This window comes from Lonchura striata, chromosome Z (genome assembly GCF_050655825.1).
Source record: "Lonchura striata isolate lonStrDom1 chromosome Z, ASM5065582v1, whole genome shotgun sequence".
Taxonomy (NCBI): Eukaryota; Metazoa; Chordata; class Aves; order Passeriformes; family Estrildidae; genus Lonchura; species Lonchura striata.
Window position 1 is genome coordinate 39,074,173 of NC_140740.1, and position 72,089 is coordinate 39,146,261.

The following is a 72,089-nucleotide window of genomic DNA, read 5'->3' on the forward strand; positions in this document are numbered from 1 at the left end:
TATGAGAAGAAAATAGATCTTTACAGCATAGTCCATTCTTATAAACTGAATTATAATATAACTCAGAAAATCCAGTTTTAGTATTCTCTGGTTTTTAATAGCTGGCTGCCTAATTTTCTGTTTTGACATCTGGAGAAAATGATGACACACTATATATAGTGAATTTAAAATAATAGAAAATCTTTGCTGGAAAACACAACTGCACTGACAACTTTCTGCTGAGAGTGTCATTTGAACAGCAGAAAAAAATCAGAATGCTCAGAAACCATGCAAAAGTGTACTGCAAGATAAAACTCCCTCTTTTTTATCCTCTGGAATGACTTCTGGTCCTACTATTGTAAAACACCCAAACAGATTGTGTCCAATGTTTATTGCAAAGTGGTGAAATGCCTACAACTAAAAGCCCAGGACCTTGCAATTGTTTTGACCCACAAAGCCAAGGAAGCATTACTTGCGATTTATCACCTAAGATACACCATGCTAGGCACAAAGAACTATCCTGTGTGTATAATACCACTACCTGTTTAAAAAGGAGTCAGTCTTCAAATAAGGTGAAAAATAAACAATTTTAAGATACATGCATTATTTCTTCTCTCTGGTGCCTATTACTTTATTTTGCACTACTTTTAACAGACACAAAATGCTGAAATTGTGGCATACTGGGACATTTTATTGCTTAAACACTATATGAATGCAGACATAGTAGCAAACCTCAATTCCAATTTCTCACATGCATTTAGTTTCATTCCTTGGTGCTGTTTGTATGTAGGGAGTTTATTTTGCACTTAAACTGTGCAATCCATTGCTTAAGGTGCTTCAGATAATTTGAAATCTCTGAATCCATGACAGTCTAACAGCCTCACTAAGATTCATCTACATTTCTGTAGCTAGGGAGTCTGTAGATAGGGAGTCTGAATTTACATAGAAGTTACTTCTGCTTTCTGCTGTAGGTACTCAAGACTTCTTTTAAAACATTATCATTCTTGCTCTTGTTTTTTTATTAAACAGCCATGTTGCCTCAGAATTACAGAGCCTTGATGCTACAAAGCAGTTTTCACTTCAGAGACCTAAGGACATTTCAGAAGCTCCAGAGTTTTATATTTACCTCTGTAAAAGGAGTTTTTTGCATTCTTCCAGTGTGTGTTCTAAGCTTCTTGTTTGGGTGATTTTCAATTAATGCATCCTTTCTTAGTGTCTGACATAGGCATGTGGAAACAGATACATTAATTAAGGGGTTCACAGACAGTTACGAGTAAAATAAGTATATGTCCAGTATAATTCACTTAATGCACCACTGGCCTTGTTGCTTATATGTGGAACCCAAGACAAAGTATTGTGCCAAAATTCAAGGTCCCAAAATTAACAGAACTAACAATAATTCTTGAAGGGAGAAAAAAGTAATGTTGTAGCCTTGTCATACAGAGACACAAGAAAAGGATTGATCTGAAATTATTCTAGTGCCACTTTAAAGAGTCTTGCCTCCTCTACAGTCTTTTGTAACAGCACTCATCAAATCAACAGAGCTCTCTTAAAACCTGAGAAATGGAAGGTCTCCCCAGATCATCAGCAGCAAAATCTCCATTTTCCCAGGTCATGTTCCTACCTAATTTCCTAACTATGCAAAGAGACAGAAGTATGTAAACTCAGAGCAACACATGAAAAGAAAGGCCTATTTTAATTTCCTGAAACCACACCAAAAAATCATTTGCATAATCAGAAGCAGGAAAATTCTAATGCATACACATCCCTCAGGAGTATGTTTCTTTGCTAAACTGTTTGACTGTTGAAAACCCTTGAAGTTGTTCACACTGACAGAAAATACAGTTGGTAGAAGACCACTGGTACTTACAGTTGACTGCTCAGGGTGCAACCAAACTTTCTCCAGTCTCATGAGTCATTTCTTCACAGTGGCCTTCAGTGATCTTCAAACACGGTGCTTACCAACATCAAAAATTCTTCCAAAAGAACTTAAAGTTCAAGGATTTTCAGATGCAGATGTAATTTTGTAGCAGTACATTGTAGATTTAGCAGTTTTCTTATATGAACTTGTCCTGTCTCCCTCTATACTATGACAGCCTAGAAAATCCCACAAAATATATAAACAGCTCCATATCCACAGCAAGAAATCCACTTATGTATAGAAAACTCACCTCCTTTTCTTTCTTTTGAATCTGTCTCCTACTGATTTCATGTAATGCCTGCCATAATGTCAAAGTGATGGGCCAAGAGACCAAGTGGAGGCAAATATACCACTGAGAAGTAGTTCTGTGACTACCTTTTTTATTGTCTGAGTATTTTCTCCACAATTTTTGTTTCTGGTCATTATCACTGATTCAAACACAGTAGAAAATACTTTCATAAGAGCAGTTTGACTTAACACTAAGAAGCCAGGAGATTAATTGTTCAGTGCATAAAGTCCTCTGGAAAATAATATCAGAAGTGTATTCATCTTAGAATTGCCAAAGGTCATTTTCCAAAATAACAAATTCATGGCTAAAATGCATCCCTATAAAGTAAGGTGCTAAAAATACCATTCATCCCTTAACCAAGATGAAGACCGAAGCTTAACTGGGCCTTAAGCTTCAATGTGTCTTGAGTTTCTTTCTGTATTATATATTACTAGACATTAATTTATGCAATTGCCCAAAAAGAAGTAAAAATATTTAGTACGTAAATATGAGTACATCAGACTCCTGACTGGGTAGTGACAGGGTAAAGCACAGTCTCAAGTAGATTAAAATTATATAAGACAACAACACTAAACTGGGTGCTCAAGTACTCCCAATGCTTTAATATTTTCCTCCTTTCAGCCCAGAAAATGTGGGCATTGCTCATTTTAACAGTTTATCATTTTACTGTAGAATAATTACGTGACTCACAATTAAATCATTAACATTGTGTACCAGTTTGGATTGGACTAGAATTAGCTAGTTAGCTACTTACTAGTAGCTAGTATGGGGCTGATTTCAATTTGTGCTGAATGCAGGGTTGATAATATAGTGATATTTTAATTATTGCTGAGCATGGCTTACAAAGAGCCAAGGCCTTTCCTGCTTTTCATACTGCCAAGCTGGCAAGGGTGTTGGAGGTGCATGGAAAGCTGAGGGGAGACACAGCAAGGAGAGATGACCTCAACAGGCCAAAGGGATTTTCCAGATCATTTGATATCATGCTCAGTATTTAAAGTAGAGGGAAGGGGGAGGAAAGGGAGGATAGTTGGAGTGGTGGTGCTGGTCTTCCCAAACAACTGTTATATATGATGGAGCCCTGCTTTCATGAGGATGGCTGAACACCTGCCTGTGCAGGGGAAGTGGTGAGAGATTTTTCTTGCTTTGTTTTTCTGTGGACATGTTTTTTGTTTTTCTCATTAAACTGTAACTCAACCCACCAGTTTCCTATATTTTACTCTTCCACTTCTTTTCCCCATCCTGCTGGTGCAGAAGTGAGTGAGTGATTAAGTGGTATTTGGTTGCTGGCTGGGGCTAAACCATGATACATATAACAGAAAAAGTGACCTTAATGAAACCCCAAAGCAAAAGGCAATAAAATAAATATAATTATTAGGATATTAACTGAGGCAATAGTGATTTTTACCTTTAAAGATTGCAATTCACTTTCTTTCTAAATTTATTTAAGATGCATGTCTGGACCCTGTATAGTGCTGCTATGAGGATCTGCACATTCAGTTGAATTAAATTATATCTAAATTTCAAATAGGCTATTATTATGCCATTTTCTTCTATTGTTAATTTTGTTTGTTTACCTCTATATGCATTGCATAAATTTATACATACATTACATTTTCCAATTTTTCTGCCATATTACAGAACAGATAAAAAATAGAGAAAAAATGACGCTGTTGAGGCAGGACGGTATGAAATGACTCCACATCAGAAAGCGTGAGAGTAGAACTCTGATTTATTTAAAATACATCTCTCTTTTATAGAGAGCTTCATCTAGACCAATTTTATTGGACCTAGAGTGAAAACAATTAACACCATTGGTGTGCAGTGAATGATGCACAGTGGCTGAACTTATCTATAAAAAATGTGAACAACAAGAGAGATAAATAATTATTAACATCCTTTCTCAATGGTTTCTCAGGCTTCTGCCTGGTTAGAAATCTTCATTTTCTCTCTGACTGAATTGAGAATACCCGCAAAAAAACACCAGACTTCAAAAACATTCATATCTGAGTCTCCTGGGATACCTATGTACTTTTGCTGAGTGTTCTGTGTTCAGAGCTCCAGAAATTATATTACTTATCTATATATATATAGTATGTATTTAAAGCTTATTTGCAAAAAGGAAACAAAGATGCAAGTTTAAAATCATTATATAGAAAGGTTAGCTAAAAACAAACAACAGTGTTATGTCGAAATACCCATGATTACAAAATTTCATCATCCTTTTCCAGTTTTATCTGATGCTTTTTAGGAAACATAAATTGATACAAGATTATGACTAATTTTGTAATTTTTTTTATATTAATTACATACAATGGTAATGTAGCAGTTTTAAATCTCCCCAAAGAGAAAAAACGGTCTTTTTATCAAGTAACAAAGGCATGAAACCAAAATGATTACAGATAAGTGCAGCCTAATATGAGCTAGGAAAATTCCAAAAGCTCAAACTTTTGTATGTATGTTACGTAATATCCATTTGTTTAATTAAATATATTAATATAATTAATATCCAAATGTTTAATTAAATTTAAAAAGTAGTTTTTGACTCAACATGCACACCCATACAAAGTTTGAAAAACAGTTAAAAGAAAAAAATAGAACATGTCCCTCAGAGAAAATATTTCAAACTTATTGTCCAGATTCCACCAACCCAGATAGACTATTTAAAGTGATAGCTCATAAATTGTTAATATATTGCTCTGAAAGTGAAGAAAAATACTTATCTCATTTTTGCAGCCTGCTGGCTCAGTTTCTACACTTCATAATAATTTGTTACAAAATTTTCATTTTTCCATTCCTTTTTATTGTTAGTTGAGAAATAAAATCCTATTAACAGAGGATTTATGATGACAAGTTAACTATAGTGCGGATGACTACAGGAGCAGAGAGGGTGTGAGTTTAATGACACACAAATAAAGTTTAATGAAATATTATGAAATGGAAATAACACAGTCTGAATAAATCTCACTGGTAACTATGCATTATAACTGTAGGAAAAGAAAATTCATAAAATAAAAAGGCTGTAAATATAAAGAAAAACAGTACACTAAGCAAAAAGCAAAACTATCCAATATGGTAGCACAATTCAGACTCTAATTCTTAAAGATTTCCTCAAAAAATTCTTGAACCTGTATTTCTATCCCAGCCTCTGCTTTTCTCTCAGTTTGCAGAAAGGCATCTGCCAATTAAAAGGAAATTAATTATTAAAATATCAATACACCTAAATGATACAGATTACATATTCAAACCTACTCAGAATGGAAAGTGTCAAGGAGATGGGATATTGCAATGACTCATGAAATAAAGGCATGTGGATCAAATTCTCCATACAAAAAGTTGATTTACTTTCAAGCATTACTAAAATTTTCTAGTGAAAATAATCCCTCACATTTTTGAAGCAATGAACATAAAAACATGCATTGGAAGGAGTGAATTATCAGCACACCTGATATAAATCACAAGTATATGGCAATTTACATCTTAAGGAGGAGAGGATATTGCCGAAGACCACCCTAGGTCGAGGGTGGCTCCATGTGGTGGAAAGGTCTCTCCTCCAACCCATGCTTCCAAAGAAAGGCTCAGCAGTCTCTTGTTGTTTGGTCTCAAGGCAGTTTATTGCTAGTTATCTAAAAGATTGTCTTCTCTGTCTGCTGCAGTTTGCTCAGTGGCCCAGGCAGAGGCACACACACCCCCTGACATCCTCTCTATCTGCTCTCTTCTTCTTCTCCCCCCCACCCGCCCAGGGCTGCTGCTATCTTTTATATGGTACATTACATGTTAAAAGTTTATAGTTTTTCCCCAATACCTACTACCTATATTAAATGGTGCTTTTCTACTCTAAATCAATCCATAAGTGCCAACATCATCAAGAACATGGAGGTAAGGAAGAAGAAAGAGGGAAGACAGGACAGGCCCAAATCCCTCCATCTTAAAACCTCTGACCCCCATGTACAAAACAGAAACCCCCCTGTACAGGACTTACAGCTGTACAGCACTCAAAAATACTTCCCTCTACTTTGTGGCTACTTCTACTATAATGTCTAAACTTTTGTGACTTCTTGTTCTTCCTGCAAGGTTGGTAAATCATTCCATGGTTCAAATCCAAAATCACAGCTGTTTCCATCTGCAAGCCAGGGCCTCAAATGCTTCTGACCTGGACCTGAAATCTCCAAAAATGTCTGAGGGACATTTTGAGTTCTGACGGGACATGAAACCCAAACATTGGGAAAGCTAAAGATAAGTTAAAAAACAACATAAAATATTGATAATGAAGAATTTCTAATTAAAGCTTAGTTAATAACCTTCATTTTCTTTTTTTTTTAATACAGTCATCCAAAGGAATATTTTTAGCAAAGCTGTGCACTTCCATAGCCTGCATATCTTCTTTCTCTTTCCATGAATGTCTCTGCAAGATCAATTGTTCCAAGTCATCCAAAGACAGGGATGCAAGAAGTACAAACTTCTTGCCAAATTTGACTCCATTTGGGGTTTGGAGGGAGCTACAACTGTTGTTCAGATATTCATATCTCGGTCCTACCATTGTAGTCTCATTTGTTACATTGTGTTGCTTGCAAATCATGTTCTACTCTGCAGAGAAATTATCTCTAAGATGTCTCTCCTGCCCATATTAAAACTCAGACATTGAATTAGGACTAAGTCAGATACGGTGTTTGATTAATAGAAAATTGTATACAAGGTCTGCTATTTATAAATTCCTAGATGACTGGAATTATTTGTAAATTCTTCAGCTAGATAACTTATAGAGAAGAGACAATTCACATAATAATTTATTCAATTATTCATTATAAACTTTTGACAAGGTACTATGTAACCACGTTACATATACATCTCACTTCACAGGCAGTATGTTTGCTTTGAATTTGGCAAAACAAAATAATTTCTATAGATAAAAAATGAGGTAATCATACTTCAATTCACTGAGAAGACTTGAGACAAAGAACATTACCAAGTGTAATTATAGATCAGTGTGCCCCTTCTTGCAGAAATTATTTGTTGCATTGAATTCCCCATTCCTTAGGGAAATTATAAGTTTCCTTGTATATAACATATCTATCAATAAAATTTTCAAAACTTATCTATTAGTTCTGTTTGTCAAAGAAAGAATATCATTCTTCCTTTATAAGTGTGCTGCAAAATATTACTGTTGATCAATATCGTTTAATAAGATCGACCCAGCATGTTTATGAGCATGCTATTGTAGTAGTAATATTATCATCTCTCTTAATAGAAGATAATTTTAAAATATTTACTCCATTTACCAAAATAATTTCTGAAGATAACAAGGCTCATAAGTTTTGGAAGAATGACATTTAGGTATCTCCTAGGTCTTTTGCAGCTACCTTTATTATTTTTAAAACACAATGAAAGATTCATGAGAGTCTTACATCAGGAAAACTGTGGCTTCCTGCTGTCCTTCCACTTTTATAATTCTTTCTAATTTTCTAATCTAAAAAGGCCTCCAGCCTAAAGCGCCGATATTGTCTCTGTAATTTTAAAAATTATTTCTTATTTATTTAACTTTTTGGTTGTATTCCAAAAGAAGTCCTTCAAAACAAAAACAGAAACAAACTGCTCTGGGACAAAACCAGGACCATTTTTTTTTATTAGTATTTTGTCTTAAACTCATACAAAAGGGGAAAAACTTACATCAATCAATTAAATTCAATATACCAGAAATGTGTGAACATATGGGAATATTTTTGAAACAGTCAGTAGTCAAGTTCATAAGGGTGATGCTATTGATAATGTGTATTTCACTGTCCTGGAAGCTTTAGACAAGACTATGCATTAAAAGGCATTCTGGAAAGAGAAGGACTAACATCTAGAAAAATAAAGGGAAAAGTGTTGAAAATTACCAAGGAGAGAAAACAAAGAGTGAAAAAATATTTCTCTTTCTCCTACATGGAAACAGAGTATGAAACTACATCACCAGATAGAATGGGTGCCAAAAGTAAAGATGTTCAAAAAAGAAAGCTGAAGAGTTTGCAGAAAAAAATCCCTTCCAGAGTTCAAATGATAAAGGTATCCCCCAATTTTGAAAGCAATTTGTTTGTTAAATGTTAAAGATAAGTTTTAGAAGGGAAGTTAATTATGGTGCATCTTTTCTATCTTTTCTATCTTTCCACCCCCTCTTTCTATCAAGAATACTTTGCATATAATTCCCTTTAAAAGTTACTGATATTTTTAAAATTTTCCCTGGTATTTTTTGCATTATGTCAGGTTTAGGAATGGCATTCCCCAATTTAGCAATTCCAAAAAAGAAACTACAAACTGCTCCCCTCCCCACTCCAGCAAGAGACACAAGAGGCAGAGATTAAAGATTGAGATAAAAGCAATTTACTGGAAACAGCAACAAACTAATAAAACAAGCAGTAACAGCAACAGTGTTGGTAACAATAGTGTATAAAAGAGGGGGTGACTTACATGCAAAACGCTCAGGAAGTCCAGAAAAACGAAAAACAGTGACAGACAGACCCTCTACGTTGCCATGGTTTTTTCCAGATCAAAAGCCACACCAAACTTCTTTTCAGAAGTGGACTCCCTTACACTTACCACTCACTGGTGGTGACCTAAATGGTATAGAATAACAACCTTGACAAGCTTACATAGCTCCAGGCTCCACTTTCTCATGGCTGCTGTGAAAAAAATAATTCTGTCTTGGCCAAAACCAGGAAAATTGCCTATGTTCTTATACTGAAAATAGCTTTATTTTTCTGCTTTGATTTCATGGGAGGAGTTGGAAATATTTTCTGGCCAATACTTTTGCTTGATAGAATGGTTTAGTTGCCAATTAAGTGCTTTTTTTCTTTTTCTTCCAGTGTACCTGACATTTTCCCCCTCTAAACCATTGAGAAAATGCCTGGCTACAATCCATTGAGAAGCCTCTGTTAATCAAGAGATACTTTTTGTAAGTTTCTTCCCCGCCCAACATTCATTATGGTACCAGTCTATTTAAGCTTTGCCTAAATTCCTGCTACTTCTGAGTCTCAAATGTCCACTGAAAGGTCTACCCCTGGAGACAGGGAATTCTAAAGCTTAGGAGTTCACAGAGAAGACTCATTTCAAATAGCTTTTCATTCACTCTGACCCTTGAGCATCTACCAATGTGTGCAGGGAGTTAATCCTCTTTGGCAGGCAGCTGGGCTGTGAACCAATTCTTTTTTGCCATGGAGGGCTGCTCATTTCGTAGTACTGTAAGGGTTTCCGCTTTAAGTTGAAGGACCTGTCATGCAAAAATAAACTTTAATAAAAATAAGTGAAAATTCTTCCACTGTTACAAAATGTTTCTGCATTTCTGTATGTCTTTTATGTTAAAATGTATGCATAATTTTATGGAGTCTGTGGTCATCCCTGCTCCAGTTAGTATTTGATTACCTGCAACATAAGAAATGGAGAACTAGGAAATCTAGGTCCTGTTCGAATCTGCAGATTCTGAGCCTCAGCTGAAATCAATAATTCTTATAGTGCCTCTACACAGCTGGTTTGGGGTAAGAAGAAGATGGATACGGGAACAGGGTCCTATTTTGACATGCGCAAATATAGTGCCCCAGTGTAAATGCTTATGACACTTTGAAGAAGAAAGGAAGAAGTTTATTTTCAGATGCAGTCTTGAATACAGTTTTTACTTTGTTCAAGTTTTGTTTTGAGGGTGAGTACAAAGAAGAAAGGATAAAAGGAAAAGAGAAATTACGAAAGTGACATAGTTAATTACAAATCTGCATGTGTAGATTCTAACTTCAGTGTGTACCTGTAAAAAAAAGAAGTGCCTATATTTTGTTTGGCTTCTATTGTAATTAAAAGTGAATCTTATCACCCTCAGAAGTTCTATTGTGAATGATAAAAGTACCTTGAATGGAAAGAATTTTTACTCAAATCTGAATTAACCTATTCATAACTTCAAAACCTGTTGAAAGAAGAAGAATCAAGTGTGCAGGGAAATATTTTTCATTTTGTGTAACTTCTAGCATTCTTTTCTGTTACACTTTTCAGGAATATCTTCCTTGCCTATTAAAAAATATTTGGGATGAGAAATACCAATTCGCTGATGGTCATAGGTTTTATGCAGCTAATGAGTATGAAGTTCATATTAGTCTGTATTCTATGATAGTTCAGCCTCCTCTGAACTCATATTCTGTCACCTGTTTTCAGCAACCATATGAGTGAAAACTAATCAATATACGTATTCTTTTACATGCAATAGAAGCTGTGAAGTTAGGCACTATTTGTGCTGCACAGAATACATGGGAATACTTCCTTACCATTGTACAATAAGAACATGAACGGGCTTTGCACAAGTACCTTCTTTCTGCTCCTTGAATGTAGATATCTGTAAGTTCTCTGACTTCAGTGTCTTTGTAGCTACTCAAACATTTCCCTTAAACTCACACAATCAATCTTTTATCAAGAACGTTTAGAAAGAGGCTTGAGATATTTCTAGAGTCATAAATCAGCTACTGTTCATTATCACAATCTGCAAGTTCAAATTATAATAGTACCACCCAGATTTCAGCTGTTACTGTTAAAGTCCTATTTGAGATTATGTGATTACGCACATTTTCGGAAAGAAATTGCAATCACTATATTCTTGTTGCATGCAAAGGTGTCAGTTCCAGCCTTCTGAGGCATCCTTTGGTCTTCAAGATAAAATTTTCCTTGATATCTTCATCTTGCTAATGTTCTGCTCCAAATTTCATATGTGAGCTTCATACTCTCCTTGAAAAAGGTCAAGCCAAAACAGCTCAAACAAGCAAATCTGCTGCTTTACAGAATTTCAGAGCCAAACACTAACCAACATTTTGCAGCAGAGGCTTCACTTTTTTTATTTTTCTTTTTTAATATTATTTTTCTTTCTTACACCACTTATGATACTAATCTTTCTAAGATTTCTCTAGGAGCTCTCTCCATTGGAAGAGCAAGCCAGTCAAAAAATGCAAAGTAGATATATGAGAAAAGGAGTGCATATATAATGTGTTCCTATTTCAAAGGATCCCCTGCTATTCCTACATTTCTCATGTCAATTATTTAGTCATTGCCTTTGCCCTTGCCAGTTGGCATCTACTTCATGTGTGTTATTCCCCACTGACAAACACATACTCACTCCTGACTGATAGTGGGCCACTCAGACAGAAGCATAAGTGTGCTTCTGTTATATATGTACTGTAAGTATACTATTTAAGTATATTCAAGTATAATAACCATCATTTAAAGTGCTGATTAAGTGTGATAACAATAAATTGTCTTTTCACAGTTCTGTGCATTACATAGATGTTTGGCAAGAAAACACAATCCAAAACATTTTTTTAAAGTATCCATACTGAAAGGCCGAGACTTTTCAAATACAAAAAACACATAATCCAGAATTTGAAAACTATGGGCTTCTTTGAAAGTGTTATACATCAATACCTACTGCCTTTGCACTTCTGGAAATGTCCAAGAGAAACATACTGTAACTCAAACACAGAACTTACTGAGATACATCCAAGATCAATGTGGCTCACAAGAAGGAATGATCTATGATACCCAGATTAAGAATCATTATTTTTTCAAATAATGTTCTGTAATTCCTGCTTCAAAAGCACTGCTAAGCATTTCAGCAGGAAACATTTCATGCCTGTAGTATTCCACAGAGTTTCCTATTCTCAAGTTCATTGACTGTGCGAGACATAAATTTTCCTTTAATTTGGCTATTAACATATATTTTAAAACTGGGGGTTTTTAGTTATATGTCAACCTCCACAACTTACAGCACCCAAAGTGAAGACCAATTGTGTTAAATATTTGGGGATATCCTCTTCCAAAAATATCCTACTTACAAGTATTCTGGTAGGAAATCACACTTCCCAAAGGTAAGCCTTCAAGTGATTCAAAGATCAGAAATTACATACAGCTGCCTTCAATCAAGTTTTCTGCATAGCTGCTACAAAGCAAATGTATCTTATTATTTGTGCTGCAGCAGCATCTGGGTAACCCAGGAATTTCATTAACAAGTTATGAATCTTTAGGAACTTTAGGACTTAGCCTGATTCAGCAGGAGATTAAAAAATACCTATCTCTACAGTGACAGAGCATACAGAGATGTAGGGGGATTTTTGCAATTTTGACACTGGATTTACAGTTCTGTACTGAGAGTGGCTACTGTAATCAGTCATCATAAACTCCAGGGAAAGACTGCACATACACTTAGCCTTACAAGTCTGATAGCTGCTCTACGGGTCACTGGTTTTCTGACCTGCTGGTGCTAAGGCTCAGCTTGGAAGGTGTTTGACAGTGCTGTGGTCATGTCTCTAGAAAGGATAAATTCCACATGGCACAGGAAGAGCCAGATTGTCATCCTTTATGTGCCTCCTGCCCCGCCACGGTGTTTTGGGCCTCTGTGGGGTCCCTGATAGCTCACAGCCTCTTCCTAGTGTGTCACATTACTCCTGCTCTCCTACCTCATCATTTTTGCCCGCCACAGCTCTCTGCCTTCCCCTTTGCCCCAGTGCAATTACCCTGTTACCCCAGCCACAAGGAAGAGACTCCGCTCATCCCACTCCTAATTCAGGCTTCCCTCTTTCACTTTTTCTCATGGGTCTGATCACGAGGAAATTATGGTCATTAATCAGAAAACACACATGATATTGCTGGTTCATGTACCACATAAAATCTTATCTATCATAAAAACATTTCCAGCTGATTTTTTTTTTAAATAAAAACGCAGTTTTCAAGCAATGCAAAGAACAGAAACACTTACATCAAATGATCTTTAGCTATAAACTGAATGAACTTCAGCATCACAGTCATTGGCCAAGTTAGTTCCACTCCTGACTCATCTAGTCTTTGGTTACAGCATTTTAACACACACTTTATCACACGTATTGATCTGAGAATTAAATGAATATGTTGTTAGTGCAACTGCCCTCTTTTCTGATTAGAGTTCATGCATTCAGTCCAACACATACACTGCCTATTGAACTGCTACATAAACAAGTATAAAATCTCATTCATCTGAATTTCATGGAAATGGTTTTCTCTTCTATTTTTATAAAGAATTTGATTGCACATTCATTAAAGTATGAATGTAAACAAGCCTCTGTGGTACCAGAAATAAGGAAAACACGTCCTTATGATGAGTCAAATGAGTCAAGAAACAGGGTTTAAATTAAACAACACTTCAAAACTAATTGAAGATTAAAAAAAAGAAAAGAAAAAGTTGAGGAATAATCACAAAACCATGCAGAAAAGGGCAAACTTTGAGTTTAGTGACAAAGCAGAGAAACACAGTGACACAAACTATCTGGAAAAAAAAAAAGAAATTTAATTTTTTTAATTTTTTTTTTTTAATTTTTTAAAATACTTAGAAATTGAGGAGTCAAATCATCCCTTACCTTATGAAATATCATTCTCAGGAGCAGGTTCTACCCATACCTAAACAAATGTCTCAGAAGTAATAGACCAGTTACTCTCCAAAAGCTTTCTGAAGAGACTGGATGGCTTAATACATTCTTGTAAATACAGTTTTTCCAAAGGAGAGGCTTAATTTATATTCCCAACACAAAGACTTAAGAAATGATGGGAACATTCTTGCAGGCTTTGGTGAGTTTGGAGTCAGCCTTCACAAAGGAAAGGTGCTTGAAGATCAGTTGCACCCAGTAGAGTATGCAAAGTTCAGTATTTTGTACATGACTACGCTTTCACACAGAGGGGACTATGGCTTGCAAGTGTAGGATACTGTACTTGGTTTGGTTAGCTCTATAAATCTTTAATCCTCACCTGTGTGCAAAGGAAGGCCAGCTGCAATATCTGAAGGAGCACCATTAGATCTTGTTGTAAAAAGTGTGAAGCCTTTATTCTTTTTAAAATAAAACTGCTCTCCAAACGTTAACATGAATGAAATGTATATTTCAGTATTACTAGAACAAGAGGATATTATCAATTTATGTGATATTTTGAACAGTGAGTTTATCACATTACACTGATAAATGCAATGTGTAAAACTATCTCAATATGTTATGATTACAGTTAATATCATATGCTCTATTTAATTACACTTAGGTGTAATTCATGTAGAAGTAGCCTTTAGCTATGTGCAACTTAGACTCAAGTCACAGAATGGATCAGAATGGATTGCAAAGATCACCTGCTTCCAAATCCACTGACATGGGCAGGGAACCTTCCACTAGACCTGGTTGTTCATTGGATCACTGACAAGAGACTTCACTTTACCAAAAACTAAACAAACCAAACTTGTTATCCTGATCGACAAGTCCTTATTTTTTTTCTGACTATTTCTAATTATTGGACAAATGTAGGTCCATTTCATGCACTCTGACTGACCAATGAACTGATCAGTCTCACTTTAGTGTCATGAAAATTATAGAGGCAATTCTAAATAAATCACAAACATTTGGAATTGTTAATAAACTGTTTCATTGTATTAGTTAAGCTGATATTTTAGTATGAATGTATTATTATTTTCATAATTTTTCCTCAGAAAAATATTACAGATTCAGCATAAAGATTAAAAATAAGGTAATCTTATGAATAGGCACTGTATTTTGTGTTGATAATGCAGAAGCTAGAAGTATTCAGGAGAACTGACAGATTATAAAGGTTACTATAAGAAAGCATGATGCTAAAGTCTCCCTCAAAGAAATGAAAAAGACAAAAATTGCAAGATACAACTATGATCAAATTTTAAAAGACATCTCTGAAAATCAAAACATAACACACAAAAATACTAGGAGAATGTAAAAGAATAGTGTAGCAATATATGATTAGAAACCATAAGGATGGAGGTACAAATTAAAACTGGCCAAAGATACTCAGCATATGAAAAAAGACACTATACTGCATTTACAGAATCAGAAAAGAGTAAATATAGGCTCATCGATTGGAGAGCAAGAGAAAAAATAAGCATTGAAAGAGAATGTTGTGAAGTATTAAAATGCCTTATTACTAGAGTTTTGAAAACAGAACTAATTATTTATTTTAATGCAGAGATAAGAGCATGAAAAAGAAGTGTCAAGCAGAGTCCAACTCAGTTAAAAAAACAAGTCAATTAATTATCTTACTATAAGAACATTCAAATGTATTGAGAATAGTGGAGTTAACTGAAAACAAGCTCATAAAAATATATAGAAAAGAGGCAGCTGTTAATCATTGTGGACTGGTTTCCTGCTGGTTGAATCCATCAATAAGGTCAAACTGTTAGTTCCATCAGGGAGAACTGAGAAACTGGAGATAATTTCATAACCAATTAAACTCTTTAACCATGGTTATCAGTAGTTTTCTATCACTTTTAAAGGACACACAAGTGGCTTTCTTAGACATAATCAATCTTTTTGCTTATTATCTTTTGCTAAATTTTGAGTGATGCAGCACTTTAAACAATAATATTAGGAAGCTTTATATGTTTCAAAGCTAATGCAGAAAACAGTAATAAAAATCCTCATATGTCAAGCAGAAAGTGTCAAACGGGAAAAAGGAAATTTAAAATAAATAGATATGGAAAGGATAACTCTCGGCAACAATAATGCTGTAAAAAAAATCCTTCCAGTTTATACTGGAAACTCATCTTAAGTAAAGGATGATCTTTCATGAAAAGCAGGTCTCAGGCAAGAAAATCTGAGTCAAGAAAGTCTTACTGTCAGCTGTAGTTTCTGGAAGGCATGGGAGGCAACCATTCAGCCATACAGAGCAGTGTCAAAACACTGGATGAGGTGTTGCCTCAGGTTTTGTCTCTGTATTTAAATGCGGGAAAAAATCCAGCAAAAAAAATTACAACAAAGGTCTTGAACTGTGGAAAAATATTAAAAGATTGGCTTTATTTTGCCTGCAAAAGAGAACTGTTGTATTGGAAATGCTAACTATGTTATAGTTCTGGTGTACTAAAGGGAGGATAAATCATTATTTTACTGTTTGGAGAGGATAGCTGAACAGTTAGCTCCAAGTGCAAAAACAACAGGCTGGGCAAGGGAAAAATATCTAAAAATAGGGAAAAAAATTAGTACCATATATATGGCCAGAAGATCAATTAATTTAGCAATCTGTTTTCATTATTGAATATTCTGTTGAGAAAGCAAACTACAGTTCCAGAATTACTTCTATAGACTACAAAATTTTGATTAAAATCTGCACATATACTGAGGGAAGTATATTCTTAATTCACATTTGCTTTATCAATATAACTTTCTATTTGTAATTATTAAAATATACAATCATAACCTGCCTTTTGCAAAGTAAAAATGACCTCCTGTACACAGTGTATAATCCTTAATCTGAAATTAAAATACTAACATTTTCTTATTTTGTGTGTATTTTACCAACACACTTTAATATTGCCTATTAGGTAAAAATTTGCTTTTTTAGTTTCTAGATGACTCACTTTTGAGAAACACTTTAGGAACAACCATTGCACAACTTCATTGTTTGCCTAATTGAGTAAAATATTGCACACACTTCCAACAAGTAGGGAACACTTATGTCAGGGGCAGCAATTCTCTAAGACAAACCAAGAGCAAAAGCAGAATAAATTAGGAACAATTATTCCAAAGACAAATACTTATATATGAAATATTTCTATTATTAAACTAACTCTATTTTCTACCAAACTCTACAGCCTTCCCACCAAAAGTGATAAATTTACCAATAATGAGGTAATACATGAAAGTAATCTCCTGATGCAAAATTTTTATTAGTACAGTAATTCTTTCTAAAGTCGTTAGAGCTGGTGTTTCCTCTACACAATTAAGGAACAGCTTCTTGTATATTTAATACACTCATACAATTTTCTGCTTAGCCCAGCTAAGCAAAAGTGTTGCACAAGCAAACTCCGAGCTCATTAATCATTATGGAGAAAATAATACAGTCTCTCCCAACTGCATTTCTTACTGTAGACAACATTTTGCTTGGAAGCAGAGTTCTGTTACAGCACAAAATGCATTAGAGTACCAATGGATGCCTGATAAAAAATAACAATAGCAAAAAAGAAAATATAACCTGGGATAACTCAAAAAACAATACAAACTCCATTTATTGAGCATATTAATTACGTTTCAAAGATCCAGGAAAGGACAGATAAAATCTGCTAAAGTTGCTGTGCCTTTGGCAGACATGCTTTAGTGAATTATAGAATGACAAATATCAAAGCAGTCTCTGAATTAGCTAAGTATTGGGCTTTTAGTGTTATGTCAGGGCTTTCTAAATTAATTATTTGAGAGTTCATTACATAAATTCACACAATTTGGGGGAGAAAAGGAAAAAATTGGGTCATTTAGCTTGCAAAGGATAGTGTCTTAAGTGGAGGTACAGTATAGGAAGTGAGAGAGGAAGACAAAGGGGAGTAAATTGGAAGAAATTCTCCCTTTGGAAGATGGGAGAAAACTCCATACCCAAATCTTTTTGTGGCTTACCCAAAGGAGACTATAGTCATCCCAGCCCTGTTCCTCTGATTTTAGTGAAGAAATTCTAAGTGACTCTAAGTGACTGAGGATTACTGGCCTGACTTCTGTAAAATCCCTAGCTATATTCACATTTCAGACTAGTATGAGGAGTAAATCAGAAAAATCAAGAGGCACAATTCCTGCAAGTTTCCTGCTTTTGCTCAGAAAAGACAAACAAGAAAACAAGATTGTCCACCAACAGTTTTGGCAACATGATGAGTCTTTAAATAACCAAAAATTACTATGTGTGATGTATATGAGAATTAAAATGACTCTGTTCAGTTCTTTTGAAGGAGCAGCAAATGTATAATTTGCTGCTTTCCAATGTTATTTTCTTAATCAAAACCAGAGTACACTCAGCAAAATGGGCCATCTCTAGAGGACCAAACAAATGAAATTTGGATATAGGAATATATATATATATATCTTTGTGTGGATGGGTATGTGTGTGGTGTGTGGGTGTGTGTGTATATATAAAAGTAACAAATTAATTAAGTATGCAGATTTGCATAATTTTAAAATCTTGAGGTTTTAAAAACATCTGTGTTAACTACAAAAATAATTATAATTTTCTTTTGAAGCATACTTCACATAGCATCCTCTCAATTCTGGAAGACATAATGTGAGTATATGTTTGGCTAGATTTTTGGTTCAGGTATTAAGACATTCCAAATGAAGGAATAAATAAAGTCCTATCACATACATATCAGTATATTTTGGGTTTCAACTGCCTCCAAAGACAGTTTTCTGTCAAACCAATAATACTAATAAAGGACAAATAACAATCCAAGATTGTGAAAATATCTCTGCAGATTTGGATCTCATTCAACTTCAATAAGAAACGGCACATAAAGTTTGCGTAAGTAGTAAGGGTGGCAGACTTTCTGAGATATCACTAAAAAAAAAAAGACATTGGATGAAAAAGAACAATACGCACAATGTTGAGAAGTTATCTGGATTACAACTTTGAATAACATTTCATGATTAGGGCTTGATATCCTTTCAAGAGGAAAAAATATTAATGGACCATATGATGTACAGAATAAGATTAATTTACTCAGTAAAAGATGATAACAGTTAAGAGAACAGCAGGAGGCTGGGTGATGTTCAAGCTCTATAAAAGCACTTGAGGGGATTAAAAACTGTGATCTCTTACTAAAGTCACAGAACCTGTAAAAAGAGCACTTAAGCATTTGGTGGTAATATAGATGATGGATTTTGTATTCAAATCCAAAGAGATTTCATGTTGTCATAGTATCATAGGATTATTTAGGTTAGAAAATAACTTTAAAATCATCAAGTCCAACCATTAACCCAGAATTCCCAAGTCTACCACTAAAGCATCTACTACTCTTTAAATGCTTCTAGGGATGGTGACTCAACAACTTCCCAGGACAGCCATTCTAATGCTGAGCAACATTTTTTGCGAAGAAATTTCCTAATACCTGATCTAAACCTCCTCTGGTGTGACTTGAGGCCGTTTTCTCTTGTTGTATCACCTGTTACCTGGAAGAAGAGACTGACATCCACCTCAGCACAACTCCTTTGAGGTAGCAGTAGAGAGCTGTTGGAGAGGATAGATAAATATAATTATTCATAAATAATATACCCAGGATGAGAACAGTCCTCTCTGCTAGCCGGACAATACCCTTTCCTACGGATGGGTCCAGGGGTCCAGTGGACTGTTCCATCTCACCCCCTAAAATGTATGGTTCACCCTGCATCTGTAACCCTCCCCTAAAACATCAAGTGCCTGTAACCCCATTGGCCCAAGTCTTGTTCCAGCCCACCTTGAAGCCCCTTGAAAAGGGGGCTCCGAGGAGCCACACGCTCTCTTGGAACCTCCCCTCCTCTTGGAATTTTTCCCCCTCATAGGAACTTCCCCTCTCCTAGAGCATCCTCTTGTCTCTCTCCTCCCCCATCCTCTCAAACCTCACCACGTGCTGCGTCTAGCAGCTCGAGACAGGACCTTTCTGCATCCCTAATAAACCTCATTCCCCAAAAGCAGCCTTCAGAGATCTCTTGTCTTCATTCATCTAAACCGTCCGGCAGTGCAGCCCTATTGAGAGCGATGAGGTCTCCTGTTCTCCAGGGTAAACAACACTATTTCACTCAGCTTCTTATAAAACTTGTGCTGCAGACACTTTAGCAGCCTCATTGTTTGTCTTTTAACATGCTACAGCACCTCAGTACCTCAGGGTCCTTTTCAACTGAGTTTCCAGACACTCTGCCCAAAACCTGCAGCGACACATGGAGGTACTGTTGAACTTCATACGATTTACCTTGGCCCATCACTCCAGCCTGTCCAGGTCTCCCTGTAGAGCCTTCCTACTCCCCACCAGATCAACACTCCTGCCCAATTTCGTGTCACTGCATAGCAGCTGAGAATGCATTCAATTCTCTCATCATTCTCTCATCAGATCACTGATAAAGATATTAAATAGGATGGCTCCAATATTTAGCCCTGGGGAACCCTACTAACGACTAGTGAAAAACTGATTGTGACAAGATTCACCACCTATTTCTGGGCCCACCCATCCAGCCAAGCTTTTATCCCGAACATATCTGCCCAAGCCATGAGGAGCTATGTGTGATACAATAGCTACTGCAGCACTCAACCAAGACCACTGTTCTCTGATTTTTCCACTGGACAAAGATTTATTGCCTCCTCTAGATTATTGGCAAGTTGGAGTAAAACCTGTTTTGTGACTAGATAATTTAGACAGATCATCAAAGCCATCAAGACATCCATTCTCCTGGGTCTCCAATAGCTATTTGTGTATTCTTCAGCTTCTCATATCTGTACTTCCTGAACAATATGACTTTTCATTTTATAGACATTCTTGCTGCACTACAATTATTTCTTGCTTCCCTCCATCAGTTCACTGATGTAGGAATAAATTAAGCAGGTGTTGATTACAATATATATGAACCAGCAACATATTAACATAGGACCACATTTATAGAATTGCCATACGCTGTTCTAGAGAGTAGCGGGACATAACCAATTCTTCTGCTCCTGCTATGCCAATACAAAATATTGCCATAGAAATGTAATTAATCAATGTTCCTCTGTGCACTTCAGTGTGTCCTGGCAGTCAGCAGGGTCATCCATGTCCTGGGGTGCATCAGGCACAGCATCACAGCCAGGCAAGGGAGGGGATTGTCCTGCTCTGCACTTGGGAAGCCTCACCTAGAATGTTGGGGCAGTTTTGGGTACCACAGTATAAGCAAAACATTGAGCTGTTAGAGAGTGTCCAAAGAGGGGCAGCAACGATGGTGAAGGGCTTTGAAGTGAAACCATGTGAGGAGTGGCTGAGGTCACTTGGTCTGTTCAGCCTGGAGGAGACTGAGGGGAGAACTCACTGCAGCTACACCTTCCTTGTGAGGGGAGAGGAGGAGCAGGCTCTAATCTCTTCTCTGTGGCGAGCACTGAGAGGATTGAAGGGAATGACCTGAAGATGAGTTAGGGCAGGTTTAGGTTGGATGTCAAGAAAAGGTTCTTAACCCAGACAGTGGCTGGACACTGGAACAGGCTTCTTACAGAAGGAGAAGCACCACCCCTGGTCACAGCACCAGCCCTGACAGAGCTCAGGAAGCATTTGGACAATGCTTTCAGGTGCATGGTGTGATTTCTGGTGCGAGGAATTTGACTTTGATGATCCTCATGTGTCCCTTCCAACCCAGCATATTCTGTGATTCTGTGAAAACAATAATTTCTGCCAAATTATTCCTGTTTCTAATTCATGAACTGCCAATTTCTCCTTAATGGATAACATTTATATATAGTGGTCAATGAACCATATTCAAATAAAGGGAAATTATATGTTCTTCCATAACAATTTCTTTCATTCTGTCCACTAAATGTTTTAAAGCACATAAACATTACTGAAATTAACAGTTCATTCCTGAAACATGAAATTCTCAATTACACTGGAACAAAAATTTCTTTGTCTTCCCTTTTCAAGTCAGGCATTTAGGTATCTTTGTTTAAACTAAGCCACTACTATCTCAATTTTATGGCATCCTTTCAGTAAGAGGAACAGTGATGTATATGAACAAAAGATGTTGGTGTAAAGAAAAATATAAGGTCAGTTAAAGGATGCTAGAAATAAAATTCCACTCATTTTTCTTTATTTCTCAACAGATTCTTCCAAACTTAAAGAAAGGTATATAATATAATAAAAAGTCATCCTAAGACTTTACTCATTTAAATCTAATAATTAGTTATACATGAACCTTCCAGTCTAAGCATGCTTTAAGGTCATGGGCTGAGGATTACAATTTTGGTGTACTCATGTACAGGGTATGTTAGCTACTCCACTATCTCAGACTACTCTAATAAGTAGAAGGACAAAAATCTAGTGGAAAAACTCTAGGAATTACTGACTTTAATGTTATAGGTATCCAACTACCATTTTATATTTCTATGTTTAGAAATAACTTAGTTTAGAACAACCCTGACACACCCACATGGCTTCAAGCTCTCCTGCTTCACAACTACCACAAAAAAAATTAACTTTCTCCTGGCCAGATTACAAGGGACACTTTACTATTTTGATTTTAATTACAATTGGTGAAGATGCTTATCTTCAGCATATCAGTAGCTGCTTTCAGCATATCAGTATCTGTACATTCATACAGATTACAAATATAAATTTGCAGATGAGACCAGCAGCATCACTTGCTTGAAGGAAAATACAATGATGGGACTGCAGATTGCTCTAAGGAAACCTCTCAGAGTTCAGATAATAGACCTTCACAGCTTTCTGAGTTGGGCTTTCCAATAGCTACCAATGCATCTATCTTCCAGTCTCTCTTCCGCTGACCTTTTGAAAAACTAGAAATTGAATTTGTAAGCATGACATGAGGTAAACTAATATTCATTTTCTTATTTTAAACTAAATGAGTCCATATTCAATGAGTTTATTGGATATTTTATAGAGGTTCAATATCACAAGGAATAATATTTAATTGCCTCTTTTATTAAGAGACTTAAAGGCTTTAAAATTTTTAGCTAAATAATAGAAAGTTGCTATGTGTTAGAATAAACAGATAAGGAAAAAGTTTGTGAGAGGAGCAGTGCAACCCCAATATATGACACCACATCTCAGAATAGATTTTGAACTTATTTTTGGACATTTTTTTACATTCCTAAATCTAATAGGCAGTAGCAGCTCACAAAAAACAAAATTGCCTTCAAGAAAGCAGGTACAGAGAACAAGACAAAAGTTATAACTTTTCTATTATACCTACATATTTATAATATTCATATATTTTGCTTGGATATTGTCAAGAGAAAGAAGCAGCTGTCTTAAAATTAATGCCAGGAAAGGATAGCATCATTTGCCTTAGCAACAAGTCTTCTAAAAAAGTTTTCTAAAAAAAAAAAAATGAGAAAAAATTGAGGACTCATAACTGACTGTATTCTCTTTTCCTCAAAGAAACAAAACTACAAGAAAAGAGCAGGGTATTTACTGAAAGTAGCAGAAGATCATCACTAAATGCACAAAAATGCTTCTTTCTATAGATGATTGCAAAATTTTAGAATGCAGCATCACAAGATCTCTGCAGAGGAAGTCCGTATTTGAAGGTTCAGATAGGGGTTTAGACAGTTCTATTAATTGCCCCTTATATGGCTTCTTAAAAGAAGGACAGATAGAGATCTGTTACACAACATCAACGTACACAACATTTATGCAACAGCTGTAAACAGCAAATGTACAGACAAGGGAAATTGGCTATTTTGTCCCTTTTCTTTAAGCCACATTGTTGGTCTACACAAACTACTGCTCTGATTCAGCAGATATCCCTTGGGCAATGGTCAGTTTAAGTGCATGAGGAGCATCTCTTTCGCCTCTCTTTTAGTGTGAGCCATCATCAGATAATTGTAAAATGAAGAGGTGTCCACAAGTGGACAAAAGCCAGGGGGGAAAAAAATGTAGGAGACAAGATTATTTAATCACTAGTCATGCAGATGTAAATTGCAATTTTTTTAATAGAAAAAAAAATTTAAAAGAGATGCAGAGAGGAGGAGGAGTTAGTGGAAAGATTTGCTGTTTTCAAAATTGAAGCAGTCCAGTCATAATCTGCACTGGGGTTTGGCTTTTGTTGGGGTTTTTTTGAGGGGGGAATGGTTAAAGTGAAAAAAGAAACATTGAAAATTACTCAAATTAGTCACAATTATTCTAAAATAATGTGTACTTCGAACAAAAACATTGTCATCATTGTCAAAAGTATCTCATCTGCAGAATTGCTGCTTTCAGCTAGGTCTACAAAAGTAAAACTGTCAAAACATGACAAATCTCACTTTTACTTGTCAACTTTCATTTCCAGTTACAGGGCTACTATGAGTTTAAACTCCAGGAGAGGAGCAAATATTGCTGATATTTGCTTTGAGATATATTGTATAATTTGATTATTACACAATATATTCTCCACTCCTCAGTTTTGTAATAAAAAATATCTTTCAAAAAATAAAAGTTTTCAACCAAATTTATTTGCCTCTGCAAAGTTCTAGCCTCATTCCTTTAAGCTGACCAAGTTCATTCATTGAATGTTAAATGAGAGACAATCAAAGTAAACAGTTTGTGAATTGCCTATAAAATAACCTCTGCTAGTCGGCAAATACATAGCAATAGTAAAACACATTTCCAGAAATTAATGCCCTTCCCTCATGGATTTAATGGGGCTTGACATTGTTCATGTGGGTAAAGCTTGGGAATCACTAGGAGCAGAGAACAAGGAGCTGGCTCCTTCATGAGTATTGTCTGAAATTAATTATTCAGTCAACTATATTTAAGTGATGAAAATGTGCTACTAACTCCAATTATCCTTAAATTGCCTTCCCTCCCTATCCACACTGATGGTCAGAGAATATTGATGAAAACATCTAGTGCAGCATTTAATGTTTATTTAATTAACAAGTGCTCCACTTGCTAATTGTAGGTTTCCCTTCATGAATCAAGGTAAGAACACTCACTGTTTAAATCCCATGAAGGTTATGTGATTTCTTGGGTTCATTTCCAGTGCATATTCACCAACTGCATTCCAAGAGTGCAACTATTTCCTCAAAAAACTCAGTTAAATGAAGAATGTGGTAAGTAATGAAAAGAGTCCCTTGAGCATTTGAGTGTATTTATGAACAAGTGTCACACATGGAGAGAAATGGGAGTCAGTAAACAGGCAGGATTTTGGCCTTAAACTTATAACTCATGTACTCAGGGAGCATAGACATACTCAGAAAGAGGAAAGATCACTGTACTAGCTAGCTATCAGTAAGAAAATATTATTTTGACAAGCCCACAATGGGTAGAATTTTATACACATATAGTAATAGTAATATATAATGTATACATATATACATATAATAATAGTTCAAAAGTAGAGTAGTGGTTTTTGGAGTGGAGAAGCAGGAAAAAAAAATTCAAAGATCCTAAGCTTTGCAGTCTAGACATCTAAAGAAACCCTTGGGAAGTCACTAAATCAAAATGTGAGACACTTAATTGGAAAAACGTTTGGGGAAAACCTTTGCACTTTTTGGTTTATTTTTATAGGGTTTTTTTCCTTAGTATTAGATATTTGAAGACTGTAAAAGGCATTTTCTTAGATTTGCTATTAGAAACTTCAGCTTTTCTGAGTTTTCCAGTGGAAATTATGTTGCCCAATTAACAGAAAGGCCCAGAAGGCCACTACATGTAGGTGTAGAGAGACAAGTTTCCAATGTTCCTTTGATCTTGTCGCAGATATCTCAGAAGGGTTAGTCAGCCAACCACTCACCCATCATGTGCTTTGTTCTCCAATCAGAAGAGCATAAAGAAAGTAACAGTGGTTGAGATGAGGGAAAGAAAACAGGTGAAACCAAGTCCTCAGCTCAATCTTATCTCAGATTCTTTCCACAGTGACAGTATTTTGTCAATGTGAAATGCAGCAGCTGTAATAAAGGTGAAAAACTGATTGGACAGCAAAGTATAAACAGAAAGTCATAACCTGGAAACCACCAGCTGGAGACCCCTTCAGCTGACGGCTTAAGGTGGCAAGTTTTAGAGTTAACTAAATCCCTTATATTTCAATTGCAATATAGGGTCACAAGAACTGCCATCAAATGTCATTGCCACCACATAAGACCAATTCTCTACTGAGTATGGTTCAGACAAATAGATATTTTGGTGTTATAACCCAAGGGTTAGGGTCTGACCAGGTGAACACAGAATGTAATAAAAAGACTCATTAGATTTCCCTGGGGTGTATAAACACCAGGATGGACAGAGTCCAGAGCTGGTGCTGTTGCCTGCCGCTCTGCAACACGCAACCTCCTCTTCAGAGTACAAGAAGTAATAAAGCAGTTCAGGATCAAAACAGCTCCACATTACAGTCAAACTACTATAATTGATGTCTGGAGAGAACAATTGTTCTACTCTAATTGCAGACTAGCAGGTCCTACCATTTAGTTTTTCTGTCAGCACATGGTAGAAATCTGCATTGCAGTTAGAAGAACCAGGATAGTAACTTCTATATGCAAGCCTGTATACATAAAGGCAGCAAAGTATTATAAGGTACATCAAAGTATGTCAGGCCCATGAAGACCAATGCTGTTAGGCTGGGAGGAAAATACGTGAAGTTGTAAACTTACTTCTACTGTGCTAAAAGGCTGCAGGGGGCCACTAAAGGCCAGGATGTCTTATAAATGGTATGCCACAGACTCATACACTGGAATTTTTTAATGCAGGCTGCAAGATAAACAAGGTTTGTACCAAGAGTTTTAAATTTGTTTTGACTAATGAGGCATATAGGTTCAGTTTGGCTGGATTGCCTGAGAATCTAAAACAAATTCCCAATGCATTTGCTGTGAAGACTTCAGTAATTTCTTTCATGCACAATCAAATCCAGAGACTCCCTTCAACTAGTCACTCAAAACAAAAAAGAATAAGAAGCAGGCAAGTGAAGCAACGTTGCAGTTAAATGACACCCAGGTCAGCTGCACACAAGCATATAATTTGAGCATTTGAATATGTTCCACTGTTTATTTCAGCTTTGACAAAGGCAGAAAGAAAACTGATGCTGTGTAACTCCACAAGTCAAGGAAAGCCATTGTTTCTGCTCTTTGCTGTTGCTTAATATCTGCAATAAACAAAACAGAAAAATAACAAATGGGACTATTGCCCTTTTTTTTCTGGGCAGAAGAAACAACTTCCATTTATTAAGAGACATCTTACCAAGATTAAGAGACTTGAAAAGAAACACAACAAATTTGAAATCATAAATTGCATTCTGTGTGCCTTATGCATGCATTTGGGTGCAAAGCATTTCTTGGTCTCTTTTCTCACACGTGGCAAGCACCCATCTCCCAAAACAGAGAGGCAGTAGGTGCATACATCCCGATTTTCCAAGAGAAGAGCTTAAATTACATCACACTTGCAGTAAATGTTTGTCCAGAGGGATTAAAATTGCATTCACCGTGGAGTCTTCACGCAACACAATGGCCCTTCATATCCAATCAATACCAGAACATGGTCAATGGCTGTCTGATCTTTGGCTGCAGAACTGCATGAGGAATCAGGCTTGACAGGATGTAGACTCAAGATGTCTGCATCTCTTCTCTCCTTCCATGGAGGTACCCTTTTCAAATTGACAGGATAAACTAGGTAAGTTTACAAGGCTAGAAGGCATCTACAGAGGTTAACAGAATATTGAATAAATTCTCTCTCTAAAAAGTATTCTTACCAGATTTTTGCATGTTTACTTCCAGCCATCCATCTATAAGAAGGAAATAGATAAACAGGGGTGTTGGTGTTTGAAGAAACAGACAGAACACTGGTAACTCCTTTAGAAAAGCAATATTTACATAAGAAGCACCAGACTTGCAAAATCAGGAAATAACTGTGGACTTTATGTGATTAGGAAGCATAAATCACAAATAAAATCATAAATTATACTCACATATATATTACAAGGGTGAACTGCCCAGCTCACAAACCTTAAACTACATTAACGTACTTAAATCAGAATGCATCAATTTGTTTGTCAGCACACAATGAAATATACTTTCCGGACAAACACTAGCAACCCTAGACACTTTTAAAATGTTGTGAAACACCTACAAACCAACAGCCACCCTTCCACACTCTCTCATGTATGTTCCCATGAAGGTGTGGATCCTTTCTCAATGTTTCCCTAAAGATGCACCATCACAAATGATAGTTTTATCCCAGAATATTCAGTATCCTGTCTTTACGCACTGAAAATTTATAGCTGTCATTCAGGTACAGCAATTTTTGTTTCATTATAAAAGTGTCTGGGCCTCCCAAAATAATGCAAACAACCAAGCTGCTGCATAGATGTGACAACTCTCATGCTTGGGACACACATTTGGATAGGCACACTGGTGGCACACCACTGACTGGGTCCTGAAGAAAAGCTCCTCTCCTGTTATTAGAAACCTAAATAACTGCTTTAGTATTAAAGATTTAAATTAGATTACCATTTCTATCATCCTAATGACTATATATTTTAAGCTGTAATTTTCTGTAAAATGTTTTGATGTCAAAACTAACAACCCAGGAAAAAGCCAAATGCTATGTACCCTACACTGGATTCTCCTGATGCTCTCTGCTGTTTACTGACATTGTGACACTTCTGGTCTCCACAGGACAGAGCAGATCTAGGATTTGGTGATTTGATCAAGAGTTATTGCAATCTTACAATGTTGTTTGGTTTTCATGGGGGAAATGTAAAACAAAATTGTAAATTAGAAACAAAAGTAATTTTCCCTCATGGCACTTATTTTTTCCACTACTATGCTATTTCTTTGCAGCTAAGTGGTGTAGCTCATAAATCCTCTCCCAAGATCACCAAATTTTAAGTGTCTTGAAAACTGTTTGACAAAAGTACATAGATATATTGGCCAAGTCTGTCATGCATTATTGTTCTCAATTTATCAGATGCAATAAGTAATTCTTTAGTGAATAAATACTCCAATTTCTGCTGAAATGTTTATAGTTCATTATAACATTATAGTTCATTATAACATCTGTTATTAACAGGATTCCTATAACTGACCAAAAATGAAATAATCATTAATCAGCACTCGTAAATCACTAAAAAGTGCTATTCAACTTAAGATAGTTCCTCTATTCACACTTAACCCAATGTGGGATTTAAACCACCTGCTTTGTAAGAAAAGACTGTAATGCAACTAAATACTTCCAAATCTTTTTGGAATCACTCATCTGCACAAAGACTGAGATTATGAATATGATGAAAAGATATTCCACTTTGTGGCTTCAGATAAAATATTGGAGTGTATCACATCTCATCTCGTACCTGTCAATACAACAATATTTATTTGGGGAAATGTGGCTGGCAGGTATATAATCATCCTTGGCAGACCATACAGACATTTGTGAAAAATGGTGGGTAGCAAAGAGGAGGGAGCAGGGAAATGCGCAAAGGCTCTTAGACCAACTCCTTTACCTCTTATACCTGTCAAACCATCCCCTCTCTCCAGCCTTGCCAATCGACCACAAGCATTTCATATTTGTATGCTTCCACTGTACACAGACTAGCCCAGCCATAACCAAAATCTGCCATATTTTAATGTTCTCTTCTGAAATGTTTCCAGTATTTTTCTTCCAGATGAAAGAACATTTCTTTATTAGTGTTTGTTCAAAGAAACAAGCAATTTTAAATAAGAAGGGCATCAACCGGAAATAAATGGAGGCAAATTATTACTATTTGATTTGCTGACCGGAAAGATTAAAATGGAAACAGAGGGGTTGATAGAACAAGTGTATTTTATTTCAGTTTGAAATTATGTCTAATCCTGATTAAATATGGTTCAAGGCAGGAATGGGAAATGTAACCCACTTAACTGTGATGTTCTTGGAAGAAGGTTAATTACAAAGGAAAACTCCTTTCCTGGCTTTCCTTAAAAACTATTCTGCCTTAACAAGCATCAAATAAAGCTATTTCTGGCTTATATACTTGTAATATTTCCACAGAAAAGTGAACTGTACTTTTAAAGGATGGAAACTTAAGTATAGAAGGAAAATTCTTCTCTTAAGGCAAAGCACCTTTCAGAAGAATAAATTAACTAAAAATTTCACCCCTGCCTATGCATTGTCTCCAGTTAAAGTAGTATTCAAGACCAAAGCAAAGTGAGGGAATTTATTTTGCTCTTTATTATTCATTCTTTCAGAAGGACAAGATCAAATATCTTCTTATATGTGCTGTGTTACCACACCACAGCCTAACTCCATAAGTCTCCATGCTACAATCCAAACCACAGGTTTATGTATCCCAGCACAGGCTCAGGAATTACAACGAAACTTTCAAAGGATCAAATGAGACACACTGAGAGATCATTTGGATAACTGCAACTGGTCACTCTTCTACATCTTGTATGAAATTTTTATCTTTCACTGGGAGTGAGAAAATATTTTTCAAAGAAGGAACAAACTACACACTCACATCAAAACAAAACAAAACACTGAGTGAGGAAGCTAAGGCAAATTGTAATAGCTGAAACACTTCTTCCTTTTTTTTCGATAGGCCAGATGTCAGTTTTGGAAATGTTTCAACTGTAAAGAAAGCAGATTCAAAAGGGAGAAAAAACTCAAACAAATATAGCTGCAATTGCATGAATTTTTAAAGTTTGTGCAAAGAATTATCTGACATGTAACTGCAGTGCTCAAGAGCAGAACAGCTGGTATAGACTGATCACAGAGGCTGAACTCTCTCAGTTTCCTCACAACTTACTTGAGTCTACAGTTTAGCATGGGATTTCAGGTAGAGTGCAAAATATCACCTGTCATTGTGACAACCAAAGATTTTCATGGATTTCTACAGCATCAAAACACTCCAGAAATTTAAGAATGTTTGGTCATGCCCTAAGACACCTCCCAAATCTCTCCCTAAATTCTGTTGTCAGTAAAATATTTGCAAATTGAGGCTTCTCAACTGCACTCTGAAAAAGGGCATCAGGGCATTAGGGGATTGTCTTGGTTTGACAAGACAGGAGTCTGTGAAGGAGGGCAAATGCCTCCTGTGCAATGGAGAAGGTAAACCCCCTCCCTCCGAATTACCAGGAGTTTTAAATTAAAAGGCTCTCAGGCAAAGATATGGGAATGGGAGTAACAATTCTTTACTAGGAGAAAACTAGATAACAACTTAAAAAGGCAAATGCAATTGGTACAAACAGAACTAGTGATAAAGTCCACAACCTGACACCCTGAGGATTCGGGGTGTTGGTAGCAGTCTGGTTGAAATGATAGCTGCTCCTCTTGCAGTGGCTGATGAATTGCAGCTGAAGTGGTGATCTTTAGAAGGGTATAGTTTTCTCTGAAGATCTGGTGGCAGTTGGGCCAGTCTTCCTCTGCGCCGGGGCTGCCTCCGAGCTCCGCCGCCGCTGCCTCACCACGCTCCGGCCGCTTCTCTGGGAATCCTGCCGAAGGGGCTGCTTCTCTGGGAGTCCCGACGAAGGAACTGCTTCTCTGGCAATCAAAGAGAGAGAGAGAGAGAGCTGCTCTGTCTCCCAAAAGGTACCCCTTTATACAAAAAAAGAGTGCTTGGCTTCCCCCTCTGGGTGGAGCATCTCACAATGGGATGGTGAACATTACCAGGCCTGCAGTGAGTCAGTCAATGGCCCATTAACAAACGATTACCTCTTTGGAGCAAACCATTGTTCTTGGAAGAAATAATAAACCTGCCCAACCTCCAACAGATGGCAAATAGAATATAAGCTTATTTTACAAACCAGGACAGGGATGATACTGTCTCCTTTTGCATCATCATCCAGTGATGATACTTTCATTGTTAATTTGCATTTCCTTGACATTAACACTACTCCCTACCTCTTGCCCTGCCTGTTTAAAATTTAAGACACTTGATGCATATCTATTTGAGGTAACATAAAACCATCTACCAAGTTAGAGCTCCTGACATCTGCAGATATCAGTCTTTCTAAACAAGCTCTCTGTCACCTACCACACAGATCATGTTCCTTTGCTCACCAGTAAAAATCTCATTATAATTAGCTTTTGATAAATCAAATGCCATCATTAACAAAATGCAATAAGTAACTAAATATCTCATAATGCTCTCATTGGCAGATATATAGATTAAGGAACAGAAATTACTAAAACTTTGACATTTAGACCAGTTTAAGGATCTGGTATCCATGGAAGTGAAATACAACTGAAGGTACATATTCTCTCTCTCCCACTTCATACATGTGTGTGTGTAGATAGATAGATAGATAGATAGATAGATAGATAGATAATATGTATATCTTATATATAATATAAAAGTTATATGTACACATGTTTTATAAATATTTGTTTATTTATGCATTACATATATATAAAACTTCCTTTAACAGTTCCTTTCTCAGAGGGCTATATAACCAGATAATCACTGTATGTTGACATGAAACCTAAATTTTTTAGAGTTTACCTAGAACATTAAGTGTCCTTGGATGTTTCACTGGGTCATTGTGTGAAGTTTTCTGTACATGTTTATCCTATATGGCAACTCTGGGCATTTATCCATTCCAAGGATGTTGGCAAGGGGCACAAAAGACAGGACCATCACAAACTGGCCTGCACAGTCTGACAGTGCACACATCCTGTGATGTGATCAGCATCGGGGGCATATTGTCTCAAGGTCAGTCCTCTGAACTGGCTGAGTGACTGATTTGGGCACCCATACTTGCCATTTCTTTGGTCCGGTCCCCAACCTGTAGATACCCCCTGTAATTCAGTGGAAGTAACACTTCCACTGCTCTCTTTAAGAGGAACATTCCCTTTTAGCAGAGTGCCTCAGGCATATGTCTCTGGGCTGCCCATGGTGTCATGGCTACCTGTGCTCAGTGCAGGTCCATAGCAGTGCAAGGCACACAGTCCACTGTGTCCACATGCTTGGCCACCATCGGCTTTTGCCCAGAGAGCTGCGGCAAAACCAAGGGTCTTATGAGGTCTGGAACAAATACATACCCAGTGCCTCACTTTCCCTGACAAGAAGAAAGAATATTGTCACTTAAATTTTCTCTCCTTTGGCTCCTAAAGCAGTATCCATCCTGTTCAGTGAAACTGCTTTCACCACATAGCTAGGCTCTGGGACAGCTATCACAGTCACTGACTAGCACGTGGCCCAAAATATTTGAGAGACTCTTTACTCCTTTTGGAGATCAGTTTCTTAACACAGCTGTCATGACATTAATTTCTCAAGGTAACTGCAGGGAAAACCAGTGACCGCTAGCTGTGGGATATCCTGAGTAACCTGCTGTAAAAAAAATTGAAAATATCTTCCTATCCACACACAAAACCAAGAGATTCCTTTCCAAAGATAGCATTTGACCCAAATTGTTCTGGAGGCATTTTCGCAAAATGTCAGCTGTCAGGGAGCCATCAGTTGCAAATCCCAGAGCTAAGCCCATCATGCCTCAGCTCATTTGGAGAAGAGCAGTGAGTCTTCAGCACAGGCCTGACCCCCTGTCCATTGCAGGGGCCTCTGTACAGATGCCTCCTGCCTGCAGAAAATGCCCAACACAACAGAGCTGGAAACCTAAAGCAGCTAAATGCTATCATTCACAAGAATAATTAATCTCATAATCACCAGCTCAGCTGGCTATAATTGTCAATATATTGTTTTATGAGCTTCCATTGGCAGGAAATGAATGATTTCTACCTTGCAGAAATGAAACAACTCCCTGGGTACAGTACAGGATTATTTATATAGAAAAGAATAAATCATAATGAAAGTGGCAGGAAATAAAGGGCAGTTCTGCTGGTTCAGTGTCTGGAGTTAAAAATTCTATCTGAAGCAGCTTCCAGGAATTTTCTATATTACTTTAGTTATTTAACCCTAGCTCGAATTTTAATGGATACTGAGTTCTATTTTGTTCAGATACATTAATTGTTATACCATTTGTGCCTTCAGAATGTAACTATATGTCTAATTTGGAGGTGGAAATAGTCAAATAAATCTGAGAACTGCTATAGTCTTCCAATAAAATACTGAGTTATGAAGAAAGCATCAAGTCATTCTCCATTGTCAAAGTTGCCCATTAGCCAGGGATATAGGTACAAAGTCAAAAGCAAAGCTAAATATGATCAGGAAACAATATTTTTCTGCTACTGAGCAAGGTATTCACTTGTCTTAGGTTACAATGTACGATGTAAGCAAAAGTATACTTTTATACATATATTCTATCACCATCTGTTAAAACCAGGTGGGGCAGTGCTCTTTATCTCTTCCATGACCCATCCTCCCTCCGGGGAAATATCTTCTCTCAATGAGCCATTGAGTCTCACTGCATGACTGATAAAATTACATCATCCCATTGCAAGATGCTCCATCTAGGGGGAGGAACCAAGCATCCTGCCTGGATAGAGTCTGATGTTTGGAACACCATAAGAATCCTTATTCTCCGAATTCTCAGAGGATAAGAGCTCCATAACCACCACTGGACCTTCAAAGGAAGACCAAACCCTCTACAGGTTCACTGCTTCAACAGAACTACAACCATTTCAACAGGACTACAGCCACCATTTAATCCCCACCCTGGCCAACAGGGTGTGAGGTTGTATTATTGCATTTATTTCAATTTGGCTATTAAATTGTAGCTGTGACTCAGGATCTCCCACTGGTTTACTTTCAAATTAGTACCTCACTTTAAAAAAAATTAAATTATCAGGTGAAATGGCATGATGAAACAAGATTCACCACAGGAGAAAAAATAAGATTTGAAGCTGAAACTTTCAAGAGTGCTGAATGAGGAAGCATCTGTGGAAAAGCAAAAATTTTACCATTTGCTTTGCCTCTTTTTACATCTCAGAGATAAAAGCAACTGCACCATCACTTTCCATACAAGTTTTTTATTATGATACAGGGTCCATTTTAGCAGATATAGTGAAAATAGAACACAATTTGACTGGGCACAAACTTGGCAGGCCAGCTTTCCCTTAACCAACAGAACTGGAATTTGGTTTTCTTCTGTCTTTCTCACATGCAAATATTTATTCAATAGATTTATTTAATATTTTGACAGGAAACCATGAGTATATTTAAGTCCTTTTTTCCCTTTATTTTGTTGCCTACTTATTCCACAACTTTTTTAGTGTTGCATTAAGATGTCAATTTCATGTTACCTCAGAGCAATTAGACAGAGTCTATACTGTGATTTTGAGTCACAACAGCCATTCTGTCAACAAAGTTACAGTGGTTGGAGACCAAATATCAAAACAGCTTTAAGATTAGTCTCATGAAGGGAGCAGTCTTCAGAAAGCTTTCAATCAATTTATATGAGCTGAGAGCTGATATATATGTAGATGGGTGATGTACATCTACTAGATAACTATAGATCAGCTTAGGAATTTCTGTAGGCTTCTTCCTCTGTGTAACTGCTCTTGCACCATCTCCAAGAGTCCACATGGATTTCACCTGAGGAAAGCAGGCTAAACCAAGAATTCAATCAGCAAAAGTGTTGCTCATACACTAAAAATAATTTAAGTTGATTTTATTTTAAAGTGGTGAAAAAAGGTTTTACTGCTAGGTAAAAACACTGTCAACAACAAGGCAGAGACAACAGAAACCCAAAAAACAGTTTCCTGCCGTGGTAGAGCAACTGAAGACTAGGTTTCCTTTTATCCTGTTTCTATGCAAATCTTGAAACTCATCTCCAGAAATACACACTCTTAATCTACCACGTGTTCTTGAGGAACAACCATATGGTCTGGAAGGGAAAAAACGGTCTGTATGGTGCATACTGCATAACTGTTCAGAGATGTATGTCGTGGTTTGATGACTAGTACAGCCTGCCTCCTCTCCTCTGTTTTTATAATTAAAGCATTATTTTAAACTATATTGTATGAATTCATCCTCTTGTGTCCTCAGTTCCTCCTTATAGCCTTTCTTTTAAATTTAATATATTTTCCCTTTTCTTTTTCTCTCTACAGACAAGAACTGCAGCAATTCATTTCACAGCAATCTCTTGCTTCTTTCCTAATACCCATGTGTATTAAAACCTCATCTATCATTGTTTTCAGAGAGTCAACTTTTTAATCAGATCTGTATGTATATTGGTTTGAGCATGTGGCAGTTTAATTACCCTCTTGAATATGTGAAGCACATCTTTGTCATATCTACTTATATCTGAAGAGAGCCATCCTATAACACTAATTAAAGAGGGATGATGACAATTTTTCCATACTAAATTATGTCCCATCTGTCTAGTCATCCTCCTGTTCGCTCTCTGGATTAATTAAGGGTGGGGAAAGGTTGTTTCCCTAGATTTTGCCTAATGCAGGATGAAAAGTCTGTTTTAATGACGAAACATACCTAATTCCTTTCTCCTTATCCCAGAGTAAAACACATAGAGTAGAATAGAGCCCTTTGCTTTGCTGCACTCTGATCAGCTAGTCATATATTGCATGGCATTGTGAGCCCAGCTCGTGCAACTTTACTGAATCCAGCAGTTTGTCTGAAGAGAGATGCAGCAAAGCCAAGAAGTCACAGCTAGATACTGTCCTCTGATACCTGGATCCACAGTTGAAACCAATTTCATGTTGGTATGATTAAAGGAGACCATAGTACCAAAGGGGTGCAGTGTGAAGGCAAGCAGCTTTTCAGCATTGCCTGTTATCAGCATGAGTGTATTTTGCCCATACCATTTTCTTTAGGTATTTGAGACATCTAGGTAAATTGCAAAATCTTCTCATCTTGCTTAGTCAGAAAAGTTTCAAAGAATTTATTCTTATTAACAAGACAGGGTTTGCTTCTTTCTAAACACATTTGCACAGATCCTGTTGTACATTTCAATCAGACCTCCCAGAAGCCTAAGACGTTAATCTTCATGTAAACAGCAGTCAGAAAAGCTTTTAATGCAGGGAAAGATGAAAAGCCCTGAAGATTCAGGACTATGTATCAGGAAGGAAGGGATGCTACTTGTACTAGACACTGTCATACTCCCACATTAACCTCAGGGGGCATGTACCAGCTGATACCACATGCCAAAAAGTGAAAAATGAGGCAGGAGAAGAGGTGTCAGCAAGGCCTGGGCTTCCCAGGCCCTCATTACACTGGTGGGCTGAGCAAGAGAATAATTTACACTGGCACTGCAAATACATCTATGAAATTAATTTATAGAAATTACTACATGGTATTAATTTAGGGTCATCAATTGCTTAGTCTATTCTGATCCTTTAGTTAGGCCAGGAGATAATAATGACTATAAATTTGCATAAAACAGGGCCACTAAATATTAAAACTGCTAAAAGAAATTTCTTCAGTAGCCATCATATTTCATTGTAATTTTTCATATTCACTATATAAACCTAGTTTGAATTTCAATATTTCTTCATGCCTACTGTGTATTTTTCCTTTCTTTTTCACCCTCCGGCCTAATGCAAAGCTAAATGAGGTACTTATGAATACTTCACTTTGTAGAATATCTGTCCCATGCTAATGCATTTGCCAAACTACATGATAAAAAAATACCGCTCATCATACATAAAAGATGATTTACATGTATTTTTTTTCTTATAGAATGTTGAAGTTCATAATTTTATAACTTTAAAATTAAATTTTTGGGGGAAGATAATAAATTCAAGCCATACTAAATTAGACAGGTATTCTGTGGCTAGAGATTTCAGCTGTTGCTATGACATGAGGCTAAAGAAAGTGTTTTACAATCTCAAAATTTCTTTGCAGGGAGTTTAATCTCAAATTATTAACAGCATTTAACAACTATGGTTGCTGAGACACAGAAATAAAAAACTTCTGTTTTCCATTTTTTTCTTTGTATAGTTGTTGCTATTGCATTCACACTACTGCACCACTCCTTTTTCTCAGCATTTTCTCCTCAATTAGAGCCCAACAGTCACTGCTTCTTCTCCCTATTTAATTTCTTATTTTGTCTTTTTGTGGTCTTTAACATAACCTTTAACACACCCTTATACTATTTTCCACCTAGACCAATCTGCTCTGGTAAGAAAATGAACTTTTCATTAAGTGAAATTATAGAGGTTCTGTCACACAGACATTCCAGCTTCCGCCTGCATGAAAATCCTATGCAGAGCAGGAGAGAATCACACAAAACAAAACAAAAAGGTTTTTTTTTTACTTCTGTCAGCCAAGGGAAATTCTCCACATATTTAAAATAATACTTCCAGATGTCCTAAAATCTGCTACCTTTTCTACTTGAACATGGTTTTGAGCCACTTGCACAGTAATTCTTGCCTAAAATTTAGAATTCTATCTTCTCCCACACAGCTCTGCAAGTAATCAGCATAAAGTTGCACATTTAGATTAATTTTAGAATTCCATAGGCTCCCAGAGATTTTGCACCTGCCTCATACAGTAAGCACATATTCCATAAGACATTAAAAAGTTCTGGCTACAATACCTAAATTTAAGCAATAAATTGGTATTTGAGTCCTTAGACAAATATTCTCACACTAAGTACTGTGAAAAAGGAAGACCATTTAATAATGGATCCTGTGCAACTCCAAAGACTGCTTTACTTTCTGCTGCTCATCATCATATTACTTACTCAGTTACTATCAAACCTATTTAGATTGTACCCTCATGCCATTTCAAAAACTAACATGGATTTTCATTGAAGAATAATTTACTTAAGCCAGCACTTGAGCCAGAAAAAGTTATCTATAAGTTACCATAAGTTTCCATAAGGCTTCTTATAGAAAAAGCAAAACTTCCAACACAAGTTTGGGAGTAGAAGAATCTGCACATTAATTACTTTCCAAGATTCTAGTACAGTTAAGATTCATCCAAAAATGTAGCTCATGACCTCACAAGTTGCTCTGAGACAGATATGCCTTTTCTAACTGCTTCCCCTGCACTCATATACAGTAGGTTTGTGTCTGCAAATGCTGAAAACTTGTCCCCAGAAGATTCTCAGATACAGAATACTTATTGAAAAAAAAGAAAACAAAACTGTTGGGGGAACTGATCTAAGATTATGACACTAAAGAAAAAAACCCAGCAGTGATCAACTAGTTTGATTACAATTATTATTATTATTATTTATGCAATATTTTTAAATTTTGTTCCAATGCAACAATGAAGTAGTAAAAAGCCAAGGAAAGATGTAGCAGATCCAGCAAAGCAGCTAGTACCTATAGTCCTGTGAGAAGGTATACGAGTCCAGAATACGGAGTTCATGGAACGGCTGACGTCTCATGAGAATGCCATTGCTGACACCAGCTAAGAGCTGCAAGATGCTTAGCACAATACAACACCAAAAAATGTACAGCATGGCAAAACAGAACTGGTCGTCTAGCTTCTTTAGACAGTCTTCCTCAGAAGGCTGTTCCACATGGCCTAAGTCTCCCCTGCAGTGAGAATACTCCTCCTTACAGCAGCTTTTAGGGACACAGGCTGGATGATACAAAGATGATGCCTTTAGCCAGTCTTTGTAGTTGTGGACCCCACAACACTGCAGCTTCCTCTGTATCACATCCACAGCACTGTCTCCAGGGTCCTGGGAGCATGTCCAGTTGTGCTGGTGAACAAGGTAACCCATGGTACTTTCCAGATGAGAAGCTCTCCTAACACAGTAGGAACGTGCCAGAGCTGCTGAAGACATTTCTAAGCAAAGAAGGAGCAGCAGCAAATACATAAGAGTCCCTTGCTGATTGCGGGAACGCTTAACAGAAATAGAGACAGCCAAAACTCCAGTAGGTAGCAATGTAAGTGCACTTGCAAGAGCCAACCAACCAGGGAGAGACAAGTAAGTCTCCTGAAATAAATATCTGTAGTTCTTGAACATCAGGATCACTGAAACTCCACCAAACATCTGAGCTGCAGCAGTACCCCAGAATATGAAGCCTAGGGACGCCAGCAGAGATCGAGCAAAAGACCTAAGATAGGCATCTTCATAGCACCACAAAGAAGCCAGAACCATCACAGCCCTAAGCCTCCTCATTCTGTTCAATTCAGCTAACCCTCACCATCAACATTTAAGAGGCTTCAACACCACTTACCCAGGTGCAGTAGATGACATCTCCACCTAAAAACAATTTGCAAGAGAGCAACTCAGATAAGGCTCCTTAGGACAAATACTATACCCTGCATCAGCTTAACCACATGCTGCTGCTACAGCTTGCTCAGCACAGCCTGCAGAAAAAAGGAAGCTGGTTTGTGCCCAGCTTGCTGTGGAGGGTCCCTTACACTGCTGTCATTGGAGACACTTGCACTTGAAGGAGGAGAGCTGGAAGATGGTTGCACTCCTTTCTTGTGTGGAAGACCTAAATGCAGAGGAATAGTCTAAGTGCACTACTTGTTCAGATTACTTGGACTGCCCAATTCTCCAGCAGTAGTCAGGATGACAACAAATGTGCAAGTCAAAGCCATCAACAAATGGATGGCTAAAGCAGAGCTATTTAATAAGGAATCTCCACAGGTGATACTCACCTAGACTCATTATTCTCCTCAACACCTTTATCATTCATTCAGTGTTTTAAAGGCTGTAATGACGGTAATAATATTCTGCCTTTTTTTATTCAGCAAGACTTCTCTGTAGATAGCTTCAATTACTCAAGACACCTGGATGAGAAATCCCTGCCCTTCCACACTTACCCCTCAGCTTGCCTTTCCAGTTATATGACTGACTGCTGTAATGATTGAATACAAGAGGCAGTAAGTGCTATATTAACCTTTCCTTGTGTGTAAATAAACTGAATTACACACCAGCTAAATCACTTCACGACAATAACAAAGGGAATTGATGCCACTTATCAGCATTAAGAGAAGAATATTATTGCTCAAACTTGTGGTACACATGGGCCATGCAGGATTGGAAACCCACACAAATCTGGCCACAGGTGCCAGGAAGGCAGATCCCAAGCCCAGCAGTCATTCTGTAATCATCCTGATGAAATCCTTTAAGGTCTTTTGTTCCTAAAGACATAGAGAAAGACTAATGCAACATACATACATAAGGGAGAATAGAGAAAGATGATCCTCATTTTCAGAAACATGAACACCTGCAAACTTGACAGAAAATCAGAATAATTTGGTGCTCAGATCCCTGGAACCCTGTTAAAGTCTCAGCAAGGCTGATGATCCCACATCTGTCAGACATTTTACAAGAACCTATTGCTGATATATACACTATACATACACAGATGTTGGGCGGATTCCCATCAAAATCTCTTTCTGTATGCTTTATAAACAAGTTATTAAGGCTAATTATTTTGGAATGAGACTAATTCCTTTTATTATTTTTAATCTTTTCATTAACAGTAATTAGATGCAGCAATTAACTTGTTAAATCTTAACAAAATCCTTCTTTCAATGCTGCTCCTGAATGCATGTCTTCCTTCTCTGGTGTCTTTGTCTGTCCTCTCTCCTGTTCTGCCTGCTGCTACCCCTCAAGCTGTCCTGCTGTGTTGGTTTTCCTGTCATTCACTTTTTCTTTTGAATTCTTTTTTTCTCTGATTTCTGTCTTCTGCATCAGAGATATGGGGAAGGGGGACAACAGAATTCTCCCTCACATCTGTACACACATGGAAGCTATGCTGATTTGTTTCCACAATGCAGAAAAATATTCTCAGAAATGTGTGAGGAAACATATCAGAAACACAACAGAAAATACTATGAGAAGTAACAACTACTGTGTTTTAGTTTCCAAGATTTGTGAAAAAAAGCATTTCAGCCTGCCTCTTTTCCTTTCTGCTTTTTCTGATGTCCATAAAGCTAAATGAGATAATAAGAAATGAGTTACAACATTACTTACTTTTATCTTATTCTACATATCTGTTCGTGGGAGAACAAATAGGTTGGAGATCATACCTGATCACCAGTTCAACATAGGAATCAGAAGCACCAGCACTAAACATTGACTGGGAGCCAGACCCCAGGCGAGAGGTCTCAGTGTCCTTGGGGGAAATAAAGCACACTCAGCAGCTGAAGAGGAAATTGCAGCTGTGGGGATTAATATTGGCAGAATTATCTAAAACCCCTCACATTCTCTTTGCTATGCAATGCATAGGCACTGAGACAAAGAAACTTTCTGCTCAAAAAGTAAGATGAAGGACAAGAAAAACAGAATTGGTCCCTGAAGTAACCAAAAGACTAACTGGCACCCTCAATAGCACTGCCTTTGTGATAAGTCATTTTACCTGTGTGTGTGGACAAAAGCTTGAAAAAGCAGTGAGCAAAGCTATCCATCAGAAGACTGTAATGTGACAAAGAGAATATAGGAATGACAGAACAGGAATGCTTCTCTGTTTTCTTTACAGTGGTAAATAGCACAACATGATAAATGCTGTCCCTGTTTTCTCTGAAGTTGTTTCTGCTTATGAACTGATGAGTATTGAAATTCAAATGTGAGTGTAACAGATAATACACCATAGATAGACTATTTTCTGGAATGTTGCTGAAAGTATAATCCTTCAAGTTAATAAAATGTCAGAAGTATACTTCTTTTTTTTTTTTTTTTTTTTTTTTTTTTTTTTTTTTGCATTCACTGCTCTAGAAAGCTATAACTGACATTGAACAGCTCTGATGTGCCAGAAGATCAAAGAGGCTCATTCCATCTGGCTCCAGGAGTGGGTGGCTCCAGGAGTAGGACCACAAAGCCATCAAATCAACTTTGTGTTTGTGCAGTGTAGGCAGATGACTAAACTCATTTTGGATGACACAGGCAGTCATACAGATTGATCAGGGAGCACAGCTGAGCTGTAAGGGGCAACAATTCACATCAAGAAGATGGCCAGCTAGTCTGTTCCAGCTTGTGTGAACAACACGAAGTCTAGAGGTGACCATGGTATCAGGGTATAGTTACACAAGTCCATCTTAGAATCATAGTCACATAATAGTTTGGGTTGGAAGGAACCTTATAAATTAACTAGTTCTAGTCCCCCTGCCACAGGCAAGAAACCTTTTACTAGACCAGACAAGACAATCTTCTAAGCTTCATATAGGCCTCCTATACAAAAAGACAGGATCTCAAAGCCAAACCTTCAGGAACTGCTCTAAGTGTCCAAGTGGCACAGACAAACCCCGAAGTTGCCTCCGCAAAACAGCTGCTACTTCCCCTGTAACCCATTTATAGATAATGATGTAGATGATGAAATTAAAGCACTCAGAAGGAGTTTTGTTTCGAGAGTTTTGAGCATTTTTAAAGGCCTTGTTAGATTAAGACACACACAGCATAAGATATGCCTTTAAAACCATCCTAAAAAAACAAGAGTTTTCATCAATTTCCTCTACTCCACTTTTATATTAAGCTGCCCCACTACTATACACCTTCTTTACACCTCCAGCTGGTGTGTGACCCCGCTGGGCTGGCAAATCCAGAAAAAGTGTAAATCAGTATCAGTGGTATCACTCCTCTTTTCACTGGTCCAAATCCGGTCTGCTGGTGTTGGCAGTACATCTTTCTCAAGCCAAAGAGAATTCACACACACTTTTTCCATTTTCCAAGAAAAGCCCTAACTGCATGTAAAGTGGCAACAATTAAATAGTAATATTTGGGAGGAGGGGAGAAGGAAACAAAACCCACCTTTGATTATTCTTCATCAGCTATAATAGGTACTCAAAACTCCACACAGCAGAAGGACTGGGTACCAACTGGAAAGCAATTTCTAAAACACTGAAATCTGCAAAGTGTATTGCCTCTTTGAGAATAAAGAACCCTGTTTTATGCAACATGTCATATATGACAAGATCATTAAGGCAGCCCAAATGGAAAAAGATAAAAAAAACCTGGTTAGACCCATGGCTACAGCTGCAGCCATGCACAACCAGTTTCCATAGTAACCAAAGTGAGGTGATGTTGCACGAGACTGACACCTCCCATAAAGCTTGAAGCAAACAGAGGTATGACTACCAGCTCCTATTCATGGAGAAAATATACACCACTCAAGAGCTGATTTACCTTTACAAATGTGCTTGAATTCAAGTCTGTTAGTTGTATACCCTGGCTCCATTTGCCACACCAAAAGTAGCCTTTTTGTGATTGATGAAACACATCAAATGTTTTCAGGCTTTTTTTAATATCCCACACATTCACTGGTGTTCAAAATATTTCAAATCAAACATCAAGGGTTTGGTGTTTTCATACACTTCCCTCTTTCTTTCCTTTTATGAATTGGACATAAAAAAATCAGACTAAAAGCTTTTTCCTTTTTTCTTATTAAATTCCATTTTTCTCTTCCTTTTTTTTTCTTTGCCAGTCTGTAATTGCTATGAAATAGCATGCGACTGGATGAATACAGACTATTAAACTATGGAAAAAAGGAGGGAGAAAAAAAATCACTTTACATATTTCTGTCACTTTGAAAATTGGAGAACATTTTAAAATACACAGAATGGCAAAATGAAAAAAAAAGAAATTAAAATTAAAAGGAAACTTCTGTTCTTTTGATTGTCTTCATTGCAGTAGGTAATAAAAACAGGATTGAAGAAATGGTACTTTGTAAAACCTTCAAAAATTAAGAAAGGGCTGAATATCATGAAATTCAAGTCACCTTGACATTTAAAGTATTTTATCACTTGGTTTTCATTGAATTCAACCATCACTAGCCACAATATTACCCATGTGAATACAGTGCTCTCAATTGTGTTTAAAAACATATGCAAGGTTTCTGGGTATTTTCTGAAGTTATAAAGATACTTTTAATTTGAAATATAGGTCCTTTAATTGTTTACTCATAAAAATAGCTGACAGATTTTTCTTTAGGGAGGAATTGAGGAGTGCCTGCATACATTATCTGAAAGTTATGAAGACCTGACAAGAGGCTTGCTCTTGTCAGAACTTCTCATGAGTAAAGTTTGTTCTTTGTGTCTCCTCAGAAAATGGAATCCTCGTAGAATGCTTTTTCCTCAAGAGCAGATTTTCATGCAGTATTGGGCTGGAGCCCTTCTGGGCCAGTTTTCTCCATTGTATTGCATGTGAAAACTCAGGTAGATCTTAGAAACATGTAGCATTCTATTTGTGACCTTTTGCCCAACTAGAGAATGAATATAACTGCACAACCACAAAACAGCAAGATGTGAACAAAAATTTGGAAAACTTTTTTTTCATATTGATACTATAAAATATAAATACATCACCTGATACAGGTCTTCCAAATTAATTTGTTGATAAATCTTAAGATCAGTCAGTCTCAGGATCCTAAGTTATGGAAGTACTTTAACAATTGTTGCCTTTGGATACTCTGTTTACCAGAGAATGTAAGTCTATTAATGCTCTTTGAGCTCCAAAAATTTCAGTCTTAAGTTATCAGGGTTTATTACAATATGGAAACTTGGATTCCAATGTTTATCCCACAAGGTAAACCTAGATCAATATCAGTTTTTTCTTGAGAGCACTGCAGCAGTGATATACTTGTTTGAGTGTTATTGAATCCTGTACTCAAACTAGGTTGTAGAGGAGAGATTCAGCATGATCACACGCAAAAAAATCTTGATTACATTTTCATTTAAGCAATTTAGGATTAAAAAAAAAAACATTATTGCAGCAATGATGTTATGAGCATATGATTACTTCTGAAGTACTTGCTCTGTCCAAAGACACATACAGCAACTTCTTTAAGTTGAGAGCATTGGATTATCTTGGTTTGAGCAGCTTGCAGACCTCTTTAGACCTGTAATGGGAGCTCACACAAAAGAATGGAATTTGTGCAGCTTGTGCTTCACTAATTCATTTGTAGTCTTTTGCAGGGTGTATGTTCTTCTTGTGAATTGCTGAATCCTTCTTCAGCTCATTGACTGGGATGGGGGGCGGAAGGGGAATCAATTAAAATATTAATTTTGGTTTAATCTGAATAATTGTTTAAAGGTCACATTTTCCATCAAGAAAGATATTAGCAAAGAATGTTTTCAGCCTACAAGACAGATGATAATTTAGCCAAGTGAAAGTAAAAGGAGTATTTGATAGGGTCCTTGTCTCTTTTTACTGGCATAGTAGTAAGTATATCTGAATCAAACATAATGTTCATCTCATAACAGGTTTTATAGTGACTATACAAGAGAATTTATTTATATTACCTTTTGTAAGTCATGATATGAACACATAAAATGTCAACTTTGTCAGAATTAGTCTTACAGCACATTTCAAAGAAGTGGAACCAATTTTAATGGGATTTTTATGAGTTTCCGTTCAGATGAAATGCAGGTTTTAGAGGAAAAAAATCAAAACTAAAGATATATGCAATTTATTTCTGTGCTCTATTTCTATCTCCAATCTCTCCACCAAACAATTGTCTTCAAGAGGTATTCTGCATTTAAGTGGAGATGCTGTCATTGATATAGAAAGGATCTATTATGTTGAAAATCATACAAGCATCTAAATACAAAAAAAAGGCAAATAAATGAAAATATATTTGAACATGGAATGCAAAAACACATTTGAGGGAAAAAATGTGAATGCATTCCCGTACCAGGAATCATGTCTCTGGTGAATTCTGGACCAATGACAAGTAGAACAACTTGGCATTGTCTTGGTAGGAGTCATTTTATTTTATTTCAGAATTTAGGTACTCATCAAAACTTAATTTTTGAGCCCAACTGCTGAGGAACCAGGGGCCATTTCAGAGGTTCCTATAATGCTGAAATCCAGCTAGGCCTACCAAAAATATTACAGGACTCTAGAAACAGCTTACCCTTTCCCACAGCATCTTGATGAGTGTGGTTATTGTTACCCAAGCATCTTCTTCAGCACCTTCCAGCAGACCTGGGCTCTGGGATATGTTCTGTGTGAGACAGCCCAGATGGCTGTCTTGCCTACAGCACAGTCTGAGGCAATTTTCTGCAGTACTGAGTGAGTACTTGCTCCAGCATGAATATCCATGCCAATATAAACTAAGGCACATAAGTATTCCCATTGTCAACAGTCAGGGACTCAGTGTGAAGCTGAGGGGTGACAAGGGAAGAAAGGATTTGTAGGAAGAAAACGTGAGTAGGTTTAGACAAATTCCATTCAATGTTGCTGCCAATGAAACAGACAGTGATGAAGAGCATAGTTTCTGAATGAGGATTGTCCTGGCTTGTAACGTTAACATGTATCCTATTTGCCATGTGTTGGAAGTGGGGCACATACCTCCTGTAAAGTTGGGCAGTTTTCTTATCCCTTCCAAGAACAATGTCTCCCTCCGTGGAGATACCTTCTGTTAATGGGCCATTGAATGACTCACTGCATAACTGGTAAAGTTACATCATCCCATTGTGAGATACTCCACCCAGAGGGAGGAGCCAAGCACCCCTACCTGCATAAAATCAGCATTTTTTGAGACATCAGAAGAGCCTCTTCGCTGGATTCCCAGAGGAGCAGCTTCTTCCCCACTAAATCCCCAGAAGACCAAACCCATCTACTCTATCACCAGACCTTCAGAGAAAACTACACCCTTCTACAGGATCACAACTTCAGCAGCATTTCATTTGCCACTCCAGGAGGAGCAGCCACCATTTAATTGGACTATTACCGACACCCTGACTCCTCAGGGTGTCAGGTTTCTGATTCTATCAGTAGTTTTGTTTGTACTAATTACATTTTTTTATTTAGGTTTTTTTCCTAGTAAAGAACTGTTATTCTCATTCCCATATCTTTGCCTGAAAACCTTTTAATTTTGAAATTATAGTAATTCAAAAAGGGGGAGTTTACCTTTTCCATCTCATAGGAAACTCTTGCCTTCCTTCACAAACTCCTGTCTTTTCAAACCAAGACAAGGATAAAAGCTACCAAAAATACTCAAAAAAAAAAAAAAAAAGCATTAACTGGATTTTTCTTCTTTAATCCCCTTCCAAAACTTGTTTGGGTGTTCTCTTGTTGCTATCATGCTGGCATGGTAGTGTGGAGGAAGGGTTTTAGAAAGGCCTTGGGAATGGGAAACTGAGGAAAAGATACATTTCTGTATGCCCCATTGTTTTGGGAAAGTTTCACTTCAGCATTTCTCTGTAAACCCCCTTCTCCCCACCCCTGAGGAGTTCCCATTGGACCTGACCCCTGGGGTTGTTCTGATGTGCCCAGGCTGGACACTGTCTCTATTGTTTAGTCCTTATCTCTTAATTTTGCTGTATAAAACTGTAATTGGGCAGTAGCCCAGGGTCTTTGGTCCCTGCGAGCGTTCAGGCAATACAATCTCTCTGGACTGCATACCACTGACCTCTCTTCATCTCTTTATCTTGATCCCTTGAGGCGACCGAGGCCTGCCGCCGATCAGACCATGCTAACCCAGCTGCTGCCTGGTAAGCTCAGTGCAGCAGGACCACAGCAAAACCCCAGACCCCGGAGGGGACAGCTAGCCGGAGGGGTCCCCAGGGGCTGGGGAGAGACGGGGGACAGCAGCAAGTGACCCCCGAAAGCGGCATTCTCTATAACAAAATAAGATAATTTCCATTTTTCTGATTGGCATTGTGGGAACAATCACTCAGGACTGAATAGAAAATTACTGCATTATCTTGGTGGTAACTGTGGTCTTCCTTTTGCAGAGATCATAGTGCCAAATTACTGAGGCATTACATGAGTTTTCATCCAAAATAAAGCAATTAGGTATTACCTAGGTTTTCATTCCTACCATCACCCACTCATTGAGCACAAGGTGATGCAGTGCCCATGACGTTCAGGGAAACTCACGTTTCATGCTGATGGGAGGGTAACCTTGCAACTGCTTGTACACATTTCTCCTCCCTCAATATTCATTTGCAGATGGAGAATTGGAGAAATATTGGAGTGGTACAGGCATAAGAAACATCAGAGGTATAAATCCATTACTTTAGGAATTTTTGACATTTCTGACAAATGATCGGGCACCAATAGACAGACAAAATAGGCAGTTATGCAGAAATATTTATTATGAATTCTAATTGTGGAGATAATCCACAAAGTGTGAAATTTTAGGCAGAGAATCTTCCAGAAATACCTGCTCTGGTCTAAAATCCTCAATGTGTGGGCCAGATCATTCAAAGGGAGGTGAGCACTGCAATTTCACTTCACTGGCAGCCATGTGGGCCTCCAAATGCAAATGGGCAGCAAGTCCATTTAACAGCAGTCCCCAGAGTCATGGAGGGAGGCAGAACCTCAGGAGTAAGACAAAGGTTCTGTCTGTGCCCTGAGGGCTACAGCAATGGTGGAGGTGACCAGAACAGCATCATTTTCTCCACATGCCATGCTGACATATTTCACCATCAATATGTTCACTTCAGAAAAAAAGTGGTATTTACAGACCTGTCAGCAAGTGGAATGTATAAGAAATTTTTTGCAGACACTTAATAAGAGCTCCCGTTTCCAGAAAACTTGGGATTCAAAGGGAGTGGAGCCAACAGAAACTTCTGCAAAGACATTTTTTCCAGAGGAGGGAAGGGGCAACAGCTGAGACCATGGACCTTCCTAGATTAGCTTTGGCACAGATTGGCTCTCAGTGTCTTCCCTTTCCCTGTTTATAGAGGCTGTGGAAAATGCTTTCCTCCTGTGCAAAATGCTCAAAGAAAAATAGGACATACTGCAGAGGAAAGTGGAAACAAATTCTTCTGTGTTCATTGCATTTCTAATAGGAACAAGACACTCTTACTCAAATATTCAAGCCTTTCTCTGTCCTGGCTATTTCCTAAATGACAGCCTCATTCATTTTAACATAAAAATCCAATGTTGTTCAACTTGTCTTTAACAACTGCGACTTTGACAAATGCTGTTGATAAGCCTTAAAAATACTGAAATAGCACATGGAATGATGACATTGCCCTGACCAACATGGTAACAACCACTGCTTAGAATCACAGTGTTTCTTTTGATTTACAAACACTGAAATAAAGCTAAAATCTACTAAATACACACTCATTCTAGGTTTGTATAGGTTCAGTGCAGATAATTAACTGCTGTATTTGTAAAAAATGCTTATGCAATTTACCAGACAGAAATATCTTCTTTTTAATTAAAAATATCTTCAACATTGCACAGGTCAGATTCCAGAAGAATGGCAACTGTGGTTTTGGGTTCACCATGTTTCAATAATATGCTTTCAATAAGTAATGGTGCTAGTGGTTAATAGTAAAACTTATTATAAAAATACATTGTCCTTGCAAACAAGAAGATCTCAGATACCATATTCTATGACTGTTTCACACTGCCCCTCTGGACAAATTTGCAGGTAGAAGTGAAAAGTAGAACTCAATTGAATAAAACATTCAGGTGCCACAGATTTGAAAGCAGCAGGAATAGAAGGCAATAAAATGAGCTTTGATAAATGAAAAATCCTGCACTCAGACAGAAATAAGAACAAGAACCTGACGACACAGAGATAACCCAGCAGCCAAAACTGGCACATTAAAACAGACCTACTGTTTTTCTCAGTAATATCCTCGTACTTGCAAGTGACTCTGAGAAGGCAGATTGCAGAAAAATATATAGGTGAAAAGTCAAAGTACCAGGGATTTCAGAGTTTGCGAAAAGGGTCCAGGATAAGATTCTTTGCCCTGAAGAAATTCTTTATGAAAAATGGAATTTGAAGTCTATCAGTTAATAAACATAATAAATATTAAGACCTTTCCTTGCCTAGAAAGTGAGTATTTTCCTGAACTTAAGCAGGACTTAAAATCATAGCCTAGGATTTCAGACTTCAGGGGGAAAAAACAAATTTTTTTTTGCAAGATTTTTTTAAACATTTCATTGCAATTCCAGTGATATTAAAAAAAATTTCTTTTTACTTAGTTGTCCTGGTTTGTAAGATAAGCTTATATTCTATTTGCCATCTGTTGGAGGTTGGGTAGGTTTATTATTTCTTCCAAGAACAATGGTTTGCTCCGAAGAGGTAATCGTTTGTTAATGGGCCATTGACTGACTCAATGCAGGGCTGGTAACGTAACACCATCCCATTGTGAGATGCTCCACCCAGAGGGGGAAGCCAAGCACTCTTTTATGGTATAAAGTGGTACCTTTTGGGAGACAGAGCAGCTCTCTCTCTTTGCGGGATTCCCAGAGAAGCAGCTCCTTTGGAGGGATTCCCAGAGAAGTGGCCCCTTCGCTGGATTCCCAGAGGAAGACCGGCCCAACTGCCACCAGATCTTCAGAGAAAACTATACCCTTCTAAAGATCACCACTTCAGCTGCAATTCATCAGCCACTGCAAGAGGAGCAGCTGTCATTTCAACCGGACTGATACCAACACCCCGACTCCTCAGGGTGTCAGGTTGTGGACTTTATCACTAGTTCTGTTTGTACCAATTGCATTTGCCTTTTTAAGTTGTTATCTAGTTTTCTCCTAGTAAAGAATTGTTACTCCCATTCCCATATCTTTGCCTGAGAGCCTTTTAATTTAAAACTCCTGGTAATTCGGAGGGAGGGGGTTTACCTTCTCCATTGCACAGGAGGCATTTGCCCTCCTTCACAGACTCCTGTCTTGTCAAACCAAGACATTAGTTTACTGGCAGACTTTCATTTAAGAATTATCTTTAATTTCAAGAGTCTTTTAAAAAGTACTTTATGTATTATGATATAATTCAGAACAATATGTCTAAGGCACTGGAACAGTATTCTGCAACAATCTCCCTAGAGAATTTCAAGCTATCTTGCTTAATTTTTTTTTTCCTGAACTGAAATGAAATAAGATTAAAAAAAAAAAAAAAACAAACAAACAAAAAAAAACAGAGTAGAGAGTACATTGGCAGTGAAAAAAAAGACATTAAAATTTCCATCATTTTAAAGGGGTGGGGAAAAGAGATTTCTATGCATGTTTCCCTCTTCTGACCCAGATCTCATCCTGCCTCATTTCTGCAAAACCCCCTACACTCTTTAAGAATGGAGAAACTGGTTCCACAACTAGATTCAATTGCTCTTATTTTCAAGGTAAATGCAGCTGAAATTTTTGAACCCTTTCTGATCTCTCTGTAGACAGAAACATGTATCTTAAACAGATGTGTACAAACAAATCCAGAAAACTTACCTAGAGAATATGTGCATAAAAGAACTCGTGGTTATCCACATTAATGACTTCTAATACTTTTCATACCCAGTAAACCTGACATATGAAAACCTGTACAACAGACAGTCTCTTCTCAGTGGTCTTTTGTGTAAGGAAGAATAAATCCTAAAAACCTTTCATTATCAATGCAATTGGCTGAATAACTCCACAATAAAGTCTGAAGAAATGTGGAGAGACAGCTTTCCAAACCCCTGCTAGGTAATTAAATATAAGCTTGGTTATACAGCAAGTATTCTGAAATGACACAAAATCCTATGAAGTCAACATAAGGGCTAGCCTGCACATGTTTATTTAAATCATCTCACATCAGGTAAATTTAAAGTCCTTAATCTAAATAGATATATGTACTGCCATTTTAGATATTCTCTGCTGAACAGTCCACACTGACAAAGCTGGAAATAGTACAAATGGGACTAAAAGACTGAACCATATTAAACTATTCGTTTATCAGCAAAGATGTAAGAAATGAATATTCATGCAATAGATAATACTTTTATTAATAGATTAACAGGTGGAGACAATTGCTTGCTTTTGAATTTAATTTTCACTTTCTTAAATGAAAGAAAAAAATCATATCAATGCAGACTGCTTAGAATGGATTTTACTTGAATTTGAATAGCTGCAAAAATTGACCTATTAAGTAAGGCTCACTTTATAAAATGGGTAGTTGAATGGGCAGTTAAACAAAGGAATCTTTAATTTTAAATTTATCCTTTTTAAAAATATATATAATAAATTAATTTAGGGCAATACCTTAGCTAAGATTGTTTGCTGTCTGTCTATAAATCTTTTTTTGGAGGATTTTTTTCCCTCTGTTATTTGTAGAATATGAATAAAGCCAGCATAATATCAGTAATACCAATAAAAATAACAATACACAATCAAGTAACAAAAGGTAATCCAGGGTCCAGCCTTGGAAGTTTTCCTAAATTTGCAGCTACCTTCTCTGTATTTTTTTTAATAATTTTTGGGTGACAGAAAAAGGAAAAGTTGCATATAAAGGAGATAGGAAATGTTACCACATAGTCTACCCCAAGGATATTGTCATCATAGTGAATAAAGCAAAAAAGAAATGAAGGTTTGTTTTCTGCCTTCTTAAATTAAATGCATCAGGACCTGCCCCATAATAAACCAAATACTTTTAAGTGGAAGATGACTGGATTTAAGTAATAGGTTTTTTTAAAGATGTACCAATTTCTTTAGGTAAATAATCTCAGGTAAGTACTGGCAGAAGGTGACCTGCTAGTCACAAAGTATATAAATAGGAGTTAAACAACTCATAAGTAAGATTTGAATATCTCACTCCTTGTAATGACTTTCAGGGTAGGGAAAAGGGGATGGAACTCAGTAACTCAAACAAGAGAATGGACCCTGAAGCTATGTGGGAAAGGTTAAGGGAAGATTACCTGCAAAACTTGAGTGCAAGCATAAGCTTTAGGAAGGACAAACCACAAGAAAAACCCTTTGCTGCCTTTTGAACTGCTCTGAGATTTTCGTAAATAGTAATGATAAGATCTAAATTATTCTGTTGATGACACCCTGTACATAAAGGCAGGCAAGAAAAGAAGGCTGATCTCTTACCATTGACATTATTCCATGTCCAATATTTTTGTGCCTTTAAGATTGTATATTTTCATGCCAGATAGTCCTTTTCAAATTTCATGGCATTGTGTTTGATAGGCTTTAAGTTCACTTGACTTCTCAGGTGAACATAATAGCCCTTGTCATCAGGTATGTGTCTGCACCAATGTTCTGATTTGCCTTCACAAGAAACTTAAATACGGGAGAAACACAGGCTCTGCTAAACCTCACCAGTAACCTGTTTGCTTTGGATAGCCCAGATTAGGGCTGGAAAAAGTATCACCAATTACACAATCACTTGGGATTTTGGTCCTGCTGTGATTCTGTTGAACAAATATTGCTATGCATCTAAAATAAAAATAACCAAAATATTTTTCAAGGAGCTTACTTTCTTTGCATGTCAACCTCGTATTAAAACACTTGTGACTGTGTGCAAGATTTAGGCTGAGTCACATCCCCTTTATGTATGGGTTGACATTTACCTCACTGACATTTGTCTGGGCCATGACTGCACCACTCATAAAATAAACAGTTATTGAATGTTGGGGTGTGTTTTAATTTTCCCCCCAGTTATGGTTGCTCACTCTCCCTCTCTTTTTGTAAATGGTCCAGCCTCCCTTCTCCTCCCCCCTCTGTTTGCCTGTCATTCCTCCCTCCACCCAGTTCATTGTATTCCTGCTGAGTTATCCCCCCAACCCCACCCCGGAGCCTGTCTGTCTCTCGGAGACCTCTCCCTTCCACCTAGAAAGTTCCATCCAGGGCTTCGAGTGATAGGCTGGTCTCCGGGGTCCCCTCCCTCCCTCCTTCCTCATTGGAAGTTTCCCCTGCGTGTCACCCCTGTTACCACCCCAGGTGTTATCCCATTGGTTGGCTGCTGTTTCCTCCCCTTGGTACCACCCGCCTTTAACAAGCAGGGCACACGGTGCCCATCGCCTTTTGGAGCTTATGGTCTTTGAGCCCATAAACTTGGAACACAGGTACCCCCAGAAGGACGGCTCCTTGCTTTTGTCTGGGTCGCTCTGCGTGTCTTTCAGTCTGGTGGCTTCATCTTCCCACTGGCCGTACCTCGTGCCCACAGCGGCACATGAGAGTGGCCTTTGCTGCCAGTGCTACAGGTACTGGGCTGGCCGAGACGTGGTGACAGCAAGAGCCTGGTGGCTCTGTGGTAGAATTCCCATCTGTCACACTGGCAGCTTGGGTTCTAATTCCAGCAGGGGCACTGCCCTAGTGCTGGCTGAGACTGGGGTGGGCACATTGGCAATTTGAATGTTTGTGTCTGTTTACTGCTGAACAGGTAACTCTCACAAGAAGACCTGTTCAGTTTGCACTTTGTCTTCACTTGCAAGACTTCAATTTTCATACTTCAGGAGCAAGATTTTATTTAAAATATGCCATGGTAGTTTTTCCTGATCTAATTTGTGTCTTTTAGATAACACACCCTCTAGTGGCTTTTTTTAATAGAAAGTGTACTCATATGTGTAACATGAAAGACAACTTTTATCTTCATATTTTCTGTTAGTTATATACTCTACACCAACACAGAGTTAGGGATCCTTGTTCACATGCTCTTTTATGTGTTACCTGCAAAGTTTTTTGACACTCTGAATTAATTCTCACTTGGAATGCTTCATTATCTTTAGCAGTGTCCCTTGGCTTTTTAAGGCAGGTAAGTGTTATTTTTATGACGAGTTTGAACTTCGCTCTTCTAACTGCATCACAAGAAGGAGCTTTGCAGTCATTATCAATAGTCATAACTGTGGTAGGAAAGCACTGGAACCCTGCAGGCAAGAGACAAATGTTACTGCAGGAGTCTGACCCCAAATCTTTCTGAATTACCAGTATTGCATTTACCCTGCCCACAGTTCCCATAGACACCGCTCAATTTCCTTTGGGAGAATTGAGCCAGCCACACACCTCCCACCAAGCTCCCTCCACAAGAAGGAACAGACAATATTCTTCTATCAGAGAGATCACGTCTTAAACTTAAGTCCTAGATGAAGGACAAAAAGGAGAACTGGGGTTTGAGAAAGCTGTAAATTTAGGTCACTTTGAGAAGTGAAATTTAAAGGTCATTCTCAACTTATAAGTATAGGAATGTTTTTACTTTTCAGGTTTGAGCCTTAAAGAAGAAGCAATTGAGAAAGCCCAAGCATAATATATGATGAAAAATTAGGTTTACCACTGAGACCAGCAGAGACATTTCAGAGAAGAAAACAGAAACCAGAGTGCTGCAACAGAGTCATTTAACTCTCCTCTTCTGTACTTCCATATTGTTCCTAAGTCCTGCACCTTGTCTTCAAGCAGTATTTTGCCTTCACTGTCTCCTACCAGCCGCCTGCACAATTAATAGGCTCATTAATTAGGGCACGAGAGCAGAGGCCTTGAAGCAATACTTTGAGACCTGCATTCCCCTCAGGCCATCTATCTCTTTCCCATCCAAATGAATCCACCAGTGCTTACAACCTCAGACTTGTAAGCTTATCTTTATTTTATCATGCAAGTAAAGTCAAGTTTCCCAGTGGAGAGGGGAGAGATATCTCCAATCTTATCTTGTGAAAAGAGAAACTAAGAGTATCTGAAATTACTTCTGACTTCATGTCTCCAGTTTTCACCCAAAATCACCCTTGAGCACTGTAGGCCTTGCATGGAGGCACCCCCAGAGGTATTCTGAATAATTACCTGTGCAGTGCACCACATCCTTCTAATGACAATCCACCAACAAGAGCCAATATATTATACAAGTTCAGAACAAAAAACCTATAGGAGCCACATAGCAAAACCAATTAACTTATTGTCTGTTGTCTGAAGACATACACTAAGAATATAGCTGGGTTGTGCTATTATTCTTAGATTTACAATTAACACATAGAAATCAATGGCAATTTCACATAACGTAATGCAGAATAGTGTTTTGTATGAAGTAACTGCCATGTAACTAGTCTGTACTAGTCATTAAGTCTGGTCAGATAAAAGCCTCTCTTGCTACTGCTCAGTCCTCACAGCTAACCTGAGATACAGCATACAAATATTAATTAAGGGGCACACATTTGCCCAGGAGCTGCAGCAGAGACTGCTGAAGCTGCAGCATTTGCAAGTGGACCTGGAAGAATCTTTCAATGACAGCACAAAATATTGACCAGCTTTATGTACAACAGTTTTTACTCACTCATTACCTCCTCATGGAAATACTAAAGACTAGATCTTTAATGCAAACAAGGCTGCAAATTCTTACTGCAAGCAAGAGAACAGTTAGTAATAGCTGAGTGAACCTAAAAGCCAAGAGAGCCAGTGGCGATTACTGGAGGAATTTGGAAAAGACAAACAAGTTTAACTCCTTTTTTCCTACATCAGATAGACCACTATCTGACGGTGTGCCATACCAGAAAATCTCATAACACAAGCAAGACATGCAGGTGCATTTTATGTGCAACCAGTGAAGAAGGAGTGTGGTGGTGCGTTTTTATATATTTTATGTACGGTTTTAAGAATTTGTATTTCCCCAATGGTTTGTCCCGGGTTTCCCCCCTATTGTTAAGTTGGTACATCCTTTTGTTCTGTTTTCCCGCCTGGTCCTCCTTTCCCGCCTTGCCAGCACCTGTCAATCCATCCTAAGAGTGCTGTGTCATTCCCCTGTCCCCTCCCAGGTGCCTTGTCCGTCACTCGGTGTTCCTTCCCCTCTATCCAGAAGCTTCTCCTCAGGACATCGAGTGATTGGACAAGGGCCTGGGGCCACTCCTATGCCCCTTCCCCATTGGACCAGGCAAAATCACCCCACCTTGGAGCTACTCCCTTCCCTGTTCCCCATTGGTTCCCCCCTCACGGTTCTCCACTCCCATTCCCCTCCCATACCCCATAAAAGTCTGTTCTAAACCCCGCCCGGGGTTCCAGCTTGTTGGTGCCACTTCTACACGTTTGGCCACGTTGGCCCTGGAATAAAGAAGGTTTTACCCCAAGCTGGTCCCGGCTTTTCCATCTGTGCCGAGGGTCGCTAGCGTGAATCCGGAACCCACAGGACGCCTCCCAAACCCCTGTCAAGGGAGCAGCGGGAGGCGCCTCTCTGCCCGTTACTCGCCCCAGGATTGAGCTAGCCGGGGCTAGAGTTGAAGATCCACGGGCACCTGGGGACGAGGAAGCGCGGCAAAGGAGAATGGTTACTGTCACCTTCTTCATGCATTTCTGGCAAAATATGGTCATAATTTCTGTAAAGCACAGAATTACTTTGAGTGCTACAAAAAGTTTAATATTTTCTTTAAAATCTGATCTGCTACTTCCAAAGTTTAACCATAGTTACTAAACCTCAGCAAAGTGGATCGATTTATGTAGAAGTGTAGAAATTTTCTTCTTCAAGTGATGTTAGTTAGAATCCCAGATAGAGCTGTCTTGCATCAAAGTACTTTTATGTCTTTGCAAGTCTTTTGGAGGCTTTTTCTTAAATTATGAACTGTAACTCAAATTGCTTGGGGGCAACATAAAACTCAAGATGAATTTGACCTGAAATTAATCTAGGCCTTGTTAGGTCTGCTTATATGCTCTGTGACAGACAAACCATGGTATGAAGTTCTCTGATTTCATCCATCTACAAGCTTCAGTGGGCACATAACTTCTTATACGCAAAATTTTAAAAATTAAAAAAAAACTTTACAAACAGAAACCTTAAGCAGTTTCAGCCTAGTCATCATTTAATATGGCTGATACCAAGAAAAAATTTAATTGAGTATCTCTTATTTCTGTCAAAAAATAATAGCTGATCCTTGAAACCATCTGAATTTTTTCATTTGAAAGTTTCTGTGACAGTTGATATTTTATATCAAAAAACATTCCAGATTTTCTCTGTGCAGAAAACCTGGAGGAGACATGTTCACCACACTGTTCACTAATGCCAGAATCAAACGATGAATAAAGTGTGTACCACAAATGACAGAGCCATTCACATTCATTTGCCTTATGCTGGGAATATCTGTCTGAATTTGCATTTTCAAATTAATGTGCTATTGTTTTACATCATTTGTTATTGGTGACATCTTGTAAAACATAATAGTGATTCTCAGATAGGACAAAAGCAGATGTACTGTATTTCATTTTTAATTCTACTTACACACTTTAAAATTCAGCATCAGTGCAGGCTAACTTTATATATTTTACAATGAAATTTTACACTAAACCAAGAAATAAATCCTCACAGCTGAAAAAAGTTGTGGGTTAGAGGTGTACTCATAAATCAAGACTCAGTTAACATTAGCAGGGCAGAAAGGTGCCTGAGAAATATGACATGGTTAAGTTACTTGCACAGTTTGTTAAAAGACAGCCTCAAGCACACATTTAAAGCTGCTATGCTGAAATTCAAGCCAACACTTAAGGCTTTCTTGGCAGTTAATCAAACCAGGGAGAAAAGTGCAGTAGGTAAAGGACTGGACACCAAGGAAAGAACAGACTGGAAGACAAAGAGGTTAAACAGGACTTGACTGCTATTAACACACATTACAGTCTCTCCTCTCTCTAATCATAATGCCGTTCTGCCTTCCTAAATAATGAAAAAAATTAAGATGGCTTTGCTTCAATAATTCTTTGATGAAGGAATTTCATTTCTGAAGTGAAAACAAGCAATTAGTAAAACCAAGAAAAATAAATTCTTTGGAAGGTTTGTTGGGTTTTTTTTCATTCCTGCAAAGTTCAATAAAAGCATAGAGCATGGAATCATGGGTTGTAAAACCCAAAGGGAGCACTGAAATTATGTAATCCCGCAGAGACCTTGCGGTGGGAGATACATAAAAATGGAGTTAGTAAACGAAATCAGATGCCTCCCATCTTCACTTGGTACTAAGCTGAAATGCTTTGAAACTAATCAATAGCCATAAGATAATAAAATCGTGGACCACTTTGGGTTGGAAGGGATGCCCCCCAACATCATCTAGTTCCAAGCCATAGACCTGGGACCTTCCACTTAGACCAGGCTGCTCAATGACACATCCAGCCTGGCCATGAACCATCCATGGAATGAGAATCCACAATGTCTCTGGGCAACCAGTTCCTATGCCTCACCACCCTCACAGTAAAGAATTTCTTCCAAATACCTCATCTAAACCTTCTCTCTTTCAGTTTAAAGCCATTGCTCCTTGTTCTCTCACTACATTCCTCTGTCAGAACTCCCTCTCTGGCTGCCCCCACCATACAATACACAGTGTAGAAGCACAGGAAGGGGCCACCCCAAGTAGAGGAAGAGCTGGGATGATCTGTTTTTTAAAAAGAGTCTCATGTGCGCAGTATTGCATGCAATGGGAGTGGTAGCTCCTTAACTCTTGTTTTAGTCCTATAAACCTGTAATCCATCCCTTCAAAAAGTATTCCTTGAGGTGCACACTGAAATTGTCATGGCCCACCTTTGTTCAGTACCTCAAGGGACCCACACAACTCATAAAGAGAGGGATGTACTGCTCAGAACCTATGGACGGCAGGGATGTGTGTGCAGCTGTGTGTGCATACATGTGACAGCACTGGTGGGGTTAGATTAGACCTTCTTGGCATTTACCATAGAAGGCGTTGCAAATTTGTATGTGTTTCCTTTGGTTTTATAAGTATTTGTTATTGTAGTTCATCTGTTGAGTTTCTGATACTGATCCTCAATATACAGTTCACTAAGTTGCTGATTATGTCCCACATCCATAAATCACAGCAACCTTGAGTTAGCATTTTTCTACTTAGCAGTTCTTTCCACATGATACTTCAGTGCCATTATGTTAATTGATCACAATGGAAGGTTTTACTCCTTTCCAGTACAAAGAGTGAGAAGTTCTAATATCTATGTTTTTGCCATCTTCAGCATATGAAACAGCACTACCTTCCCCTGGGATAGCCAAAAATGTTTATACACTAATTTACAAATAACATTTCTAGAAGTCACTCATCATTAACAGACAGGTGTTAATCTGAACAGAAAGACTGCAGATCTGCTCTCAGTTCACAAGCCATGTTCAGAGAAGATAGGTCTAGGATTTTCTTGGGTATTGTTCTCCAACAATTTTTAAATATTCATAACATAAAAATAAGAAAGAGAATTATGTATTATTCTAATGGATTTATAGTTACTTTTTCATGAGAAAAAAGTTCCCCTCCTCCAAATCAGGCAAGGCTAGAAGTGATGTAATTCTCTTCCCTTGACTACTTCACAGAATTAGCTTTGGTTTATGTATTGCTGAGGTTTCTGACCAAGAAGGAATGAGCTTTCTGACCTAGCCCAAACAAAATTTGTGAAAGGGCAATGCTTCACAGGAAGTCTCAGAGAGTAACATCTGCTTCCACATGTGACTTCAATATCCATGTCATTACAGTTTCTCTTTTTAACAGTGCTTGTAATAATTCTGAATTTAATCATTCAGTGCTCGTAATAATTCTGAATAGAATTTTTAAGCTCCATTTCTAGAACTCCACTATTGCCATTTATCTATCAAACTTCTTTCCTTATCACTATTTCCAGTTCTGCAGTGCTGGTGCTTACACAGCTGGATTTGGACTGCACCTTTCTATGTAGCATAAAAGCTCTCAAAAGACCATGAAGGAAAGATTTTAAAGGAGTGAAATAATAACTGGAAGGAGTTTGAGAAGGTCCAGAAGGAAGAGAAAGTGAGATTGTAAAGACAGCACTATCATCTGAATCCCTGGACCATGCACAGTGGGATGATTTCAACTGGTATGCAGATTGGGTTATACTGCAGTTGGGTCAAAAGTAAAATTTAAGCAAGCAAACCTGAAAATAATACAGAGACATGTAAAGAGAAAAGCTGTGAAAACTTGGTGAACATTTTCCAGGCCTACTTTTTTCCAGAATTTTCCAACAGTAATAAAATCCTTTTTTTAAGATGTTGCAAAATAGAAAGTCTTTGAGGAGGATATGAAAACCTGCTAAGTGACAAGGTCATCCCCCTGACTGCTGATTTCTAAACCTTCTGGCATTTTGTAATACATGGAGCAACCAGCAGAAAAAGCAGATGGATAGCTGTGCTATCATTCTTGTTGACATTGTTTTCTTCCTTTTCTGAAGATTTCAGGTAGTATATACAATTCTTATTTTCTATGACAAAGAATATCATATTCTTCTGAGTGCTGCAATGCTCACCATAAAAAACTAAAGAAAATTAACTTATCTAAAGACTTAAGGCTGGTTTTTGACCTCTCTTCATCACTTTTTTACCAACCTTGGCCTTCACTGGGTCTTTATTGGTTTCAGTGTGATCACAGTTGTGCAACAAAAAAGGAATACAACCGAGGGGAGGCTGGTGGGAGCTTGAGGAACAAAATGCAAATATCAAGGGTTGAGATAACAACAATTTTGTTAAAACAGAAATGAGGTAAGAAAAAGCCTGACCCAATTCACAGCCACAGCACTCCACTCCAAGCAGTCCAACCAGCACACTTGCTCTGCCGCAAGGAGCACAGGGAAGAGAAAACTGAAGATCTATGGACTCCCACCACACACCAGCAATCCTTGATGGCAAAAGTGGCTGTGAACACTGCGACACAAAAAAAAAAAAAAAAAAAAAAAAAAAAAAAAAGTTGCACTCCTGCACTTCAGTGTCAGTGAACCCCTGACTGTTTGAAGCATGACCGAATGAGTCCTCTTTTCATCTAACCTGAGCATGAGAACATGCTCTGAAGGGAAAGACAAGCCAGGCTCTTATCCAGGGGTGAAGGAAATTTACCCAGCTCTCATTCAGTATGTTTGAGAGGCCAGAGAGCAAAGTCATGTCTTATGCTGCCATCACCAGACTTCATGGCTTGGAGGATGGTTGTTATTCTTGCCTTTGGATCACAGCTCCTAGGGTCAAGCCCAGCTGCATTTTCAGAGCCCACTGCAGGTGCTTTCATTGCACAGCACAGCAAAGCACAGCACTCTAATCCCCAGATGTGCTCTCCTTTAAAGGCAATCTTCTTTTTTTCTGAGTGGCAAAAGCAGTTGTCAGTACTATCTTCCCCTGGGATAGCCATCCAGGTTCCCAGCCGTCTCTTTCCTTGTTCCTACATATCATCCAAAAAGTCAGCACTTTCCATCAGTTCCCAGTCTAACATGTCACTTCTTCCTGCAGATAGATTAGTTGTTGTTATATGTGTATATGATAATTTGTGCAAATAACATTGTCATATATTTTATAGCTATGTACTGTTAATATATACTCTTATAAGAAGTATTTAAAAAACACACAAGCCAGTGATGGGGATTAAAGTACAATGTTGAAACCACCTGGACAGAGGAGGGAGGACTCCATTCACAAGCAATTGAACATGGCCAGCCCGGAGATGGATTACCCATCAAGGAATGCCCAGACGATAAACATGCAATAAGTATACAATATTGAGATTGCCAGAGCCATCAGGGAGATACATCTCAATACTGAATTCTGGGAACACTATCACTCTCTGGACACGTATTGTTCAACTTGCCACAGAGAAAAGAACTCCACATGAATATGTACAGTTCAAAAAATAATAAAAGGGACTCTGCCTTGGGCAATAAAAATCATATAAAAATCAGCCAGACCGGACAGTCAGTGTGAAGCATAGGAGACCCTCTGGTGCAGCGGTCAAACCTGTGTCTCACCCAGTGCCGACACCCGGGCTCGGCATTGACTTTTTTTTTTTTTTTTTTTTTGATAGTGACTTTTCTTTTTGTTGTTATTTGGTACATTTAATAATTTTTTAATTAATAAATTGGAGCTTTTATTTATAACATTGGTTTTTTTTTTTGCATAATGATCAGCTAATTCAGGAGTTTCAGCTTTACATTATATTTCCTACTATCCTGACTGCTGTTATTCCTTTGAATTTCTATAAACCCTTTCATTTGTCCTTACAATATTGTCCTTTTCCTTTTTATTCACCATCTTTTTCTCTGTTAGTGCAGTTCCAAAATTTCTTTCTAGCTGCTAAGTAGTCACCTAGCTTTTCTAATGAATAGGCCAATTTTAGAGACTCTTCTTAATCCATTCTGATCCCAGACACTGATTTTTCTGATGTTCAGCACAAACAAGCACAAAATATTTCAGCAGCCTCCCACAATAATCCTAATAATAACAGGCATTCATCCTTAGGTTTCACTTCATAATACCTACAATATTCTGAGAACTTCTATTATATATTATCCATTGCTCTGTGAAATGAATGGGCACTCTTCTTTTACAGGGAATTGCCTAAAAACACATTTATTTTCTACAGCATAACTGTACCTTTTTAAGATTCCCATTTTCTATCTTCCCTGCATAGAGCCTGTTTCTCTTTTGTTCTGCTCTTAAACATTGCACATAATATTATTCACAACCAGTCACATAAACTGTGGAGTATCTCTGCAAATCCAAGAGGTTTATTCTGAATGATTGCTTCATGGAAGAATAAAAACCCCAAAAAGTCTGGTTTATACCCCCTGTCCTCTCCTCTCCAGTACAATTTTATTAAAATTAAAATTAAAATAATTAGATACCTTATAGAGAAATATGGGGCAGGACAAGTGTTTAAAAACCTTTCTATTTGGCCTATAAATGCATTAAAAGAAACCACTCTTTCCTGTTTTAGTCTGCTAATATCTCCATAACTGGATAATCCATTAATTTCTTTTAAGGTTTAAATGACAATTTTTTTAAAAAAATCCAAAACTTTTTTTTCCTGTACATAAAATAAATAAATATCTAAGCTGCTTATAATAACTCATTCTCATATAAGTAATTCACAGTTAGCAAACTAGTGCCATAACCAGGAGGTCAGTCTTGCAGTGGAACAGAAGTCCAGTCCTCCACTGGCCCTGGGGAGCCCTTTCATGCTCCCCGATGACTTCCCTACACAGTTCTTGCCTTGTTATAGCTCTCTGGACCCATACTCCCACATTTAACACTTTTCCCTTTGCACTTTTTTTCTCCTGCAAATTTTTTCATACTTAAAATTATTTGGTTTGAGGTAGGTGGTTGTTTCCTTTAAACATTTTTCAGTTAAGATGGTTACAAGAACACTTTTGTGTATCCCAAGAGAGATACTTCCTGAATTTTTTTACACAGGCATGACCTGTGCACACCAAGACATTGTCAGAAACAGTAAAAAAAAAAATGTTAGGACCTCAGGCTGTAGAAGAACAAGGTATTTATATCCTAAACATTGAGCTACATGCTCTCAAGGTATCATCTGAGTTGTAAATTTTGTCCCATCCTTTTTGTGTAACTGGCCATTAAGCTTCAGGAGCTCAAGGTGTTAAATCTGCTCATGATCATATGCCATCAACATAAGGTAGAAACTTGGTTGCCTGAAAGTCAGCAGAAATTTGCAAGAAAGTGAAACAGATTTTTGGAGTTCACTAAAGTTAACAAAATTAATTAAGTATTTATATTTTAGCTTGTAGAGTTATGTGTTGAATTTTAACGTTTTACTTAGGAAATTTCTGCCAAGGTACAAAAGGGCATAGGAAAATGCAAATTTCTGAAGTTTCTTGCATAAAGAACAATAACAGAAAGGACCAAAGATACAAAGAACCCAGATAAAGAGGCTCCTCTGTCCCTAAGCCTACTGAGACTGACAGACAGTACTCAGATAAGCACCAAAAGACCAAAAGCACACGCGCAAAGGGGAGAAGTTCAAAAGTTCAGTCATGAGGAAGACCACGATCTTCAGCCTCAGAGACCACTGAGAGACCCCCCATATGACCACCATGGCAAACGAAGCATGCCCAGAAGGATGTGGACCTATTTAGCATGAGAGGTGAGGACAGGCGGGGCCAGGGGTTGAATATGCATGGAAAAGTTGTGTAATGTACTGCATATGGAACACCTTTGTGAATAAAGGTTTGGGTCAGACTAAGGCTCAGCACACAGGTCTTGGAGAGCTATCTCACCTGTGCCGAGCACTGACAATACATACCCACTTCGTAACTACCCCAAGTTGTGACTCTATTTATTTATCCCGCGTATCGCTTCAAAAGCTTGTTTTTCCCTTCATTAACACTGTTTTAGAAAGACAAGTCAAGGCAAGAAGGAAGAAAATTCAGATTATTTTTCTTAGAGGGTATTGCAAATTGTCTCTTATCTCAATTTCTGCTAGAAGGACCTGGCAGTATCCTAATGCATTTTGAAAAGAAAATAATATCAAGGCATCTGTGTAATTAAGAGTGATGATCTTATATTGCAGGAGAGCTACTATCCCAGCCAGGTTGCTAAAGACAGGATCGGGAGTGCAGCTCTGTGTTTGTTTACCTGATGAACATCTGCACAGAAATCTGATATCATGGGTTGCCAGGAATTCTTACTGGAAGGGAGCTGAAATATTTTGCAGTTTGATTAGTCTGTTTCTCTCCCCAAGGAGTATATGGAAGGGTGTCAGCTCTTGTTATTTCAGCCACAGTACTTGTATATCCTTATATAGGTGCTGATTTGGCAGTTCACAAAAACTAATACAAACCTTAAAAGGGACCCTAAGAATCTTGTTTACTGATGTTAGAGAGTAAAGGCAAGTAGTTTAAACAAAAATGCTCTTCCACAAGAACTACTGGCAATGTTGCCACAGAATTTAATCAGAAGAAAAACTAAAACTCTCTTTGGACATTCGTATTTCTGTGTGCCCTTACATTATCTAAATCAATGGTGATTGTTTCTGATCTAGGTCACTGAGAAGGGTCTTCATACACAAAAAGGTTATTTGCTTATTCAAGTGCCTGTATATTTTTGGTAGATTAATCCAGAAAAAACACCACTTGTAGCTTCTTTGTTTTACTCAGAACCAATTAGGAATAATTTGGACCTTTTCAGACAAATTTCATGTATATATCTGCATCTATCTATGTGTGTATCTGCACTGAAATCTTGAGAAGCAAGTCACTATACCTAAATATATCTCAGAAGGAAACCTGTAATGTTATAGGTAGGATTCAGTGCATTACCACAAGAGTCAGTCAAGAAAGTGCTGTGTGTGGGCCTGCATCTACTCCTGGTATCAGCACATGAGTCCTGGGCCACTCAAAATTACTCAAGACTGTGGATAAAGGTATTCTTGGGCTGAGAAAACACCAGGCTGGCAATCCTAGGAAACAAGTAATGCAGAATTATTTTACATACTAATGATGTGGCTTCCCTGCAATGTGGCTATTACTCTCTCTGCTGGCAGTTTCCTTGTTCTTGGAATCTTAAACTTCCCTTCCCTTCCCTTCCCTTCCCTTCCCTTCCCTTCCCTTCCCTTCCCTTCCCTTCCCTTCCCTTCCCTTCCCTTCCCTTCCCTTCCCTTCCCTTCCCTTCCCTTCCCTTCCCTTCCCTTCCCTTCCCTTCCCTTCCCTTCCCTTCCCTTCCCTTCCCTTCCCTTCCCTTCCCTTCCCTTCCCTTCCCTTCCCTTCCTTGCTCCCACCTCTCCCCGCTCCCCCCCCTCCCCCCCCCGCCCAAAACATGCAGGCTTTAATGATAGTGGAATGTTATTCTTCTCTAACAAAAAACTCTTCACCTGGGGGATCATGACCATTTCCCACCTCTGCTACAGAATCGAATCCTTCCTTGGCTCCCCAATGACAATTACAGTTTCAGTTTCATGGACAGATTAGCAACAGTCAGGAATTACAAGCCTCTTAACTGCCTGCAACAGCACTGTGTAGACCCTCCTTTTCTCTTTACATGCGCAAACATGAAAGCTAATGGAGAGATGGTGGTGAAATTGCTGTGTCGTTTGCAGCTTACTATTGTATCTGAAAATGTCTTTCGCACTTTATGTACCTTTTTATAAGTCAGTGTAAGCACTCTCTAGCAAGGAATGTATGTGTAAAATCACAAAATACAGGTATTGTCAGAGGAAAGAGCAACGGGGTAAAATAGTTTCATTTTTCTGTTTTGTGGATCTTTTTTTTTTTGCTTATCTTGAGGTAATTTCTTTCCAATCTGGAACACCTAAGTAAAAATAAAATAAAAAATGTTTAAAAAAAAAAAAGAAGAAAAAAAAAGGAAGAAAAAACATGTAAAATTTTCTCTGAGAAATCATCACCCAAATACAGATGACTTTCAGAAAAAGTCCTCTCATTTGTCTTTCATGAAAGGTAGTAAGTACACCATGCCTTTCTTCTTCCTTACAATATGGAAAAATCTATAAATGAAAGCAGTCAAAAATCTGGTTAAACTGTGGAGAAAATCTGGTCAGGAACAGGTTACTATATTTGCAAAGATTGCTTGAAGACCTTTCTTACCCTCCACACTCCTAAACAGAATAGAGAAAGGCATCTGCTTCAAATTCTGCCCTATAGGTACCTGAATACTCAAGATCTCAGCTGAGACTCATTCTGCTCACTGTATTTATATATTCTTACTGAATCGTAGCAAGAGTTTCTAATATTTGAATAAGGATATGACTTCTCAGAATGTTTCTGCTACCTGTGAAATATAAACCACTGTGAATGCCAAAGAATTTGTATCAATTTAATTTTATTAATCACAGATACAATATGTAGATAACAGACATGTCACATTTCTGGACAGCTTTAGAAATTAGGAACCTCAAACTGAGATCAGACTTTTCTAGCAAGAGAGGCAAGCAAGTCCTTACACTGTTCCTCACTGGCTTCAGCACATGAAATCTGCAGCAGTGGATATGCCTCCATCTCTGGAAGGATCTCTGAATGGTACAAAATACCACTATCACACTACAGCACTGAGCACTAAGTATTCCTGATGATCCCTTCCACTGTTTCACCTCTCTCCAGTCCTATCCGAATTGTGTTAGTCTGTGTAGATCCTCTGTTCTGTTTTTGCACCTGCTCTGGATCCAGCCCAGGGCTTAGTGCTAGGACTTGATGAGGTAAGTAGGAGTAAAAAAGCATCAGACAAATTTATCCGCAGAAAGCACAACAACTTTAATCTTTAATCCAGGAAATTACACATAATTGTGTAGGATTTCAGCACAGACTAAGTATTTTTTCTGTACCTCATGTGCAACATCTCTCAAATTAAGTCTTATTGTCCCTTTTCTAATGAATCAAAGCTATTGGGAAAGTGAGAAGGATATTTACAACTGCCACATGCTTTGAACAGACAAGTAAACCTTCCAGGTTCCACCTGGCTGGAAAATGCACTGTCCCAAAATCTCATAAATCATGCAGTAGTTAAATCTGTGGTAGACACGTTATGTGAAATTTCTAAAATAGATGGAGCCCACTTTCCCCCAGTGATAATGAATATAATTATATTGACTTCAAAGATATTTACATTAGCAGAGCATTTTGCTCTACACTAACCTTGGCAACTAATTTTTAAGGTTAAGTAAAGCAATAAAAAAATCAATAATTTTTTTTTAAAACTCATCACAAACCTTCTAAGTTCAAAACAAAATGCTCATGATTATAGAAAAACTAATCCTAGGGATGGTGTGTAGGTTACCAGGGTTCCACATCAGCCCAACAAATCTGTTTCCAACCCAGCTTGAATAGGGATCACTGAAGCATTTATCGTTGGGTAACTTAATCAAAATATTTTCATTAATTATAATTTCCAGCTATTTGATTCTATTCAAGTCATAGAATTTCCCTCTTTCAGGTTGTCCATCTTGTTTAGAGTATTGTGGCATAGTGACACTGGATGGGAGTGATGGGAGGGGAGGTGGTACCACCTAGAAGAGAAAAGAGTGATCAGTGACCCCACCTTTCTCTGGGAGGTTGGTGCTAACCTATCTGTGTCAGAAACACCAAGACCCACAGAGCCATTAGGATGTTAGTGCATTATTAGAAATTAAAATATTCCATCTTGCTATTTCATCTTGATTCTGACTTTCATTTTAAATTACTTTGTCTCTTGTGCCCTGTTAAATTGATTTGTTATGCTAAATTTGTGCCAAATAAATAATGAGCTTCCTAATTAGCTTATGCTGAAGCAAGGCAAGGATGAAATTACATCCAACTGTCTTAGTGTCTGGGGCCCTATGAAAAAAACCACACTGAAGATACTAGAAACTGTGCAACTCCTCAAGACATTAGTTGCTAGCATGTTGATTCCCAGTGCTTTGATGCTGCAGGGAAGTAGCTGCTTTGAATGCTTCTAAGAACAGAGCTTAGCTCTAATCACAGCAGTCTCACAGATAGCTACAATCTACAGATGAAAATCCCAGTAAGTAATAGAAGAAAAATGTGCATTCACACGAATCTCCTGAACAAATACCTGACACAACCCTCTGAATGAACAATTATTATTTTATTTTATTTTACCCTAATCAGTCTACAGCCTAAGCAAACAGGCATAAATAAACTAGGAACTCTGGCACATTTTCAAGGTTTTCAAGGGATCTGAGCTCCTGTCCTGTTTTTGATATAAGGTCTCAGCCTAATACAGCAGATAAATGCAATAGAAAATTTTGACTAAAAAGTTCAAGAGGGAATCTCTGCCTCTGCTTAAGACAGTGGCAAAATCTTTCTTAGCCACAGTCTAACACAGCTGAAGACCCATATATCCCCTAAGACAGGAAAGAATCAAAACTAAGACTCTGGTATGTCTGTCTGCTGTCCTACAAAAAACCGTGCCTGGGACACCAGCAGTTACTATTGCTATCACAAGGATTACTAGAATTACAATATTTTACTATTACTATTACTTTCAAAATTGCTAATATTACTATTATTCTTGAATTACTACTCTATCCAGAATTACTACTCTATCCAGGCAATTTTTGGTATTTTTACATGACGGTATTTCTGACCAGATGTACATACATCTTCTGCTCCTCTTTTTAAGCATTGTATTTAATGAGAAATCCGAGACCAACATAAATTTTTGTTTGGATTTACATCTCAAAAATAGTGCAGATGAAGCAGAATAAGTACCAGCGACTTCAACAGCTAACCAGGGAATACACCTCATCTATCATCCATGACAAGTATTTTCTTTCTGTATGGGAGAAACCTTATGAAAATACATTATGAAATGTAATTAGACACATGCATTAACTCTTTTGTCAAGGAAGAGAAATATTTTTTAGCTGCTAGAGTTCACCACAAGGTGGATAACCATATGCCATTGTTAGCTGAAGACTGAATCATAGAAAGGAAAACTGTCCACCAGATTTAGCTAGAAGCTAGTGATGTCTAACCATCAGAGAAAGGAAGTCATAATTTAACAGTATCTCTGTTTGCACCCTATGAAAATAAAAGAGAAGCATGATTTTTTTATCTAGATAGCAATTATTTTATAATAAGCTTATAAACATATGATGCAGGATTTGCCTTAAAAGCCCAGAACAAAAGTCCACCTAGTTCAGTAGAACTAGATTACAACATAAGATAGAAAGAGGCACTGAAGCAAAGAGTAAAAGAATAAAGGCATATAGGAAAAACTTCTTACATTGAAAGGTTTATTAAGAATTGGAGTAAGATTCTCAAGGAAGTAGTTGATTTACCTGTGGCATCAATTTTCCTAATGGATGGTGAGGTGACAATTATTGTTGTTGTCATCATTATTAGTATTAATAATATGACTAGATGGTCAAATTAGAATTCTCAAAAAAAGAAAAAAAAATATAAAAGCAATGGGGGAAAACAGGTTTTCTCATAAAAATATACATCACATCACAACAAATATTCAGTCTATGATCTTGAGAGATTAAATCATTCCAGGAATACTAACATGTTGCCTTCATGGGAGACAACAGCGACCTGGTTGCAAGGAACAGCACGGCAGCCCAGTCTCCCCTGGGCCACTCGGTCTAACGACACATGCAGGCACCAATGTGGTGGACGGTCAAAAGCGTTTATTATCTTATCTCATGGGTTTAAATAGTCTTGGGGGACTCTGCTACGTCAGGAGGGGTTGGTAGGGTCTCTAGGGTTAGTCAGGAGTGGAAAACTACTGGGTTAGGTGTGGTTACATTCTTTGGGGTAATGGATAACATGTTGCAGGGTGAGAGGGGGATGGGGGTCTTTCTTTCCGTCACATCCCGAAATCTTCCGTTCGCCTGTCCCTATCTACTACACTAACACTAAGACCTTGAGTTTAGTTAAGAAATATTAACTACTAAGCTATATAAAATAATTTCTTTTAACTCAACACATGTCCATATATTTGCTGTAATGCTAATATATAATATGAAGCAAAATTGTTATAATTTACAGGTGGGTATGATCTAGGCTGTTTTGCTGTTACCAACCTGATGTAGGAGGAGTCCACTTCTTTCAAGGCATTTGGTCACAGTAAAGTCACATATTTTAATTTGGTTTGTTTTTTTTTTTTCTTTCAGGACACAATTTGGAGAATATTTGGACAATTTGATGAAGGGCAAAAATAGAAGAATACAGGAGCACTACTTGAGATTGAAGAACTGGGTGTACAGAAATCAGAGTTGTAATAAGATCAGCATCAAATATTCATTTGGGTTCCCCAGTGTGCTGAGCTGTTTGGCTGACAGAGAGCTCGGTGTAACGAGATGAATGATTGTAGGTGTATCAGGGAGGTTTCTTCATTTGCACTCTTAATACTGCCCCGAGGAGTTGCATTTCAGCTTCAGAGTTCCTGTGAACCACTTTGTAACCACAAAAATTGTACCACAAGTGTTTTTCTAGTTGCTGTTGAAATCATCCTCCATCAGTGAAACAATTCAAATACTCCTTTTAATTCACAGAAATATGTGGGAGGGGACTTGGGAAACTGTCCCCCCGAACTACCCTGGGAGGTAACAGGTGTGTAGTTCCCCGCCTCCCCTGTTGTCAATCATTTTGTCATCCCTTCCCCTTGTTAATCAGTATGTCTGTCATCCCTTGGTTCTAGAAAATTCTTTGTTCTTTATACCCCCATTGGTTCCTTCCCTGAAGCCGCTCCTTCCCCTTACCCTCATTGGTTGTAACCCTGCCACTCGACCCTGACTCTGCCCCCGAAGCCTTCCTTCACTGAACGCTTCATGCCTGGACCCTCCCTCTCTTGTCCCAGTTATAATCCCGATTCCGCCCCCTGTTCGGGGCTCTCAGAGCGAGCTC

The 72,089-nt window shown here is 37.8% G+C and overlaps 1 protein-coding gene across 1 annotated transcript; it reads right to left on the minus strand.

Moving 5' to 3' along the window:
* Positions 1-16,993: 16,993 nt before the first annotated feature.
* LOC110469980 (tetraspanin-3) lies at positions 16,994-41,180 on the minus strand. The gene has a single exon (XM_085567777.1). It carries the CDS (start codon positions 39,570-39,572, stop codon positions 38,757-38,759), a length of 816 nt encoding a protein of 271 aa, XP_085423903.1. The 5' UTR covers positions 39,573-41,180; the 3' UTR covers positions 16,994-38,756.
* Between the last annotated feature and the right edge of the window lie 30,909 nt (positions 41,181-72,089).

Excerpts from the sequence above, each read along its gene's own strand:
- LOC110469980 (XM_085567777.1), bottom strand. The coding sequence starts at position 39,572 with ATGAGGAGGCTTAGGGCTGTGATGGTTCTGGCTTCTTTGTGGTGCTAT.